This window comes from Piliocolobus tephrosceles, chromosome 15, assembly GCF_002776525.5.
Source record: "Piliocolobus tephrosceles isolate RC106 chromosome 15, ASM277652v3, whole genome shotgun sequence".
Taxonomy (NCBI): Eukaryota; Metazoa; Chordata; class Mammalia; order Primates; family Cercopithecidae; genus Piliocolobus; species Piliocolobus tephrosceles.
Window position 1 is genome coordinate 3,448,338 of NC_045448.1, and position 70,801 is coordinate 3,519,138.

Sequence of the window (70,801 nt, forward strand, 5' to 3'; positions counted from 1 at the left end):
TGGAAACTCGGGGGGAAATAAAGGGGCTAGATTTCTGAATAAAAGTTCTTGTTTTAAAAGCTCCTCCCGCATCACAGAGATGAGGAGGAACAGTTGCTTGGGAGGTGTCCTTGCCTGCGTGACTCTGTTCCGTACGAGTGCGCTGAGATCAGTGTCACTGAGTGGCCGAGCACCGTCCGCTCAGGGCACCTCTAGGCACTCAGCCAACCTGAGGGGCCTGGACAAAGCCTCTGGGAGACAGAAGGACCCGGAGGCAGGTGAGGGCAGGGCAAGAAGAGGGGACATCCTGGGGCCAAGCTGCTACCGTCAGGCCTACCTTGGTCAGAGAGTTTGGAGGTTATGAGGAAAGGAACCCTCCACTTCCCCTCACAGGGGTGTCTTCAGAAAGCCTCTATCACCTCACCCCTCAGGGAGCTCGAAGAGAAAATATATTTTTAAAAAATTTATCTTAGATAAAACTTCCACTAAAAAAAAATCCCCAAACCAAGGCAAACCCCAAGAAAGATCAAGTTTCAAACGTGCAAATGTGAATCGGGGGGTCTCACGTATGAGGGCGAGGTGGGTGGTTTGGGCTCTACGTGGTTCCGACGTCCAGGAAGATGGGATTGAACTTCTGCAGGATGTGCCAGACTGCAGGGTGGGCTGAGACTCCGCACAGTGGAAACTGTGGGAAAAGGTGCCAAGCCCACCCGCACGCCTCGCTTCCTCCCAGGCCTCATCCACGGCCTACAGGTGCTCGTGGTGATGCTGCCCTGTCCTCCCTCCCTGAGCCGTCCCTTGCGCCCTGTGTGTGCCCACGATGCCCAGCTCTGCCCTGGCCCCTACTCCCCACCTGACATGTCACAGGCACCTGCGTGTTGGCGATTCCGCCTCCTGTACTCAGCTAGGAATGGAACAGCCCCGACACCTCTAGAGCTCTGCACAGAGGATGCTGCTGCTGCCGCCTTCAGCTCCCCTCAGCCCTGCAGTGCCCCCAGGCCATGGAGGACTGCTGCCAGATGTTCTACCTTTTTTACTGCACACCCTCAGCCAGACCCGCTTCCCTGGGCCCCAACCCTGCCCTGGGCTGCTTCCCGCCCCTGCACCTCCATTTCTGTTCCTTCTACAGCTGGCGAGGTTTGAAATACACATGCCTGCCCTCCCTCTGCTCCTGTCAAGGTCTTTCCCTGCTCCCCCTGCCTTTAGGATGAAGTGGGAGATGGTTATTGCGGCCTCAAAGGCCCATGGGGCATGTTTGTTGAGTAAAATGCATATTTCTGGGGAGGGGTCCTCGCCTCTCTTCTGAGCCCGAGTCCTTGTCCAGCCTTTGTAACGCACTGGCCCGGCCCCCGCAGGCCTCCCATGTGAGTGCAGCCAGCTGCGCAAGGCCATCGGGGAGATGGACAACCAGGTCTCTCAGCTGACCAGCGAGCTGAAGTTCATCAAGAACGGTATGTGGCTCCCGGCGCCACCCTCCCTCCCTCCCACCTCCTGGCCCCGTCCGAAGACCCCAGCAAAGGCTCTGCAGTGGCCACGCCTGCCCTGCAGTCCCTTGCTGCCCTGCCGGCCCCTGCTGCCCTGCTGGCCCCTGCTGCCATCCCCTGCTGCCCTGCTGGTCCCTGCTGCCCTGCCATCCCTCGCTGCTGTCCCCGCTGCCCCGCCAGCCCCTGCTGCACATGGCTGTGCCTTAAGTTTGTTGCAGAGATGCAAGTGCTCGCTTTTCAGCCCTGCCCTTCCCCACAGCTGTTGCTGGTGTGCGCGAGACGGACAGCAAGATCTACCTGCTGGTGAAGGAGGAGAAGCGCTATGCGGATGCCCAGCTGTCCTGTCAGGGCCGAGGGGGCACGCTGGGCATGCCCAAGGACGAGGCTGCCAATGGCCTGATGGCCGCATACGTGGCGCAGGCCGGCCTGGCCCGCGTCTTCATTGGCGTCAACGACCTGGAGAGGGAAGGCGCCTTCGTGTACTCCGACCGCTCCCCCGTGCGGGCCTTCAGCAAGTGGCGCGGCGGCGAGCCCAACAACGCCTACGACGAGGAGGACTGCGTGGAGATGGTGGCCTCGGGCGGCTGGAACGACGTGGCCTGTCACACCACCATGTACTTCATGTGTGAGTTCGACAAGGAGAGCATGTGAGCCTCGGGCTGGGGCTGGCCGCCGGGAGAGCCCGTGAGCCTCCGCATATGAGCCTCAGGCTGGGGCTGCCCATTGGGGGCCCCACGTGTCCCCGCAGGGTTGGCAGGGCCAGAGCCCAGACCATGGTGCCAGCCAGGGAGCTGTCCCTCTGTGGAGGGCGGAGGCTCACTGAGTAGAGGGCTGTTGTGTAAACCGAGAGAACGGCCTGTGCGTAAGAGGAAAAAGAAAGTGTCCCTGGGGTGCTGTCTCTGAAGAAGCAGTTTAATGACCGTCTTGTAGCCCCAATGTCGTTATGTAATTATTACCCAGAATTGCTCTTCCATAAAGCTCGTGCCTTTGTCCAAGCTATACAATAAAATCTTTAAGTAGTGCAGTAGTTAAGTCCAAATGGTGGCAATGGAGTCTTGAATTACTACCTTTTAATTTCTATATGGAAAAGAACTCACTTCACTTTGACCAATGCTTCTGTAAATTATATTAAAATATAGGTTCCTTCACACTATTATCCATGTAAAAACAATTTTGCTTTGCTTCAAACCCAGATTTCAGGAAAACAACAACAAAATTCTCCAAACTTTACTACTACATGTGTGGAGTCATTGTGTTGTCCTAATTTTTTCAATAGCTCTATTAGTTATATTTTTTATTTTAATTAATTTTTGTAGAGGTGAGGTCTTGCTATGTGGCCCAGGCTGGCCTTGAACTCCTGGGCTCAAGTGATCCTCCCACTTCGGCCTCCTGAATAGCTGGGACTACAGGCAGGAGCCACCACAGCCAGCTTGTATGAGTTACCTATTACTGCCTAACAAATTACTGCAAAACTCAGTGGCCTAAGAAAGATTGATTACCTCCCAGGGCAGAAATCTGCACAGGGCTTAGCTCGGTCCTCTACTCTGGGGCCTCTCCCAAGCTGAAACCAAGGTCATTCCTCCTGCAGTTTGGGCAGAACTCAGGTACTCCTGAGTTGTTGGACAGAGGGCCCCAGTTTCCCACCAGCTGTGGGTCACGAGCTCCCGCAGTTCCCTGTCACAGGGACCCTTCCCCTGGGCTGCCCACAACACGACAGCACCTTTCTCAGAGCAGCCCGGGAGAAGAGCTGAAGAGAGAAGCCGCAGCCTTTCCTAAGCTCACCTGGACACGTCCTGCTGTCTGCATCCATCTGCACTGCCATAAAGGAAAACCCGAGGTTGGGCAGCAGATCAAGAAAGAGGTTTATTTGGCTCACGGTTCTGCAGGCAGCACTGGAAGCACGGTGCCAGCATCTGCTCCCGGTGAGGCCTCAGGCTGTGTCCACCCTCAGTGGAGGGGAGGGAGAGCCGGCACTCACAGAGATCACATGAGAGGGAAGCCACGGCGAGAGAGAGAGGGAGGTGCCGGGCTGTTCTGCATCATCAATCAGTTTAGGGAAGGAACAGAATGAGAACTCACTCACTGGGGTGAGGACTGAGGACAGCACCCAAGACACTCATGAAGGTTCCGCCCCCAACCCAAACACCACCTATGAGGCCCCACCTCCACCACGGAGGGTCACATTTCAACATGAGATCTGGAGAGGCCCAACAGCAAACCACAGCACGTGCCTTCCCTCTGCGGTGCTCCACCAGCTCCAGGTGAGGCACTGGGTGCAGCCCCTGCGTGGGGGTGAATACATACCAGGAAGTGGGGACCACTGGGCGTCAGTTCAGAAGCTGCCTGCCACAGTACCTCAGTTGTTTTTTTTTTTGTATTTCAGAATCCCAATAAAAATAACAAATATCTTCATTTTTAAAATAGAACACACGAACACGCACATTCCATCCCAGCTGGTATTGTGGGACAAGTGGGAGCTGTGGAGCCGGCTCCCAGGGGCTGGTGTATTTGTGCACATCCTGCGAGGAAGGCCCCGGCGGCCCTTTGTTCTAGGTTATCTATTCTGGTTGTTTGCAGAGTGAAATGCCTTGGAAGGTAAAGGTAGTGTCTCCTTTCCTTGTCTCCCCACCGGAGAAAAGGGCAGGTTTGCCTGCAGCCTTGGAAAACAGAGTGTCTCGTTCTGCGACAACGGGCAGGCATGGTTACTGTCCAGCATAATAAAGATGATGTCCCCTCCAGGAAAGAGTGCAGGCGTGTGTACTACCTGCTGGAGAAGAACCGGGTTCCCTAGGCTCAAGGGTCCTCCCTGTAACAGAACCACTGCATGTGCAGGTGCTGTCTGCCTTCTTCCTGAATCCCTGAAGGGGGTGGAGCCCAGGATACTGGTGCAGAAATGCCAATACCCTGGCCACAGATGTTGATGTAAGTAGCAAAGTCCTTTGTCTCTGACCCAGAAGTCTCATGTCTTCAGCCAGCACCCATGTACCTGGGGCTGTAAGTAGTAAAATCTGAGACCCTTCAGAGTTCTTGACAGGAATTTCTTGATATCTCCTTGAATTTAATTCTCATCTCACTGGAAGGACATAGCAAACAAGTTTATTCCGAACCTGAGCGGTCCCTGGTTTGGTTGGATGGGAAGAGGAGCACCTTGTCTCATGGAGCAGGTTCCAGGGAATGATACACAGCCAGAGAAGCAGGTGCTGCTGCCTCGCCTGCTGGGAGGGAGCCCGTCAGAGCGGCCAGGCTTTTGCTTCATTGGCGCAGACTCTGTGTGAGAGATGGAGTCCTCCTACTGGTGCATTTATCCTTCTGGTGCTCACTAGTTACTGCAGCCATTAGCTCACCCGTCTATATCTGCTCACTCATGCATTCATTTAATAAGTCAGTTGAACACTTCTCCGTTTCTCTGTCAGACCCATGGTTTTCTGTGTGGCAGTTCCACCAATGCCTGGGGTGTAGCTGAGGAATTGGGGGATGCTGCTGTGTGTGTGTTTGAGGGGCAGGCTGTGTGTGGGGAGAGCTGTCACTGAGCAGGTCATCTCACTGAATGAGCAAGTCCTCAGTGGTCCCGCTTCTGGTCTCACAGGCTGTGCTCTGCTGTCCATCGTCCCCGTGAGGATGCAGAGCCACTCCCTCAGCCCCCGCACCCCTCATCCCTCTATTGCCTCTGAACTCTCTGGTTCACTGACGTGGCCTTGAAATATAGGGCCCCAGACAGGCTGCAGGGGTTGTGCGTGTGATGACGTGGGACCATGTGAATGTACTTTGTAATATGTTCAACGCGACACACATATGTCTAAGAAGTTAAAATCCTCCTTTTCTTCAACTTTGCTCTAGTTGAGGGTCGGTCTTTCTAGGCCTTTTTCAAGAGCATGCATACACACACATACACACATACACATACACATACACACACACACACATACACATATACACACGCACGCACACGCACGCACACACGCACATACGCACGCACACACGCACGCACACATACACGCACACACGCACACGTGATTAAACGTACCTGGAGAATGGGGCGGGGGTGGGCATTCTTTCTCACCCTGCCTTCTTCATCAGCAACCTGTCTTGGGGCAATTCCCATGCTGCCCATGGGGCCTGCCTGCTCCTCCCATCCTGAGGCAGAGTGTTCCAGAGTGTGGCCCCTGGGGGTCACTCACCCATCCTCTCCTGATGCCCCTGGGGGTCACGAATGCATCCTCTACTGATGGATGCTAGTGTTGTCTCAGCCTTCACTCTTGCAACCCAGCTGCAGTCAGGCTCCCTGAATGTGCCTCGATGTGTGCCAGTGAGACCCTATCCGTAGGGGAGAAACGGACCTGGGAGTTGAATGGCCGCACTTACACATTTGATAACAGATCCAAGGCCAAGTCTGGATCTGGGAGTTACAGGCAGGAGAGGAGAGGCCAGGCTCTGCTGATGACGGTGCAGTGGGCAGGTGTGGGGGCAATGGGCAGTGGGCGTCCTGGGGGCAGCAGCTCCAGGCAGCCTGGCAGCCCTGCCAGCCTCTCCCACTCCTCTGCTGGTGATGAGTCTGGGCCCTCAGGATGGGTGGAGGAGAGCTCTTTGGCTTAGAGAGGTCTGTCCTCTTTTCCATTTCTACCCCCCATTAGGGAGCAGAGGTAATTATTTTAATGGATGAGTCTTACTCGTTATGTGGAGTGGCGTCTTCCTGACACGTCTCCCAGTCAAACAGGAAAGCGTATCTTCCCATCTGTCTTTAATGAGGCTTTCACATGCTCGCGGCTGCTCTGCCTAGGCTGGGGGAGCCAAGACGCTCCTGACGCTGGCAAAGCTCTCGTGCTCACATAGGGTGTCGGCTCTGTGCGTGTGAGGCTGGCCGGCTCTTCCTCACCTGCACAGCGGCATCCACTGCCCACAAAGCCTCCCTGGCTGCCCCAGGTCCACCAGTCCTGGAGGAACAGCTGGCCTTTGAGATCCTGCAGGGTCTGGGGTGCTGCCCACAGAGTGGGTGGAGACTCTGCTTCCATGTGCGGACTCCTGGCCACAGGGAAGGCCTGCCAGCTGGGCTTCCACTCCCATAGGGCTGCCCGCAGCATCTTTGTCCAAGTGTGCACAGGGCCGTGGGCTGTCCACCACCCCCCATTCTCTGCTCCAATACCACCCCCTGTCCTGCAAATCCACTCGGGCAGTCGGCCGCCTCTTCCGCCAGCGCACCACACGACCCGCTGTGTCCCAGGGTGGGACACGCCTTCAAGTGACAGTGTGATCTGCACGAAGTTACCGTACGTCCTAAGCCTCGGTTTCCTCATTGGTTGAGTGAATGATTTTCGTACCTCCCACTGGGGCCTTGTGAGGGTTACACGACATGATGTGTGCAGAGCGGTCGGCATGGCAGAGTTCTGGGTGTTGAGTACTGAGTACGTGGCCCCGTAGGGAAGCCCGGGTGCAAGGCCGTGGTGAACACAGCCCAGGACGGTACGTCCTCACCATAGACGGGTTCACAGAAACGGCAACACACGTCATAGACAGGTTCTCGGAAGTGGCGGGCTTAGGTGAAGTGGCGTCTAATGAAACCAGTTCCACAATGGGTACGTTGAGGAGCAAGACTGAAGTGCCTAGGGCATCATTCTGGTCACAGGGTCATCACCAGACTTTGAAAAAAGACCCCAAACACTTCTAATATTAAATATTGAAGTAAATGTGGTCTACACACACATTTAGGAAAGATTAAAAGAAATAAGATCCGTGTTACCCAGTGATTCTGGTTCAGGGGTGTGGGTGGCCCAGGCCTGACCTGGCAGCTCAGGTGCAGGGTGGGCTCCAGCCCTGGGGAGGACGCTGTCCCATCGCAGAGCAACACACCTGCACTCACACAGGGACCACGCAGACATGCCAGGGACTCACGTGCGCATGTGTGGACACAGGAGGAAACCAGAGTGCCCGGAGACAACCCACACAGACGTGGGGAGACCGAGCAGACGCCACAGACGGTGGCCCTGGCTGGGAATTGCTGTTTTTCCTCGTCAGCGCTACAGTGAAGCAAGGTTGGTGAAACCTGATTGGAGGGCCCGCTGCCCGTCGCTTCCCCAGCCACAGCTGCTCAGCAGCACCTGAGGCATCTTCCAGATTCCCTCTGTCACGAACTGGACGTGATGCATTAGTGCCCTGAAAGGCACGGAGCCATCTGGGTCTTCATTCCCTTTCTCCCCTTATGCCCGATTCTGCCAGAAAACAAGAGCCATTTGGCACTGGCTGCACAGTGCCCTCAACTGGAAGGGAAGCGGGCAGCGCTGGCTGAGAGGGCAGAGCAAGCCAGGACACCTCCTGGAGGGGGGAAGCCTCTCTGGGTTCTGGAGTTTAGGGAATTAGCCAAGCCCTGCTCCAGGTTCCTGCGGGAGCTCCCACTGCTCCTCCTGGGGGCTGGAGTGGCATCCACAGGGCTGTCAGGGCAGCCAGGATTCCCTGTCTGTGACTGGCCACTGGGCTGATGGCCTCTGAATTGACCCAGGCACCCTGCCTTGCCAGGGCCAATGCTGAGCACCTTCTGCTGGCTAGTGGGTAAGAGGAACCGCACAGCATGGTTTCTGCTGGGTGGAAGCTTTGCGAGACCTGGGCGAGGGGGCAGCTGCAGCTCCAGCCCCAGCAGCACCTTGAAGCCCCTCGGCCTGGTGAACGTGTGGGCCCTGGGAGCTGCCTGCCCCGTAGTTCTGTGGGGGTCAGCAGTGCGTGAACCTCCCTTCCAGATGCTCTGCTCCTGGGGCGTCCCGCACCTGTCTGGGGCTTAGTTTCCTCCCCATACAGGCGAGGAGCTTGCACAAAAACACCTCCGTGCCTCCACACTACCCTTCACATGTGGGTTCCCACTGCCACGCAGTCCCCACCCCGCAGCCCCTCCACGGCCCTCACGGAGGGGAGTCTGTGTTAACAGCAGGCACAGTGAAGGCGCACCGGGCCTTTCTTTGTACCTGGTTAATTCAGCAGTGTGGGATTATGCTTGCTTTAAAGCAAACGTGAGGGGCTACAAACGGCGTGAAGTCAGAACCATTGCCCTGATTTAACTCCCATCACTTTCGAGGAGGGGACCTATTGTGTAGACTGCAGAATCTGATCTGCAAAGTAGGAGGGAAACGGTTTGGTTAAGGAGAGAGCCGGGATTTATTAGATGCTGCATTGAGGCATGACCGGAAAGCTGGCAGGCATGGATTTCTCAGAGCCCTGTCTGAAGCGTGGGCTGAGATGGACGAGCGGGGAGACGCAGCCTGGGGCTGCCTGGCGGTGGCTGCGGATCCGTGGCTCCACACTGCCATCTAGTGGGACAGGAGGGCGAGGACGGCGGCGCCCACACAGGCGCGGGAGGTTTGCAGAGCCAAGGAGGGCGCTCAGGCCGCGGATGCTTGCAGGAATTCTTTTGGATGAGCGGTGTGTGTTGTGTGTGTGTGTGTGCGCGCGCATCTGCGTGCATGCACGTGTGTGTGCATGAGGTAGGAGGGGAGACGAGTTAGAGGCATAGAAAGAACAAAGAGCAGGCGGGAGCAGGAGGCAGAGGCCGAGGTGTCAGACTCTTAGAAAGCACCCGGCCTCGCTCTGCATGAGTTCTCATCCTCACTGACACCCACATTTTGCCCCTGTGGTGACAGCAGCCACATAGACCTGACGACCAAAAGAGCAGTCAGGAGAAAGATCACTCTGGCCGTTGATGGCAAAGACGAGCTCCAGGTGGAGGCTGGGCCCACTCCATGCAGAGCTCCATCAGCCCGGGAGGCGGGAACCATGCCCGGCGTTTCGCCAGGGGCAGGCCCAGGTCCCTGACAGATGTCTCGTGGGTCTCAATCGTCCTTATTCACGGGCAGCTATTCGTCTGGACGTTCCTCCTCTTTTAGGCCTGAAACTGCTCTCGCGCTCTGCCCACGCTGTAGAAGGCAACTCAAGGTCACTGGTATGGACATGGTGCGTCTCGCTTCCCCCTGTGCGCCCATCGGGGTCTGTGGCCTGTGAGGGCTGAGTCACCAGACACAACCCGGCTCAGTTCAGCAGTTCTGAACCAAGAACCCACACGTTTCTTAGTTGCAAGCAGGAAAATCGCAGTCTGGCTATTTTAAGCACAAAGGGAATTTGTTGAAAGCGTTTTGGGAGCTCGCAGGAATTCTGGGAGGCCCAGAGCTCTGCCTCCTGCGTGTGGAAGGGAACAAAGCCCATGGATCATGCTGCCGACCACGGCCTGCAAGGGCCCCTCCGCTGCTGGTAGCAGCTGCAGTTGGTTGCTAGGCTGCCGGCTGTTGCTGTGGAAGGCACTGTGCTGCTGTGTTTGCATTTCTCTAGCTTCCTGTGCAGAGCCTGGGGGCCGGTCTGGCTGGTATCTAGAGCTCGGGGCCATTTTGTGGGCCTGCACAGGTTGTGCACTGCACACATCCAGAGCCACTATTCATAGAGCTACAATCTGCACAATTATACATGGAAGCCTTGTATGCGTCCATGCCTTAGACACAAAGGAGGCTGGGAAGCACATATTTTTCCATTTCCATGGGAAGAAAATGTGTTTCCTAAGGATGGAGCTACCCCAAACCTTGTGTATCAGTTAGCTTTTGCTGTGTAACAAACCACCTCAAAACTTCATGATTTTGTTTTGTTTTGTTTTTTTGGAGATGGAGTCTTGCTCTGTTTACCAGGCTGGAGTGCAGTGGCCTCATCTCAGCTCACTGCAACCTCCCGGTTCAAGTGATTCTCTTGCCTCAGCCTCCCGAGTAGCTGGGACTACAGATGCGTGCCACACACCTGGCTAATTTTTTGTATTTTAGTAGAGATGGGGTTTCACTGTGTTGCCAAGGCTGGTCTTGAACTCCTGAGTTCAGGCAATTGGCCTGGCTCCGCTTCCCAAAACGCTAGGACTACAGGTGTGAGCCACCATGCCTGGCCAAAACTTTGTGATTTTAAATGATAATCATCCATTTAACCATTAATCTTAACTCTGTAGTCAGCAATTTGGACTGAGCTAAGCCGGGCAGTTCTTGTGGTCCTGGCTGGGCTCACTCTGGTGTCTCTGGGTAGCTGGTGGGGTGGCTGGTCTCCAGTGCCTCAGCTGGGAGGCCTGACTGCAGCCTGCAGATTCTCACCTCAAGAAACTGGCCTAAGCATGTCTGCAGGGTGGAAGCATTTTGGTGCTCCTTCAAAAAGCAAGAGTGGGTGCACACGGGGCCCCCGAAACCTCAGCTCAGAGCTGGGGCATCACTCTGTCTCCTTCTGTGCCCAAAGTCGGTCATGAGGTGAGCCCAGGGGGTCAGGAAATAGATTCTGCCCATGACGGGAGAAGCTGTGGAGTTCCACTGCACAGGGGTGTGAGGGACTGTGGCCACGTTTGCAGTTTGCCACTTGTGTGAAGGAAGTTCAGATGTGGCCAGAATCAGGACAGACATCCATTGTGGCAGGATTTGGGGAGAAGACGGAAGGGCTTTCAGGTGATCGGCAAGGACTGGGCATGTGTTAGACTGAAGGCCTGGTGGCCCAAGTGGACCTGCCTCCTGCCAGCTACGATCCAGCCCTTGCCTCTTTCCCTGAAGGTGTGCCAGGCACTGTGAGCTGGGGTAGGTCCTTTTGCTAACAAAATTCCATCAGGGTTAGTTGGGAGATTGTGGCACCAGTGGGTGTCACGAAGACAGTTTCTGGCATTGCTCTTGGGCTCAAGTACCACGAGGGTACTGCCAGGCCACACCAAGATGCTCGGCTCATCCTTGATGACCTCAAGGTCACCTCCTTTCCCTCATCCCATGGGCCATGATGGTGTGTGGCAGAGCTGAGGGAAGACTCTGGTGACGGCCAAGCCTATTCCAACATATCCTGTGTATCTTTCCCACTCCTGCTACCCCTGCGCTGCAGCCCTCAGTCTTATTCTAAGCCTTTCTCATCCCTCATCCCCCATCAGGCTTTCCTGCCTGGGTTCATCATCTATGGGTGTGTAACAATTATCCCATGATTAATAGATCTTAGCTTGCATAGTTTCTGTGGCCCAGTAACTTGGGAGCAGCTTTGCTGGGTGGTTCTGTCTCAAGGAGCCTCAAGAGATTACGCTCAAGACATCTGCTGGTGCCACAGTCTCATCTGAAGGCTTGACTGGGCCAGAGGACCAGCTTCCAAGGTGGTCGGCTCACGTGCCTGCGAGTTATCGCTGCTGTTGGCAGGAGGGCTTGGATCCTGCCACGTGGGCCTCTCTAGAGGGCTGCTGAATGACCCTGTGACAAGGCAGCTGGCTTCCCTCCATGTGAGTGATCCAAAAGTCCTTGATGGGAGAAGCTGCAAAGTCACACTGCAAAGAGGTGTGGGCGTGAGGAGAGGTGGTGGACTGTGGCTGTGGCTGCATCCCCCACACGGGAGGAAAAGCAGTGGCTGCAGTGGCTTTGATGGCGCGGCCTCGGAACCACACTCTGTCATTTCTGTAAGGCCCTGCTGGTTGCACTGGGTGGCCCTGCTCAGCATGGAAGGTGTGGATCACCGTGTGAGTGCCAGGAGGTGAGGATCGCTGGGGCCATCTAGGAGGTTACCCAAGCTCGATCCTTAGCATTGTGCTTTTTCTAGATGAAAGCTAGTTCATCCGACCCACATATTCAGGTTATTGTCTGATGGAAGCTGAAGAGCTCAAGACACATTCCCTGAGCGCTTGTCATGAGCCAGACACTGCCAGAAGCTCTGGGGTGACACAGTCAGGGCGTGTGACTCTCAGTGAACCCTCCGGTGCGCAGGGAACGTGACTGTCTTTTCTGTGTGTTTCCATTCAGCGGAGTGGAAGAAACGTATTCTCAGTCAGTTCTGGACTTCATGCCCCATTTCCCTGGGGTCGTGTCACAGACAGGGCGTTTGCAACTCTGCCTGGAAGGCGCAGAAAGAGGACTGCATGACTGTTTTCAGGCAAAGGTTGCCATGGATAAGAAGCACTTTGCGTTGGCTGTGTAATGTGGAACAGCAAGCTAGCACGAGTTAGAGGCTTAAAGCAGCATCCGTGACCTCCCTGTGTGTGTGGTCAGTGCCTGAGGCGGTCCCTGGATCTTCTCTCAGCCTGCAGTCGAGGTGTCCGTGGGCTGCTCTCCTCCCTCTGCAGACAGGATCTGCTTCCTCGTGCACTCCCCAGGTCACTGGTGGGGTCAGCTCTGTGCTGGCTGCTGGCCTCTCTGCAGGGCAGCTTGCACCGACAGCCACTCCTTCAGGGCAATAAAGGAGAAAAGGCAGGGGTGGTTGGGGGGAGTCAAGACGTAAGTCAGAGGCTTCCGAAACCTCGCCCTGGGAAGTGACATCCATCACCTTTGCTGTGTCCTATTCACTAGAAGTGAGCCACTGGGCTCCACCCACATTCGGGGAGAAGAATCGGGCATGGATGCAGGTGGACAGGGCCCAGCACCTTGAAGTCACCCTGCCCAGGCTGGCACGTGTGTCCCAAGAGTGTTGTATGAGGGTGGGCAACGTGGAAAACATGCACAGCTCATGTGACTATCAAAGGAATGACTAGTTTGTTTGTTTGTTTTTTGAGGCAGCGTCTCACTCTGCTGCCCAGGCTGCAGAGCAGTGGTGCGATAACAGCTCATTGTAGCCTCGAACTCCTGGGCTCAAGCGATCCTCCCACCTCAGCCTCCCAAGTAGCTGGGACTACAGTCATGTGTCACCATGCTTGGCTAATTAAATTTTTTTTTTCAGAGATGGGTTCTCACTGTGTTGCCCAGGTTGGTCTCAAAGCCCTGGGCTCAAGAGATCTTCCCGTCTCAGCCTTCCACAGTGCTGGGATTATAAGCATGGCCCACTGTGCCCAGCCTTAGAATGACAAGTTTTAAGTATTTGCCTAATTAAAGGGACAGCATTAAGGAAACCACTAGCCTCTTGCAACTGGAGCCAGAAGAGAAGCCCCGAGGACTGCCCCTGAGTGCTGCCCCTGTGCTGCTGTTGGAGCGCTGCAAAGCCTGTCGCCCACTCCGGCGGGGCATTGGGTGGCCTGCTATCAGCAGAGCCAGCGAGCTCCCACTGGAATGGGGCGAGGGGAAGAGGTGCGAGGTTGTTGTGCCTGAAGAGCGGACATTTCCCCAACATCAGGTCCCTACCTAGTGAGCGGGACACCCGCTTCAGCCAGGGGCTGCACAGGGGTTGGAGGAGCCCATCCAGGGAGCCAGCACCGGGAAGGCGGGGGGCATGTGTTGTTTTGTAAGCCACGGGTCAGCCATCACTGCAGGCTGATCTCCTTGCCTCCTGGGAGCCCGGGGAGGCCGTGGATGGCGGCATCCCTCTGAGGGCGCTCCAGCCCTTTCCATGAGAATCCTCATGTCTTGGCAGGACCAAGCAGGAGTGTTGAAGCCCCTACAGAGCTCCAAGAACAGCCTCATGGCTGGCTCAGGCCCCTGCTCCGGGACCACCTCTCTGCCAGCTCTTGTTCTCCTCCCACCCCACAGATGGTCCACAGGACGTCTGCTGTGCCCCAGCCTGTCTCCAGTGCTGCATGTGGCTGTTGGGTACTAGAAACTTAGCTCATGAGACAGAGTATCCAAACTTTAACTTCACTAAATTAAATTGATCTTAGCGTTAGAGAAGTATTGAATTTAGCATAGCTAGTGGCTGCCATGTCAGATGGGGCAGCTAGCTGGCAGAGCCCTGTGCCCAACCTCTGGCTAAGGCCCAGCAGCCCCAGCATCGCCCTGGAGCTTACAGAAATCTCAAGCCTCAGGCCGTATCTCAGATCTTCAGCCTCAGAATCTGTGCTTTAACCAGCTCCTAGGTGATTTGGAAGCACATTAGATTGTAGGAGCCAGCTCGGTGTGGAGGGCAGAGGTCAGGGTGTGGAGGGCAGGGGTCAGGGTGCCATGGCTTTATCTGTGCCACAGCCTAGGCTTAGCGAAACCACAAGGAAAAAAATTGGCCCTTCTGTTCTCTGCATCATGAGCTTTGTGACTGATCCGAGGCAGCGAGCAGGGGCGCTGCGCTGCTGTGGCAGGGAGGTCACAGGTGACAAGAACTGCCAGGAACAAGGCTACATGCGTTAATTCATTAAAATACAGTCAGCTACGGAAGGCAGCATAGGATGTGGTTCTGTTCTTAACGAATTTCATCTGGATGGGGAGACAGATGTGTAAACATGGACTCGAAGGCTGGGGGAGCTGAGATCAGACAACAGGTGCTGGGCGCTTCCTAACTACAGCTGGGGTTGGGGGTGGGGTTCCCAGAGGTGGCCTTGAACTGGCCTTTCAAATGGCTTTGCTTTCCTCTGGGAAAGCTGGAGTTCAGGAGCAGAAGGCCAGGTCAGGCCCTGGGGAAAGAAAACCCAGGAAGGAAAAAAGGAGCATGTGGGTGATGGATCTCCCTGGGACGCAGGTTGTCTTTCTGGAGCCCCTGCACCTGCTGTCTGCCGTGCTGGCATTCTGCTTCCAGCGCAGCCCTCCCTGCACAGGTGATCACCCTGCACAGGTGATCACCCTGGCTTTTCTGCCTCCAGGGCTCCAGCTGATTCATCTGTGGAGAGCTTGCCCGCAGGGTGGCTGTGGCGAAGCAAGGCAACGTCTGTTACTGCACCTCGAAGCCAGGTTCAGATGTCTCTTTCTGCATGGAAAGTTCTTCCGTAGACAGTGGGACCTTGGAAGGCGGGGGGCGTGTGTTGTTTTGTATGCCACGGCCTAGCATCCGCTTGGCAAGGTGTCCTTTCTGAAGCATTTGTGGGCTTCTTTAACTTCCATGACAATTTTGTGTGTGTTTGCTCTTTTCTGGGGGCAGAGGGGCCCTAGCCAAACTCTCCCAGGGCCCTGTCTCCTCTAGTAGGTCAGGACCCACTGCTGGGTGTGCTCAGTGTTATCCGAATTAATAATGATGAGTGAATAGGTGACGTCTAGAGATACAATTTTAACTCAGGTTACTGGCCGGACCAGGAAGGTGGGTGTTTCAGGCCCAGGCCAGTGGCCGGAGGCAGCTTTGTTAGGGGCAGGGAAGGGCCCTGGGACCAGCAGGGACCAAGCCTGGCTTCGGGCCGTGTGTGAGTGTCTTGCAGAGGCCTGCTTAGCTTCTGCGGGTAGGGACTGCTCCCTACTGCTCCCCCTCTGACTTCCATCTCCCTGCAACCCTTGTGACATCATACAGGCACAGCCTATCTCTGGAAAGTTCCGTCTCTACCTCAGGCCTCTATACATTCTCCCTGAGCTGGCACTCAAGCACTGTGGGACCTTGGCTGGCTTCTGGGGAGCAAGAGATCCATTTCTGAATACTGGATTTCTGACTCCTGGGTGAGCTGGAGTGTGGTTTGTAAATACCTTGCTATCTTTAAGGTTGGCTTTGCCAAAAGAATAGGGTGACAGAGATGAATTTCAGTAACGCAATGAACGTTCGCCACTTGGAAGGTGACAGAGGGTAGATGGTGGCAGATACCACTTTGTGCTGTTGAACTGTGTTGGTATCGGGCGTGGCCCAAACACCTGGAGGGGCCCCAGAGGCAGGTCAGGCTTCTGGGCCCCAGTCTCTGCTCTGCTTGGTTTCAAATCATGTGACTTTGGTCTTTTTTTTAAAAAAAATCTAGGCCGGGCGCGGTGGCTCAAGCCTGTAATCCCAGCACTTTGGGAGGCCGAGACGGGCGGATCACGAGGTCAGGAGATCGAGACCATCCTGGCTAACACGGTGAAACCCCGTCTCTACTAAAAATACAAAAACTAGCCGGGCGAGGTGGCGGGCGCCTGTAGTCCCAGCTACTCCGGAGGCTGAGGCAGGAGAATGGCATAAACCCGGGAGGCAGAGCTTGCAGTGAGCTGAGATCCGGCCACTGCACTCCAGTCCGGGCGACAGAGCGAGACTCCGCCTCAAGAAAAAAAAAAAAAAAAAAAAAAAAATCTAAAGAGGCTGGGTACAGTGGCTCATGCCTGTACTCCCAGCACTTTGGGAGGCCGAGGTGGGTGGATTGCTTGAGTTGAGGAGTTTGAGACCAGCCTGGGCAACAAAAATACAAAAATAGCCAGGCATGGTGGCGTGTGCCTGTGCTCCCAGCTACTTGGGAGGCTGACGTGGGAGAACTGCTTGAGCCCAGGATGGGGTTGGGGTGGAGGTTGCAATGAGCCAAGATCACGCCACTGTACTCCAGCCTGGATGACAGAGTGAGACCCTATCACAAAAAAAAAAAAAAAAAAAAAAAAAATCTAAAGAACTAAGGCCATGGTGAAGTAACCTATATTCAAAAGAAGAATCACAACGTAGAACTAAATGTAAACACATACCAACAGTTGGCGGTGGCCAGGGGTCTTGTGCAGTTGACCTGGGGCTGCTCAGAATCCCTGCTCAAGCTCACTCTAGTTTTGTCCCAAGCTTGAACAAACCGCTTCTATTATGTCACCATAAATCTCATACTTTTGGCCAAAGACTTCTTCGGAACTTATCGACAGTGATGACAAAGTCCCTGAAGTTTTTCTTCTTTACGAGGGAGTAACTCTGCCATCAGCACAGCCTTCCCTGCTTGTCAGAGCAAGGGCTCTCTTTCCCGTGCTTCCTAGACTTGCCTGGTCATACCTTCTCTTATTTGAAGGCTAATCCCAAAGGAAAAAATAGCATGAGCACGACTTGACTGCATGAAATTTCATGATTCTGTTTTAGACAGTCATTGCCTCATCGCCTTGCTGTAACCCATGATAATGCTCCTCATTTGCGGTGATTAAGTTGAAATTTGCAGGCAAAGCTTTAGCATGTTCCTCAAACATCAGAGCCGACCCCGGGTCGGGTCTCAGCCACAGCAGAAAATGTATTTAAGGGCTCCCTTGAGCAGGCAATGGGAGGGGTTGTAGCAGTGGGCTCAGCAGCAGATGCCACAGGCCATCTGAGCGCTGGGAGCTGGTGAGCTGGTGGCCTCAGCTGAGGTTGCATGGCTGCCTCCTTTCTTGCCTAGACCTTGGCTATTTTATGAACAGAAACGGCAGAAATGTCACGGCCCTTTTCATAGCAGACACTGGTTGGGCCTGTGCTGTGGCCTGGAGGCCTCTATGGTTTGGACCTCACGGTGAAATCTGATCCCCCCGTATTGGAGGTGGGGCCCAGTGGGAGGAGTCTGGGTCATGGGGGCGGATCCCTGGTGAATGGCTTGGTGCTCTTCTGCAGGTGTTGAGACGGTTCTCGCTCTGTTAGTCCGGTGAGAGCTGCTTGTTAGGAGGAGCCTGGCGCCCCCTCCCACGCTTCCTCTCCTGCCCTGTGGTGTCTGCAGGCCGGCTCCCCTCACCTCCCACCACGAGCGGAAGCAGCCTGAGGCCCTCGCTGGAAGCATACACTAGTGCCGTGCTGTCCGTACAGCCTGCAGAACCATAAGCCAAGTAAACTCCTTTTCTTTGTGAATTGTCCAGCCTCAGGCATTCCTTCACAGCAACACAAATAGGCTAAGACATTGGGAGGACACAGATAACAAATTTTGCAATATTTGGGGAGATGAAGCTGCCTTTACTGTTGTTACAAAGTTTCGGTGCCGCAAAAGAAACAGCACTGGAATATAATTTTTGTTTTCTTCTCAGCAAGACAATGTACTTCTATAGAAGGGTGCGCCCTCGCAGATGGAGCAATGGTGAGCGCACACCTGGACAAGGGAGGGGAATGGGTTCTTATTCCTGATCACGTGGCCCCTGCTGCTGTGTGATTCCGCTATTGGCTAGGGTTAGACAGCACAGGCTAAACTAATTCCGAGTGGCTAATTTAAAGAGAGCGATGGGGTGAGTGGTTTGGTGGGATAAATGGTTATGGCAGAGCAGGAAATCGGAATGAGTCAGGCTGGAGAATGAGTCGGGGCCGAGCAGGTGATCAAAAAAGGTTGCTTTATGAGGAAGTTAAGTTTAAAAGTAGAAGGCAAAGAATTGAACATACTGACATACTGATTCTTTGAAGAGAAATTTAGAACTCATATCTAACGCTGTTTTTTTTCCGTAATAAAGTGAGAGGGCCTGTGGTTTCAGACAGCATAGGCCTGGGGTCCAACTCATGTGCATTCACAACCCGTCCCACTCCCTGTTCATCAGCTGAATGCCACTGGGTGAGAGCCTCCGCCCCATCTCTGAGCTTCTTAGCAATGGGTTTAATCATGTGTGACTCCAAGGCTTGGAGTACGGGAGACACGAGAACAAATACGGAGCTATAGAGTTGATGCTGAGACATCAGTTCTCTTCCTTCTGCTCCTGGCTCACAGTACACATGTTTTGAAAACCATACCAGGGATCTGACCTTAATGCACCCAAGCATTTAGCTGCAGGGCCATTGGCAGAAAAGCCTCAAGCGGGGATTCAGAGAAGGCTTTAATTAAGCTTGGCCTGTGGGGGCTGCTGCCTGGGCTGGATCTGCTGTGAAACAAGAGAAGCTTGATGTTCTAGGAGAAATGCCTGGGGCCCAGGACCATCTGCTGGAGGGAAAAGAATGAGTGTTTCCGGAGAAACAGACCAGCACTGGGGCTCTTCCCTGGAATTCAGGTTAAGTGTCCTGGGCTTGTGAACCAGGCACGAAAGATATTGCACGTCTTTGCTTTGAGAAGCTGTCAAGGATCATTGCCCCCTCAGCCCAAACCTCTTAGCACCTCTCCGACCACGCCTTTCACTTTGGTAGTGATGGATAATTCATCTTGGTTGTTGAGAAGTTTGGATGAAAAGCTTCAGGTGTGTATTATAGTTTCATGTTGCTGTTATTACAGGTCCTTAGTGTCTTACAGAATGCAGATTTCTGATCTCATGGTCTGTTTGGCAGACCTCCAGGTAGGCTCATTGGATCCCTCTGCTCTGGGTTTCATGAGGCTGAAATCAAAATACAGTGGGCTGAGTTCCCCTCAGAGGCTCTGGGAGCATCCTCATCAGCCGTGCTGGGGTTGGGGGCAGAATCCAGCTCCTTGAGGTTCCCTGTCCTTGCTGGCAGCAGGAGGACCCACGCTGACCTCCCAAGGCCTCTCTTAAGTCTCTGCCCATGAGCCCTGAGCTTCAGAGCTCAGCCATGATGTGGCTTCTCTCTTTCGAAGCCTGATTCAGAGTCACACTTGGCTTCTTTCTGACTTCCCTTTCTGCTCCACGGTTCTCTGTTTCCAGCCAGAGAAAGTCGCCTGCTTTTAAGGCCTTGTGTGATGACGCTGGGCCCACCCACATCACCCAGAATTACCCAGGCCCATCTTAGTATCTGTGGCTTCATTGTGTCTGCAAATTCTGCTTTGCATATATGGCGAGAAATACACAGGTCTCAGGATTAGGGAGCGCGCATTCTGGAGCACATCCTGCTCACCACAGGGCGGAAGTGTTCACTCCAAGGCCCTGCAGGCAGGTTATTTGAAATCAGCACATCCCTAGTCACAAGTGGATGCTTTAGGAATTAATGGCTGATGAGATATAGGGACTAATTTCAAGGCACCACCTGCAGCAGAACCTATGTTACAGCATGAAGAACCCCTGATATTCTTTATATATATATATATTTTTATTTTACAAATGTATTGGGCACATGTGAAAGTGTGTTATGTGTATATGATGGATGGTGCTGCTTCGTGCTGCAGTGGCGAGGAGATGTAGACCTGCAAAGTGTTTATTACCGGGGCGCCTGGCAAGGCTGCAACTCCCAGTGTGGTAGAAGAGCACTAGCTTCGGAGTCAGAGGAAGACGTGAGTCCACTTTCCGTGAGGAGTATGGAAACATGGTGCCCGCACTGTAAGGTGGTTTTAGCGGCAGAAATATCATTGTACCCAGCACTCCCATTACTGTGTATATACCCAAAGGAATATAAATCATTCTATTATAAAGACACATGCAGGCACCTGTTCACTGCAGTACTGATAGTAAAGACATAGAACCAACCTAAATGCTCATCAATGATAGACGGATAAAGAAAACATGGTACGTCTACACCATGGAATACTACGCAGCCATAAAAAGAACGAGATCATGTCCTTTGTAGGAACATGAATGGAGCTGGAAGCCATTATCCTCAGCAAACTAACACAGGAACAGAAAACCAAACACCGCCTGTTCTCACTTATAAGTGGGAGCTGAACAAGAACACATAGACATGTTACAGGGAACATCACACACTGGGGCCTGAGAGGGTGGGAGGAGGGAGAGCATCAGGAAGAATAGCTAATGGGTGCTGGGCTTAATACCTAGGTGATGGGGTGATTGTCATGTGTGTCCGTGTGAAGAGACCACCAACCAGGCTTTGGGTGAGCAATAAAGCTTTTTAATCACCTGGGTGCAGGCGGGCTGAGTCCGAAAAGAGAGTCAGCAAAGGGAGATAAGGGTGGGGCTGTTTTATAGGATTTGGGTAGGTAAAGGAAAATTCCAGTCAAAGGGGGGTTGTTCTCTGGCAGGCAGGAGTGGGGTTCACAAGGTGCTCAGTGGGGGAGCTTTTTGAGCCAGGATGAGCCAGGAAAAGGAATTTCATAAGATAATGTCATCGCTTAAGGCAAGGACCGGCCCTTTTCACTTCTTTTCTGATGGAATGTCATCAGTTAAGGCCGGGCAGGGCATTTGCACTTCTTTTGTGATTCTTCAGTTACTTCAGGCCATCTGGGCCTATACCTGCAAGTCACAGGGGATGCGATGGCTTGGCTTGGGCTCAGCGGCCTGACAATGACCTGTGCAGCAAACCACCATGGCACATGTTTACCTGTGGAACAAACCTGCACACCCTGCACATGTACCCCTGAACTTAAAATGAAAGTTGGAAAAAAAGACTCTGTGTCAGAAACAGTATCTGCCTGGCGCAGGTGGGTCGTCAATGGTAAGTGGCCCAATAGATGGTTTTGCAGTGTGATCGAGGGTTTCCTACATTGATGAATGGCTATTGAAGATTTCTAGGATCACTGCTAAAAATTGATGTTACTTCTAAGGTCATTAATAAGAAAGGATATTGAAATAATTGATCCTTTTTATAACATGCACAAGGATATGCTTTGTAAAACCACACACCTGTACTGTCTGATAGAACTTTCTGTAATGATGGAAAATCTCTTCTGTGCTGTTCAGTACAGTCGCCATCAGCCACATGTAACTTCCTAGCACGGAAAATGCGGCTCACATGACTGAAAGAACTGGATTTTGAATGTCATTAGATTTAAATTTAAATACCACGTATGGCAAGTGGTTCCCGTGTCAGTGCAACCATGGAACACATAGACAACCACTGCGGGCACCAAACGGCGTGAGGCTCGTGCCCAGCACCGCGTGGTGGGCATCTCTCTTAGTCTGTCTTTTTTGCCTAAAGACAAAGTAGTAGAAAAGGATATGAGTGGCGCAGAGCAAACGGTGGCTGAATTTTATACCCCTGCCACCACTTTGCCACCCTGCTGCTTCTATTAAATGGAAGCAGTTTATTCAACCGGAGGTGAATGTGCCTTTGAAACTTCTCTCTATGGTGCCTCCTCTGCAGGATTTTACAAGGGTCTGTTTGCGTTGCTTTTATCTCAAGGTAACACATTTTAAGCACATGTGAGTAGCAGAGTCTCAACTGCAAATGGAGCTTGGCCAAGAGAATAATAAAAACAGTTTAAGGAAATACTTCTTGGAAGCTGCTGAAAAGGTCCCTTTGCAACTCCTGTTCTCTAGAGAAGCTTGCAGGCACAGGGGTCAGTGAGTGGACATCGACTTGTAGGAAGCCTGAGGACAAAGGCTATGGAGAATTTTTCACCCCAATTTAAATTCATTTCTGCCAATTAAGGCAGATGTTTCTGGCCAGGTGTTGTGACTCATGCCTGTAACCCCAGCATGTTGGGAGGCTCAGGTGGGAGATCACTTCAAAATAGGAGTTCAAGACCTGCCTGGGCAACATAGTGAGACCCTGTCTCTACAAAAAATGTAAAACTGTGGTTTGGTGTGGTGGTGCCAGCTGTAATCCCAGCTACTCAGAGGCTGAGGTGGGAGGACCACTTGAGCCCAGGAGTTTGAGGCTGCAGTGAGCTATGATCGTGTCACTGCACTCCAACCTGGGCAACAAAGGAAGACTTTGTCTCCAAAACAAAAACAAAAACAAAACCAAAAAACAACCAAAATCCCCCCAAACCAGATGTTTCCAAATGCTAGATTTCATTTGAAAAAACAAACTGAGTCTTGAAAACTCTTATGACTTTTGAGGTACCACAAATGGCACCTCAAATATATATAAATATATACTTATATATGAAAAGATTTGTAATGAGGTTGAGGAAAGTGTGTTCACCGAGTTTGAATAACAGGTTTCATGAGTCAGCCTGCCTGTTGACCCTGGGTGGCGCCTGTGGCAGCGAGATGGATCCTGGAAAGGTCCTGTCTGCTTGACGGCATCAGCTGTAGATGGCATCACTACACTGACTAACGTTTTGTGAAGATGAGCTTTTAACTTATATATTTCCCAAAGAGAAACATTTCCAGAGGGAGCATTCTTTTCCCTTTTTTTTTTTTTTTGAAGTACTGAGTTGAAGTGTTTTTTATTTTAAGTTCTGGTTACATGTGCAGATGTGCATGTTTGCTACATAGGTAAATGTGTGCCACGGTGGTTTGCTGCACAGGTCAACCCATCACCTAGGTATTAAATCCCCACATGCATTAGCTATTTGTCCTGATGCTCTTCCTCCCCGCAGCCTGCTGATAGGCCTGAGTGTGTGATGTTCCGCTCCCTGTGTCCGTGTGTTCTCATGGTTCAGCTCCCACTTATGAGTGAGAACATGTGGTGTGTGGTTTTCTGTTCCTGCATTAGTTTGCTGAGGATAATGGCTTCCAGATCCACCCATGTTCCTGCAAAGGAAATGATCTCATTCCTTTTTACTGCTGCATGGTATTCCATGGTGTATATGTACCACATTTTCTTTATCCAGTCTATCACTGATGGGCATTTGGGTTGATTCCGTGTCTTTGCTGTTGTGAATAGTGCTGCAATGAACACAATGTGTGCATTTATCTTTATAGTGGAACTATTTATATTCCTTTGGGTATATACCCAGTCATGGGATGCTGGGTGAAATTGAAGTGTTTTACTGTCTAAGTTGAGTGTGAGCTTCAGTGGGGTGGGGCTACACAGAATGAAGCATGGAGGCTGCTGGTACCTTGAGGAAGGGTGTAAATGCTTTTCTCTTCTTTTGATCTCTTTTTCTGTTGAATTTACAGCCTCTGCTACATGCGTGTGGGATGGAATGCTCTGTGTAGGTTATCGGAGGCGCACCAAAGGAAAAGATGAAAGACTGTACACACCAAAGGCCAGCCTGCACCCCCGGTGCCCTCTGCTTCCCAGGGACGCTGATCAATACAGACGGAGTGGCTCATGCCCCACGTTACCAGGACCCCTGGCTTCACACATCACACAGGGGTGGCTGGGAGGGAACATTACATTATTGACTTAGGCAAAATGCTTGAGCGCTCTGTACTAGGGCATAGTGAGCTTGCTGGAGCTGATGGGGAAAAAGTTAAGCTGTTTCCAGAGAACCGTTGGTGTATCCAGTGTTCCATAATGACTTAGCATATCACGTTGTCGGCAAGCCTCTGCTGTGTGCCTGTGACTGGCCCGGCGCTGCGTGATTTTGCATGGAACAGAGGGTGATGATGAAGAGCTGCGTGCAGGGGGAGCCCGGGGCCTTGGTGAGACCCACAGGCCAAAGCCAGGCTGCTTAGTCTATAAGCTGCCCATGCTGCAGCCTCAGCATCTACACCCTTCAACCCACAGCCTCCCCACCGTGCTCAGCCAGGTTAGTGCTGGGACACAGCAAACAGGGCACCGCACAGTAGCATCACCCGGCCGTGATGAGTGGGCCGCAGTGTTGCTAAGAGCGCTGTGAAGAAGCCAGTCTGTAGGTTGTGTGTCTGTGTGGCGGTTTCGCGCTGTTTTAAATTCTGCATTACATGGTGGGGGCGACTGTGGTGGGCGGGCTCTGCCCCGTAATCTTTTTGGAGCTTTTCCAGCATAGTCCAGTCAAATTCTCTTTGATGACAGGCCTGTTCCAGACCTGTGCTGCTCAGCAGGGAGACCGCAGGCCTAGGGAGCACAGGAAATGTGGCCAGAGCAAAGGAGGAAGTGGATTTTGAGTTGTATATAATTTCAAGTAACTGAAGTTAAAATTTGTTAAATACCCAGGTGTGGCCAGTGGCTTCCAGATTGGACAATGTGGGTCAGCAAGGGCACCGTCAGCGCCTGTGGTTCCCCAGGCCACCGGCCTCCGTGGCCGCAGCCATGGTCTCCCCTGGCTGGTTGTGTGTCCTTCCCTGTACCACCCGGCCTGGCGCCCACTCCTAAAGGGAGGTTCCTGAGCCCGCAGAGCCCACTGAGTGTGTGTCCTCAGTTCCCGCTGCACCTCGAGGGCCCCTCTGTCACCGCGTTCCCTGGGATGGTCACCACTCGTCTGTCCCCTCCACTGCACCAGGAGCCACTGAAGAGCATGTGCACGCTCAGCCCTGGGCACGGCGTCTGCGCATCCGGGAACTCTGCACACGCCGCTGAATGAATGAGCGCAGAAGCAGGTGGAGTTTGTTGAACCAACACTCCTGTGACACTCGTCGTGCTCCAGTGGTCTTCTAGGGGCTTTCTGCTGTCAGTCACGTTTGGATACATCGCGGTTGGCCACATGGTTCACTTTGCAGCTGCGGGCTTTGACAATTTCCTTGATCTCTCAAAGATGCTTTCATTTTCACTTGTAGAATGTGAATGATACCAAAATCGCAGGTTGTTCTGACGGCTGAAATGAGATAAACTGTATGAACAGTGCACGACATTCCTGTGAACTCACGGTAAATGTTAGGGGGTTCACTAGGGACACACCAGTGAACAAAACAAAACTTACTGCTGGCGTGGAGTGTGCATCTAATCTGGAAAGGCAGTATATATATATATATGGGTGTATATATGTATGTGTATATATGTATATGTGTGTATATATAGGTATGTGTATATATAGTATATGTGTATATATGTGTATGTATATGTGTGTATGTATATGTGTGTATATGTATATGTATGTGTGTGTGTATGTGTGTGTGTGTGTGTGTGTATTTTTTTGAGACGGAGTTTCGCCCTTGTTGCCCAGACTGGAGTGCAATGGCACGATCTTGGCTCACTGCAACCTCTGCCTTCCAGGTTCAAGCGATTCTCCTGCCTCAGCCTCCCGAGTAGCTGGGATTACAGGCATGCACCACCATGCCTAGCTAATCTTTGTATTTTTAGTAGAGACGGAGTTTCTCTATATTGGTCAGGCTGGTCTCAAACTCCCGACCTTGGGTGATCTGCCCGCCTAGGCCTCCAAAAGTGCTGGGATGGCAGGTGTGAGCCACCGTGTCCAGACGATATAGTAAATACTGTGGAGAAGCAGTGGCATGTGTGCTCGTATTATGTGGGAACAAAGGCGGGCCCGGTGAGGGGTGTTGGGATGCCTGGGGGCGTGGGGGCTGACCTGTAAACAGGAGGTCAGGGCAGTGTTGCTGAGGAGGTGATTGAGGGAGGCAAGGAGCAGACACACAGCTGTGTGGGGAACAGAATTCCTGGCAGAGGGAACCACCTTTGCAAAGTCACAGAGGCAGGACTAGGTGAGGGAGGTGCTTGGGGCACAGGTGAGGAGAGCAGCTTTCATTCTGAGTGAACAGGGAATGACTTTTGGTTTTGAAAGCTTGCTCTGGGGCTGGGCTAAGGACAGCCTGTAGACAGGCAGGAGCACATATGTTGGGGATATTTCATTACCCAAGAGAGAGATGGTGCCGGTGTCTCTCCTCTCTCTCCCTCTCTGCCTCTGTGAATGTGTAATATGCATAATGTGCATGACTTTTTGTTGTTGTTGTTGTTGTTTTTGAGATGGAGTCTTGCTTTGTCACCCAGGCTGGAGTGCAGTGGTGCAATCTCAGCTCACCGCAACCTCCGCCTCTTGGGTTCAAGTGATTCTCCTGCCTCAGCCCTCCAAGTAGCTGGGGTTACAGGCACCCGCCACCACACCTGGTTGATTTTTTATTTTTAGTAGAGGCAGGGTTTTGCCATTTTGGCCAGGGTGGTCTTGAACTCTTGACCTCAGGTGATCTGCCCACCTTGGTCTCCCAAAGCATTGGGATTATAGGCATGAGCCACCGCACCTGGCCATGTGTATGACTTTGATTGTGAAAGATTTCAAACATACCCAAGGTGGGTAAAAATATCAGATGGTTCCTGAAGGTTCCTACTGTCCAGTGGTAACAGTGGTCACCAGCACATGGCCCATTCTGCTTCGCCTTTGCCCTCATACACTTCCTTCCTTCTCAGACAGTTTAGAAGATAATTCCGGCCAGGCACAGTGGCTCACACCTGTAATCCCAGCACTTTGGGAGGCCAAGGAGGGTGGATCACTTAAGGTCAGGAGTTTGAGACCAGCTTGGCCAACTGGTGAAACTTCATCTCTACTAAAAATACAAAAATTATGGCCGGGTGCGGTGGCTCATGCCTGTAATCCCAGCACTTTGGGAGGCTGAGGCGGGTGGATCACGAGGTCAGGAGATGGAGACCATCCTGGCTAACATGGTGAAACCCCGTCTCTACTAAAAATACAAAAAAATTCGCCAGGCATGGTGGTGAGCACCTGTAATCTCAGCTACTCAGGAGTCTGAGGCAGGAGAATTGCTTGAACCCAGAAGGTGGAGGTTGCAGTGAGCTGAGATCATGCTGCTGCTCTCCAGCCTGGATGACAGAGCAAGATGCTGTCTCAAAAAACCACCCCCAAAACAAAAATTAGCCAGGCATGGTGATGGGCATCTGTAATCCCAGCTACTTGGGAGCTGAGGCAAGAGAATCGCTTGAACCCGAGAGGTGGAGGTTGCATTGAGCTGAGATTGCGCCACTGCACTCCAGCCTGGGCGACAGAGGGAGACTCCATCTCAAAAATAAATATAAATAAATAAATAAACAAACAAATAAGTAAAAAAGATAATTCCACGTTCTGGGTCCAACGGGCAGGTGGACAGGATGCTGCACAGACTGTGGGTGTGAGGAAGGGGACTGAAAGTGCCTCCAAGGCTTTTGCTGGAGCGACCAGGAAGTTGGAGCTACTCCTCCCAGAGGTGGGAGACTGCAATGGGGCAGGCTGAGGGAGAGCCAGAGCTGAGGCTTGAACCTGTTGGCTTTGAGATTTGATTCAACATCCACAGGGAGATGTTTTTGCAATGGGAGAGGCTGAGGGAGAGCCTGAGCTGAGGCTTGGACCTGTCGGCTTTGAGATTTGATTCAACATCCACGGGGAGATGTTTTGAGTTGGCAGATGAAAATTCATGTCGGGAAGGTGCTATGCATTTGGGGATCATTGGAGTGTGGATGATCTTAGGAGCCATGACTCTGGTTGACATCACCAGGGGATGAGGGCACAGGAGGAGGAGACTCCAGTGAGCCCAGGGGCTTCAGCACCAAGACTCGGGGAAGAACCAGCGAATCAGGATGTCAGGAGCACCTTCCCACCCACAAGTGTGACCAAATCACCCTGGAGGGGCTGTTCCCGTTCATGCTCCTCACCACGGACTATGGAGGTGCCTGTTTGCTTTAAAAAAGTGTCCATTTCATAGGCAAAATGGTATTTTAGAATTAATTATATTCCTGTAATTTCAAGGAAGAGCTGACTTCTCACGTCCATGGACTGTTTGTATTCTTTCTTTTGTGAATGAATCTAATTCTTAGTGAGGTGTTTTTGTGTAGTTTTTGTCTTTCACCATGAGGGGTAGAAAAAAGGGCTAGGAACAAAGGCCACCTCTTGGCTTAGGGGCGGGGAGGCCCCGGGGTCAGGCCAGACTCTCCCAGCCTCCCTCACGGTCTCTTTCCATTTCTCCAAATCTCTGCTTTCTCAACGTCAACACGAGGGTGCTGAAGTTGGGCTAGGTCCCATGTTAGGATCTGCCATGGCCACATGGCCACGAATCTCCCTCAGTCTTTGCTGGCTCCAGAGCGTGGCCTGGCCTGCGCGTCGGTGGACGTCTGTTCCCGCGTGGGGGTGCCCTTGTGGGCGGGTGGGCTCTGCTGTTTCCCACATCTAGCCAGGGCCTGCCACCCAGGGTCTCAATACGTGTGTTTTGAATGGCTTCAAAGACTATTAAAAGCAAGTTATTCTTTTCAAAATTAAATAATCTCTCCCTTTTAAATAATAAAAGAAACTTTGCATTTTGTGGCGATAGGGTTTGTACAGTTAGTGATATTTTATTTTTAAATGCTTTAGAAGGAAGCCATGCTCTAATTCCTTGCCCGTTTCAGTGTGTTTATGCGAAGTCCCTTTTTAGCTCAACCTCATCGAGCAGAGGGCACCTGTCAGGTCCAGTTGACAGTATGTCCAGTTCTGTCACTGCCTGACTTTTGAATGTCTCAAACCTTAGCATCAGGAGCCTAGACAGGGCCTCACTCGCTCCCACAGCCCCCAGGGTTGACCGACCTGCCCTCTCCTTTCCAGGAAGCATGGCTGATGCTCCGAAGGAGGGAAGAGTGACCCGGTTTCTGGACTTCACCCAGCTGACGGACATGGCATCTGAGTCCGTAGGAGGAAAAGTAAGTGGGTCTCTCATGGCCAGAACAAGGGTTGAAGGCATCTGTGCTAAGGGCACAACTGAACAGTGCAGAGAACCTCATGCAAGAATCAACAAGAATCAGTCTGGAGGGTTGGCCTGCCCAAGGAAACCCGTTAGCGAGAAAGACTTCCAAAGAATGTATCTTAAATTGGTGACAATTCTCAGCAAGGACAACACTGCCTTAGGTTTTGTGTGTTTCACTAGAGGACAGACTGTGGTCCTCTGCTCTAGATAGGCTGATGGTCCTCTAGCTCTAGTTAGATTGGAGGTCCTCTAGATTGAATTAGATCGGATGTCCTCTGGCTCGAGTTAGATGGGAGATCCTCTGGATTGAGTCAGATCGGAGGTCCTCTGGATTGAGTCGGATCGGAGGTCCTCTGGCTCGAGTCGGATCGGAGGTCCTCTGGCTCGAGTTGGATCGGAGGTCCTCTGGCTCGAGTCAGATTGGAGGTCCTCTGGCTCGAGTCGGATCGGAGGTCCTCTGGATTGAGTTAGATCGGTGGTCCTCTGGCTCTAGTTAGATCGGTGGTCCTCTGGTTCTAGTTAGATCGGTGGTCCTCTGGCTCCAGTTAGATCAGATGTCCTCTGGCTCCAGTTAGATCGGATGTCCCCTGGCTCTAGTTAGATCGGTGGTCCTCTGGCTCTAGTTAGATCAGAGGTGCTCTGGGTCTAGTTAAATTGGAGGTCCTCTAGCTCTAGTGTGTAATGAGGGTCACCTGGAGAACTCATTAAACATAATGTGCAGAGGTGCTGGGGTGCAGGCTGCGCTCAGAAGCAGTGTGTCTGGTACAGAAAGGGAAGGCCCCGTGCCTTCCCCCAGGAAGCTTACACTCTAGCAGGGAGACAGATGTAAGTCCAGACCAGCCCTGTGACTGGCACAAGGCCAGGGTGCTGGGGGAGCATGTGGACTCCAGCCATGGGCAGCCTGGCGGGATTGGGGTGGGAGGGGTGGGGAAGGGCCACCTGAGTGCTACTGGAGGTGACTCACTGGAGAGCAGCTGGTGGGCAGGGATGAGGTGCAGGCTGGTTCCGGCAGAGGTGTCTGTGAGGAGAGCAAAGGAGCCCACATGCTCCAGGTGGCTCAGTGTTTCAAGAACACGCCGGGCGTTTGTGAGGAGAGTTGGGAGCATGAGTCTGGAGAGGTAGGAGAGGCCCCATGTGCACTGCAAAGGCATCTGAGAGATCTGGAGCAGGGGGACCGTGATATGTCCACCTACCTGCCATTTGAACCCTGGCACAGGTCAACCCCAGCACAGCACAGGTCTCCCCTCCGCTCTGCCACCCAAACAGCCGGCAGCTCTGAAACAGCTTGTCCTTCCTGCCTTTTAAGCTCTGGGGCTGGAGTCAGAGCCTGGGGCAGGGTGCTCCCCAGGCTGCAGCAGCCATGGAGTCCTGGGTTGGGTGGGTGACCACCACAGCCTGTTTCGCTCAGGAAAATCTGGTTTACCTTCTTTTCTGGGTGTACAATTAGTATCACCAACCTCACTCTCAAAATGATTCTGCTTTGGTGGACGAATGACCAGGACAGCCCACCTGCAGGGTGACCTATGGTGGCCCTTGTGGGAGAACAAGAGGCACCTACTGCATATGTGACCCAGAGCTTTTTCGGTCATTGCTCTGTTTGTAGAAGTACCACAAAACCTCTGGTTCATGAAAAAAAGAAAGTTGGTTTATTTGCTTCCTGAGTGTAAGAAGTTAGCGATCTTACCTCCAGGTGGTAAAGGAGAATCAGAAAAAAGGGTGGGAGGAGAAGATGAAGGAGGAGGCAGGCAATGAAATGGAAGCATTTAAAGGCATCGTGGCTTAACTGCAGATTCTGTCGCTTCCCCTAGGTGATTTCATGTTTTCTTTTTACTTCATCTCATAATGTTGAACTAGGGAATGAAATAAAATGGTTTCAGATTTATGGTTACTTTATCTTTACTTCTTTCTTTCTTTGTCTAGATTTTATTTGCAACAGATGACTTTTTTGCTCCTGCAGAAAACCTCCTAAAGGTATTGTAAATTGGCATTCTGCGACATAAAGTGTTGATGTAGAGAAATCCATGCAGCCGTGTTGATTAAAATCTATCTGTATATTTGGGATGGAGTCATGTGATGTGCACTGGCAAATTAGCATATTAGAATGTTAGAAAGACGTGCAAATCAGCATGAACTCACGCCAAAACATAGCAGAGACAGGGACTGCAAAGAATTCAGGACTGCATTGTTTCATGGGGAAAATTCTGAGGTCCTCAAATACTGCTCTTCTGGCTAAGGTGAATTTCATCGTCTGTGTTGGGAAGAAAACAGATCTATGTCTTGATTTTCTGGGAAATGTTTTACCTGCCTAATTATAAAAGTGCAGGACAGCTTATTAAAAAAAATAGAGAAAATGCTGACAAACATGGGGAAGAAATGGCAGCTCTGCTGTAGTCCTGCTCCTCTGTCATATCCAGTGTGCAGATGCGAGTTCTTCTGCGCGGAGAGACAAACACAGGTGCACATCGAGTTGGTGCCCACGTACAGCGTGCGTGTCTGTGGCTGGGGCCTCCGGGCCTCCACCGTGAGCAGCGGCCATCTGGTTACCCTGGTGAAGTGGTTGCTGTTTGTCTGGGCAGGACCTGGCTGGGTCCAGAGCAAGCTGAAGTATGGCCCTGAGAAGGCACCTTACAGTGTTAACTTACCTATTCCCCAGGAGAATGTGAAAATAAAACGAGAAAGGGAAATGTGAATCAAACTTTTTCTAGGTCACGCAGTTACTAAATGCCAAAGCTCTTACCATTTTACCGCAGGTCCGATCTTTGAAACACTGAAATGCGTGCCTGCCTTGACCTAGTTGTTCCACAGATTTACATCGTTTGCACAAGTGGGCAAAAAATAGGTAGAAAACATTCATTCTGGTATTGTTTGGAGAGGAGATAACCAATCTAAATGTTCACTGATTGACAGGGAACTCAAGAAATTATAGCTTTTCCAGATATGGACTATTATGTGGCTACTAGAATGAGTGCAGCCTGGCACCGTGGCTCACACCTGTAATCCCAGCACTTTGGGAGGCCAAGGCAGGAGGATCACTTGAGCCTAAGAGTTTGGGACCAGCCTGGGCAACAAAGCAAGACCCCATTTCTGAAAATAAAAAAAAAATTATCCAGGCATGGCTGTGTGTACCCGTAGTCCCCACTACTCAGAAGGCTGAGCTGGGAGGATTGCTTGAGCCCAAGAGGTCGAGGCTGCAGTGAGCTGTCATCATGCCACTGCACTCCAGCCTGGGTGACAGAGTAAGACCCTGTCTCAAAATAAATAAATAAATAAATAAATAAAAATAAATAAAAGCAGGCTCTCCATTCACTGGTGACAAGAGAGATCCATGTATATTTTATGAGCCTAAAACAGAGTTTGAAGGTGCATACATCGAACAGTGAGATGTGATTATCTGTGAAGATGGAGGTGGGCTTGGAAATGGGGTGGGAGAGAGAGGGTAGGGCACTATTTCTTATATTTTATACTTGAGCATATATATATGTGCACACATATAAACACATACACACATACACATGTGTATATATAGTCACACCATAAAATCACATGAGATATATATATATATTTCTCCTTTTTGGAAAAAATAACATTACAGATAAATGTAAAGTTCACCTTTCACATTCAGCTTGAGTGCCAGTCCACGCCCTCCCTTTCCACCATTAACACTGTTGTAGGATGGGAGAATGAGTTAGTCTGTCGGGGCTGCTAAGACAAAATACCACAGAAGCTACTGTGGTAGCTTAAACACAGTGATTTCTTGAAGCTCTGGGGGCTGGAAATCTGAGACCGATCCTGAGACAGCGGCAGCTCCAGCATCTGGTGAGGGCCCTCTTGGGACGGCCACCTGCCGGTGATACCCTCAGGTGACAGAGAAGAGAGAGGAAGCAGGTCATCTCCCGCCTCCTCCCGATGGGCACTCATCCCGTCATGGGGGCTCCACCCTTGTGACCTCATCACCTCCCCCTCAGGTGACAGAGAAGGGAGAGGAAGCAGGTCATCTCCCGCCTCCTCCTGATGGTCACTCATCCCGTCATGGGGGCTCCACCCTTGTGACCTCATCACCTCCCGAAGTCCTCATCTCCGAATAGCAGCACTTTGGGGATTAAGCTTCAACATACGAATTTTGGTGAGGGATAAACATTCAGTCCGTTGCAGAGAATTCTTCTAACGTATTTTATACACTTAAATACACATATATTCATAAATATATATTTTACATTTTAAAATGTATATACATACTTCACAAGGCACTTAACATTCTGCACTTTGTTTGGTGGGGGTGGGGCAGGATCTGGCTCTGATCAGGCTGTCAGGCTGGGGTGCAGTGGTGCGGTCATGGCTCACTGCAGCCTTGACTTCCTGGGCCCAAGTGATCCTCCTGCCTCACTGGGACTTCAGGCATGTGCCGCCATGCCCACCTAAGTTTTAAATGTTATGTAGAGATGAGATCTCTAGCTCCCAGGCTCAAGCAATCCTCCTGCCTCGGCCTCCCAAATGACTGGGATTACAGGCGTGAGCCACCGTGCCCGGCCCTAAACTTGCTTTTCTCACTGCGTGTTTGTGAATTCCATCTGGGCTGATGCGTGTACACCTAGGCCACCCTCTTAGCTGCTGAACAATAACTGCCCATGTCATCGTGGCCCAATTTATGGCCCCCTTTCCCCGTTGATACACATTTAAGTTGATGACATTTTGCAGGTATTGAAAACATCCTCATACAAATGTGTGTGCACATGTGTGGGTTTATACCTGGGACTGGTGCTTGGTTTCTCTCTTTTGTTAAGAACACATCTGTCATCACACGGCATGAGCCACTTTTACAACAGTACGTTTTCCTGCCACTGGTTCAGTAGCGTGTGTCTCCAACTTCCCTCACACCTTCAGTGCAAGTCCAAACACAACAGCAGCAGTAGCAGCAACACACCCGAAACAATCAACCTACCACCAAAACTAAACACCAGCAAGTTTTGGGCCTTGGAGGTCTGGGGTTTAAGTGGGAGGTGTACCTTCTTTTCTCCTTCTGGGTTCAGAGCAGAATTTTGCACTTCCTGATGAGTAATGGAAAGGCTGCAGTGTGCGCTATTTTTTTTTTTTTTTTTTTCTGAGACTGAGTCTCACTCCCTTGCCCAGGCTGGAGTGCCTTGATGCAATCTCAGCTCACTGCAACCTCCACCTCCCTGGGTTCAAGCAATTCTCCTGCCTCAGCCTCCCGAGTAGCTGAGATTATAGGCATGTGCCACCATGCCCACCTAATTTTTTTTTTCTTTTATTTAGTAGAGATAGAGTTTCACCATGTTGGCCAGGCTGATCTCGAACTCCCGACCTCATGATCCGCCTGCCTCGGCCTCCCAAAGTGCTGGGATTACAGGCATGAGTCACCGCGCCCGGCCAGTGTGTGCTATCTTTAAGATGTGATTTGATTGGCCAGGTGAAACACGATGAAACCTCGTCTCTACTAAAATACAAATATTAGCCGGGCACTTGTAGTCCCGCTACTTGGGAGGCTGAAGCAGGGGAATTGCTTGAACCCAGGAAGTGGACGTACCATGTGCTAGGCACACTTAAGGCTGACAACAGCTGGAGGAGGTAGATAGCACGATGGCTATTTGCCTTTGACAGAGGAGGAGCACTGAGGCACAGGAGGGTGGATACCGTTGGCCATGGGTCCCCTGCCTGGGAGGCTGGGCGGGTTGGCACACCAGGGAGTCTGGCAGGATCCCTGGTTAGTGTCTTATGCAGCAGCTGCCACCAGAGCATTCCTCCACCCCGGGCCCTGCTTCCTCTGCTCCTGCCTGGGAGCTTCCCTAAACAGTAACGTGAGATCCTCTTTGCCCGACTTGATGGAAACAGGGAAAGTATCCCCATGCTGGACCACCCACCAAGCACAACAATTTCTGAGCATCCGCACTATTCCAGGGTCTTTCGTGTTGGCTGTGTCAACTTCAGGACACTCCTGAAGGATGCGTTTATTCTCCTCGTTCTGGAAGATGAAGAAGTGCGCTCCGCTGTCTAAGGAGACTTTGTGGGGCGTCAGAGACCATGCATTCCTCAGGGGTTGCAGAGTGTGCTGTGTGGGTTCAGCTGGACCCTGAGTGTCCAGCCTGCTCTTCCTATGACTTTGGATGAATTCCTTATTGAATAGTCTACCTGGCCTGCTTGGAAATCTGAGCAGCCTCTCTCACTTTAATACCCGTGTAGGTTGCTGTTGGCCCACAGAGTGCTTGGTGATGTGGTTGTTCCTGCTGCTGTCAGTGGTCAATTCTGTGTGCTGAGGCCCACAAAGAAGTAACATTTCTTTTTCTGAAGATGATAAAAGTGGAGGCATCCCTCAATCTGGGAGGGGCTAGCTGGGCATGAAGGTGGTGGCAGAGGCTCTCCTAGACCTGTTTGCACCGTTCCTCTGGCCCTGTGGGACAGAAGTGGACTTGCTGGAAGCCAAGAGATCACATGAATGTTAATGGTTACCTTGTTGTGTGTCTTTGCCCTAGAGTGACAGCCCGTGCTTTAAAGAGCATGAATATACTGAGTTTGGGAAATGGATGGATGGCTGGGAGACCAGGAGGAAAAGGATTCCAGGTAATAACAATGGCTAGCTCATTGCAGCGCATCTGACACTGCAAAATTAAAAACGAGGGGTGTTGCAAAGTCAGGGTTCACTTTGGGTCAGCTTTAACATGGGGCCCTGGAATGTTCTGTAATCTTGGATGTCCTTATCTGAACATCAGACTCTAAGTCAGGAAGGGGCGGCGTGAGCCTGGATCACTGATGTCCTACCAGGCACAATGGGTGAGAAGCACTTTGTTGGGAAAATGAAAACCCTGGTGAGGTCTGCGGATGGAAAAAAGAGTGGTTCTCACTGAGCAATGTGGCAGACGTTAGGCAGTGTGCATCTTCTGGGTCCTTACTGCAGTCTTCTGGAGTAGGTCTCCTTATCTCCGTTTTACTACCATGGCAACAGATTCCTGGACTCAGCCCAGGGCACACTGCTAGCAAGATAAGCTGGGGACCGGGCCAGGGTCTGTTCTCAACACTGTACCCACTGTCTTTTACGATTTTATGCAATTTTTGTTCATTGCTACTACTCAGTCTCAATCAAAATATACCTCTTGAAGTTGAAGAAAAGCAAACAAATCAGGCATTAGGTTGATAATTGGATTTTTACTTGCTACTCTCTCAAGTATTACAGAAATATTTGATATTTCTAGTTTTCTGTCTTTCTACAGTACTTGAGGCAGTATTAGTTTCTAACAAATCTGGACATTTTAAGGTGGGTTTATATCTGGCAGCAAATAACCAAGAACTCCATAGTGGCAGACTTGACGTCAAGACTCTGAAGGCTTTGGTAGACGCAGGCAGGTGTCTGACCAGTGGTGGGGCTGGAGGCTGAAGGGTGCTATGGCAATTCCTGAACTTGAGATGACAATGAACACAGTGTCTGCAGGAGAACCAGCTCTGCTTACAACCTGCTGAGCTTGGCGAGGTGCTTTCTACATCACACTACCCAGTCTGAGCTTTATGGAAGCTAATGGCATCCCTAATTTACAGTTGAGAAAATGAGACTCTCTACTGTAAGAGGTAAGTAATTTGCCAAGGACAATCATAGGAAATGATCCATTTGGAACCAGAGTCAGGTCTTCCTGGATCCCAGCCTATGGATTTTCTGGTCTGGCCAGAACTGAGGATTTCTGTTGGGAAATGGTGGTCACATGCGGCCAGGTTATGAGAGATCCTGCAGTCATATTAGCTAAGAACCGCCCCAAACAGGTTTTCCTGTGATGGGCGGAAGTGGCCCCCGCTGTGGGTCAGGTGCATGTGGGGTGCGCTGCCTTGCATGCAGCATCTGCTGCGTCGGCCCTAACGAGGTTGCTCTTGTCCTCTGTGCTGCTCAGGTCACGACTGGTGCGTCCTCAGGTTGGGGATCCAAGGAGTCATCCGGGCCTTCGACGTGGACGTTTCTTATTTCACGGGAGATTACGCTCCTCGAGTGTCAATTCAAGCAGCAAACTTGGAAGAAGGTGCCTTAGGAACCACTGTCCCCAAAATGAGAATTATGAGGTCACATGGCTCCTCTGGCCAGCCACACCCCCACAATTGCTCACTTTCCGTACAACCCAGACAGCTTCAGGAACTTGACTAAGGCTACTTTACTGTAACGGAGCTGTAGGATTAGGACTCCTAATAGAGCGCTCCGTGGTTTTTGATTTGTGGCTTAACAGTATTAACAGCCAGATGTAGATTTTATCATTCCCACGATCCTTCAGCTTCACGCAGAGGCAGGCCATCATCCCTGGAACGTGGGTGAGCAGGTTGCTGGGTGGGCGGGAGGGAGTAAATTGTGCCTCAGATGACCCGGGTGATGTGGAGCCAGGTCTGGGACAGCTGTGGGGTGAGCAGCACCAGCCACGCTTTGGGCTCTCCTGGTGTGTGTGATGGGGCAGCTGCTATGGCATTTTTGGCAAGGGTTTCTATCTGCATCTTGGAATGCTGGGCCTATGAATCCCGCAGCCTCTATAAATGAGATATATTCTGTGAAAGGGCCATATACATAGAGCAGACCCCAGGTGCCGAAGAAACCAAGAAACCAAAGAAAGAGGCTGACAAATCCAATTTGTTGGTAATGAGTGTTTTATTGGGGGAACTTACGAACAGAAGCGTGGCCTCGGGCGGCAGCAAGATGGTAAATCTCTGCACTGTTACTCCCGAGACCCAGGGCTCACATGCTGTAGGGAAAGGGTCTGTGTGCCCCAGTGGGACAACTGAAGGCAGCCTCCGGAACAGGGAAGAGGGCTGTGTGCGTCACAGCCTCTAATTTGTGCGATAACATCAAGGTTGACATGTTCGGACTAAGGATAGTAAATCAAGTTGGAATCAGGACGTGTTCACAGGATTGAGGCTAATCAGACATCAACATGGCAGATTCGCATCCAAGATGGAGCCACTTTGTCTCCACAGACCTGTATTTTTATTCCTTTGATATCATCTGATGTTGACTTTAGCATTAATTTTTAAAAAATATGTACAATTATGTGTGTGTTTATACATGTACTTAGGGAAGATAAGTCAGTGTGGGTTGGCAAGTTTACAGTGAACGTGCTATGTGCACAGTACTGCATGAGGCTCTGTGGACACGAACGGGCCCTGCTCCCCGAAGATGGCTGGGGCACCTGAACAGGAAATGATGCTATGAGAGATGCTACTCTAAAAGTGGAAATGACCAATGACAAACGAGTAAGATTGTTTCGGCAAGTCCCTCAATTGCCTGTGAGTGCTTCTGTTTCTGAATTGCCCCAGAATCAATCCTAAGGATGACACTGGGAGAGGTGGTGTTCCTGGAATGGACCTTGTCACAGTCCAACTTTGAAAACTCTAGTGATGTGATAAACTTGTTGAAGTTTGAGCTAACTTAGAGATGACATTTACTATTTGACAAGCAAAGGCAGTATCAAACATCTTGTACTATTTTTTGAAATGACTGTTAATATATTAAATATTGAGGAACTTCAGCAAATATGTCCATTACTTTGATCATTTGGTACTTTGAAATATCTTGTGTTATTTGCAAAGTGAGAATTACCATACAAACCACTGAGAGAGTAGATTCCCTTTGATTTTGAACCCTAATCTTAATTCCGAATGGTCATTCCAACTGCAGATAAACTACCAGAAATCCCAGAAAGAGGAGTCAGGATAGGAGCTGCAGCCACTCCCGAGGAGTTTGACGCCATTGCTGAGGTACATCTCCCCCAAATGAATTGGGTCTTGTCACCAATTATTAGGACAGTAGGGGAAACTGCTCTGCACACCGGGCTGTGCAAGGCGATTCTTTGGGACACCCAACCCTGGTGCTCCCAGCATCATTTGCTGACCCACTGTGGCCTTACAAACATCTCAGTGGTTCATTCAGCCTGGGAAGAGTGAGCATCATGGCCCATGAGGGACATGGAGCCCTGCTTCTCAAAGGGTTCCACCAGCGCCCACCTGCAACTGGCTGCTGGCCCCGATGAACACACGTGTGGAAACTGATAGTAAACCTTTAAACACTTTTTATACCAATTTGAAGTAACTTTTATGTGTGGAGAATTTAATAAAAGAAACAGTTGGGGGGAAAAAAAAAACCAGGGCTTGTGTTTTGGTACATTCTTGTTTTTTTTTTTTTTTTTTTTTTACATTTATTTAGTAATTAGTTTGTATTGTTTTTTTACAGAAATGTTGATCCATAACAGACAGGAAAGTAAATAGCAGCAACGGTAAATAGGGCCGTTAGTTTAAGAAGTGCTAACCTAGAGAAAATGGTTGCAAGGTTCAGGCCAACAGATTTCCCCAGATGTCATGGTGCATGGCAATAACCTTGGTTTTTATTTGAATGTTCACGTCACCACTCCTCTATGTGAAGACATTTGGAGGGGTCTGAGATCTTGTCCTTCATTTGCAAGCCTCTGCCACCATCACCCACTGGCTATTTTGATCAGTATGAAAACAAAACAGGCCTTTATTCTGTTTTTTTATTAAACATGGGGCTTGATATGTACTGTTTGTATTAAAGTGTTTCATTAGGTATCCATCATTAATTTTTATTCCAAAGTATCTCCACACCTTAAGTCCCACAGAGGCAATAGGATGACAGAATGTATTGTTTTCAAGAGCAATTGCTGACATTTCTATATTTATTGCTAGCTAAAATCTGATGACTGGAGTTACTTGGTTCCCATGACAGAGCTTAAGCCAGGAAACCCTGCTTCCGGCCACAACTATTTTCTTGTCAATTCCCAGCAGAGATGGACTCATATCAGACTCAACATTTTCCCAGGTAATCATGACATGAACTTATCTCCAGTTCCATGGCTTCTTTACTTTATGTTGATATGTTTATAAAATATAAAATGACTTGTAATTGATCTCGTTAGCATTTTAGGATTGTAATTTCCCCTTTTTATGCTCCAGAAAATTCTTGTTTTAATGCACAAATCAATAGGTAGTTATTGAAAAATTATCAAGTAAATTAGGATGTGGTAGAACTAAGTTATATTAGGTTAGATAGATCCTAACTAGATTTCACAAGTATGTTATATTAGCAGCTGAAGTGGTATGTACAAATGACTCATTTTATTTTTTAATAGCTTTACTGTGATATAATTAACATGCAATTCACCCATTTGAAGTGTACAATCAGTGCTGCGTATTTTACATTCTTTTTTTTTTTTTTTTCTGAGACGGAGTCTCGCTCTGTCGCCCAGGCTGGAGTGCAGTGGCCAGATCTCAGCTCACTGCAAGCTCCGCCTCCCGGGTTCCCGCCATTCTCCTGCCTCAGCCTCCCGAGTAGCTGGGACTACAGGCGCCCGCCACCTCCCCCGGCTAATTTTTTGCATTTTTAGTAGAGACGGGGTTTCACCATGTTAGCCAGGATGGTCTCGATCTCCTGACCTTGTGATCCGCCCGCCTTGGGCTCCCAAAGTGCTGGGATTACAGGCCTGAGCCACCGCCCCCGGCCGTATTTTACATTCTTACCAGACACGTAAAGGAGTGCTGATTTCTCCCTATCTTTCCCAACACTCTCTTTTGTTTTATAGTCGTCCTAGCGGATGTGAGGTGGTGTCTCACTGTGGTTTTCATTTGCATTTCCTTGATGACTAATGAGGATGAGCATCTTTTCATATGCTTCCTGGCCATTCATATATTTTATTTGGAAACATTTCTCTTCAGATCTCTATTCACTTGTCTTAAACAAATTTCAACAGGTTTTTGGGGGAACAGTTGGTGTTTGGTTACATGGGTAAGTTCTTAGTGGTGATTTCTGAGATTTTGGTGCACCCATCACCAGAGCAGTGTACACTGTAACCAATGTGTAGTATTTTATCCCTCACCCCTCACCATTCCCCACATTGTATCATTCTTATGTCTTTGCGTCCTAATAGCTTAGCACCCACTTGTAACTGAGAACATATGATGTTTGGTTTTCCGTTCCTGAACTACTTCATTTAGAATAATGGTCTCCAACTCCATCCAGGTTGCTGTGAATACTATTATTTCATTCCTTTTTTTTTTTTTTTGAGACGGAGTCTCGCTGTGTCACCCAGGCTGGAGTGCCGTGGCACGATCTCGGCTCACTGCAAGCTCCGCCTCCCGGGTTCATGCCATTCTCCCACCTCAGCCTCTGAGTAGCTGGGACTGCAGGTGCCCGCCACCACGCCCGGCTAATTTTTTGTATTTTTAGTAGAGACGGGGTTTCACCATGTTAGCCAGGATGGTCTCGATCTCCTGACCTCGTGATCCGCCCGCCTCGGCCTCCCAAAGTGCTGGGATTACAGGCGTGAGCCACCGTGCCCGGCCTTATTTCATTCCTTTTTATGGCTGCGTAGTATTCCATGGCATATGTATATATACCACATTAGCTTTTTAAGAATATTTTCAATTATAGGTACATAGTAAGTATATATATATATTTATGGGGTACATAATACATAAAACATAAACGTTTTAATACAGGCATGCAATGCATAATATTCACATCATGGAGAATGGAGTATCCATCCCCAATCCATTGTGTATATATACCACTTTTAAAATCTATTCCTCCATTAATGGGCACTTAGTTTGATTTCATATTTTGGCTGTGACATTGTAAACAGTGTCACAGTAAACTTGGAAGTGCAGATATCTCTTCAATATATTGATTTACTTTCTTTTGGATATATACACAGTAGTGAGATTGCTGGATGAATCTATTGTTGTTCTATTTTTAGTTTTTTTGAGGAGTTTTCATAGTTTTCCATAGTGAGTGTACTAATTTACATTCTCGCCAATAATGTACATGGGCTTCACTTTCTCCACATCCTCGCTAGCATCCACTATTCCCCCTGTCTTTTAAAATAAAAGCTGTATTACTCTGCTCTCACGTTGCTATAAAGACACTACCTGAGACTGGGTAACTTACAAACAAAAGAGGTTTAATTGACTCACAGTTCTACATGACTGGGGAGGCCTCAGGAAACTTTACAATCATGGCAGAAAGAGAAGGGGAAGCAAGGCATGTCTTACACGGCAGCAGGATTGAGAGAGAGAAAGAGAGAGAGACGGGGGGTGGGGGGAGTGCCACTTTTAAACATCAGACCTCATGAGAACTCCCTATCACAAGAACAGCATGGGGAAAACACCCACCATCCAATCACCTGTCACCAGGCCCCTCCATTGACATGTGGGGATTACAATTAGAGATGAGGTTTGACTGGGGATACAGAGCCAGACCATATCAAAAGCCATTTCAACTGAGGTGGGATAACATTTCATTGTGGTTTTGAGTTGCATTTTTCTGATGATTAGAGATGTTGAACACTTAAAAAATATACCTGTTGTCCATTTGTATGTCTTCTTTTGAGAAATATCTATTCAGATCTTTTGCCTATTTATAAATTATTTTTTTGCTACTGAGTTGTTAGCTATTGAGTTGTCCTTATATATTCTTTCTATTAATCGCTTCTTATGTGGATATTTTGCAAATATATATTTTTCCCATTCTATGGTTTGTCACTTCACTTTGTTATTTCCTTTGCTGTATAGCAGTCTTTTAGCTTGACGTAATCCCATTTGTCTGTTTTTCCTGTTGTTGCCTTTGAGGTCTTACATACAGATATTTGCCAAGACCAGTGTCCTAGAGCATTTTTCAAATGTTTTCTTCTAGAATTTCCTTTTACTTTCTTTTTTTTTTTTGAGACAGAGTCTCACTCTGTCACCCAGGCTGGAGTGCAGTGGTGCGATCTCAGCTCACTGGCAAGCTCCACCTCCTAGGTTCACCCACCATTCTCCTGCCTCAGCCTCCCGAGTAGCTGGAACTACAGGTGCCCACCACCATGCCTGGCTAATTTTTTGTATTTTTAGTAGAGACGGGGTTTCACCATGTTAGCCAGGATGGTCTCAATCTCCTGACCTCGTGATCTGCCCGCCTCGTCCTCCCAAAGTGCTGGGATTACAGGTGTGAGCCACCGCACCCAGCCTCTTCTAGAATTTTCATAGTTTCAAGTCTTAGATTTAAGTTTTTAATCCATTTTGACTTTATTTTGCATATGGTGAGAGATAGGGGACTAGTTTCATTCTTCTGCATGCAGTTATCTAGTTTCCCCAGCACCATTTACTGAAGAGACTGTTCCCCACTGCATGTTCTTGGTGCCTTTGTTGAAAATGAGTTGGCTGCAAATGTGTGGATTTATATCTGGGTTCTCTATTGTATGTCTGTTTTTATGCCATTACTATGCTGATTTGGTTATATAGCTTCATAGTACATTTTGAAGTCAGTTAGTGTGATGCCTTCAGCTTTGTTCTTTTTGCTTTGGTTATTCAGGGTCTTCCATTTAAATTTTACTTTTTTGAAAAATATTTCTGAGAAGAATGTCATTGGTATTTTAATAGGGATTGAATTGAATCTGTAAATTTCTTTGGATAGTATTGTCATTTTAACAATATTAATTATTTCCATCTAGGAGCATGGAACATCTTTCCATTTTTTCTGTGTCCTCTTCAATTTATTTCATCAGTGTTTTATAGCTTTCCTTGTATAGCTCTTTCACTTCTTAGGATAAATTGATTCCTCTGTATTTTATAGTTTTTGTAGCTATTGCATATGCAATTGCCTTCTTGTTTTATTTTGTAGATTGTTCACTGTTGGTGTGTATAAATGCTACTGATTTTTGTATGTTGAACTTGTATCCTGAAAATCTACTGAATTAGTTTATCAGTTGTAACAGTTTTTGGGTGGAGTCTTTAGGTTTTTCTAAGATCATGTTTTCTGTGAAGAAGGCTAACTTGACTTCTTTCTTTTCAATTTGGATGCTATTTATTTCTCTTGCATAATTGCTCCAGCCAGGACTTCCAATATTATATTATTAAAAGTGGTGAAAGTGGGCCTCCTTGTCTTGTTCCAGATCTCAGAGAAAAGGCTTTTATTTTTTATCCATTCAGTATGATGTTACCTGTGGGTTTGTCATATGTGGCTTTTGTTATTTTGAGGTACTTTTTTTTCTATACCCAATTCACTGAGTTTTAAAATTTTTATCACGGAGTAAGTGATGTTGAATTTTATCAAATGCTTTCTAGCATTTATTGAAATGATCATATCGTTTTTGTTTTTGGTTCAGTTAGTGATGTATCATGTTTATTGATTAATGTATATTGAGCCATCCTTGCCTTCCTCGAATGAATTCCACTTGATCATGGTGAATGATCTGTTTATTGTGTTAAATTCAGTTTGCTGGTATTTTGTTGAGGACTTTTGCATCTATGTCCATCAGTTATATTAACCTGTAGTTTTCTTTTTTTGTTGTTGTCTTTGTCTGGTTTTGGTATCAGGGTAATACTGGTCTTGTAGAATGAGTTTGGAAGTATTGCTTCTGCTTCAATTTTCTTGAAGAGTTTGAGTAAAATTGGTATTAGTTATTCCTTTTATGTTTGGTAGTATTCAGCAGTGAAGCCATCAGGTCCTGGAATTTTCTTTGATGGGAGACTTTTTAAATTTCGGCTTTGATCTCATCATTGATTATTGGTTTATTAAGGTTTTCTATCTCTTCGTGGTTCAATCTTGGTAGATTGTATGTGTCCAGAAATGTATCCATTTCTTCTAGGTTTTCCAATTTTTTGGTATGTAGTTGTTCATAATAGTCTCTAATTAATCTTTGTGATTCTGTGGTCACATTTCCTTTTGGCTGAATACAGTGGACTTTATTGATGGTACATGACAGGGTGTGGCTCCCTAGGCCCCTCTCTCTTCAGGAGGCCTGGCATGGAAACTGTGTCAGGGAGAGATTCTTAGTATGGTAGGAGGGTGAGTGTGGCAGGGACTCCCTAGCAGCTGAGAACCTCTCTAATCCTCTTGTGATCTTGCTGGGGCTGGTGGTCCAGGGACTGTTACTCTTTGGAGGTCATGTGGACCATGAGGTCCACTACCCTGTTGCCAAATTCATTGTCATATCAGGAAATAAGCTTGACAAAGTGGTCATTGAGGGCAATGCCAGCCCCAGCATCAAAGGTGGAAGAGTGAATGTCTGTTAAAGTCAGAGGAGACAGCCTGGCACTCATGATAGCACAGGATGCCCTTGAGGGGACACTCCAATGCCTGCTTCACCACCTTTTTGATGGTATCATATTTGTCAGGTTTCTCCAGATGGCAAGTCAGGTCCAAAACAACAGAGAGATGGGGATTTGGAACACCATGCTAGTGAGCTTTCCATTCAGCTTGGGGATGGCCTTTCCAACAGCTTTGGCAGTGCCAGTAGATGCAGAGATGCTGTTCTGTAGAGCCCTGTGGCCATCCTGCCAACATTTCCAAGAAAGGGCACCCATGGTCTTCTGGGTCTTCTGGGTGGTAGTGATGGCATAGGCTGTAGTCATGAGTCCCTCCATGGTGCCAAAGTTGTCATGGATGACCTTGGCCAGAAGAGCTGAACAGTACGTGGTATATGAGGCACTACTAAGGATCTTGAGGTTGTTTTCATACTTCTCATGATTCACACCCCACATAAACATAAGTGACATCAGCAGAGTGTACACAGATGATGGCTCTTTTGGCTTACCCCTCTAAGTGAGCCCCAGCCTTCTCCATGGTAACAGAGATTCTAGTGGACTCAACAACATAATTAGCACCAGTGTCATTTCACCTGATTTTGTGGGGGATCTTGCTCCTGGAAGTTAATGATGGGATTTCCACTGATGACAGGCTTCCATTCTGAGCCTTGATGATGTTATGGAACTTGCCATGGGTAGAAGCATACTGGACATGTAGACCAGGTAGTTGAGGTCAATGAAGGCATCACTGATGATGACAATATCCACTTTGCCAGAGCTAAAAGCAGTCTGGGTGATCAGGTGCTCAATATGGCCAAATTTGTTTACTCTGGCCTTCATTTTCATCTTGTTACCTCAGGGACACAGCTGGCACTGCATAAGAAAATGCAGGTGTCTGTCAAATGGAAAAGAGAAGAGAGTCAGTCTCATTTTTTATGTACCCTTTTCTATTTCTGATTTTTTGGGGTCTTTTCTCTTTATAATTAGTATAGCTAAAGGTTCATCACTTTTGTTTCTTTTTAAAAAACCAGTTTTTTTTTTTTTTTGTTGATCCTCTGTATTATTTTAGTCACCATTACTTATCCTCTGATCTTTATTTTTTTTCTTCTACTAATTTTGGGTTTGGTTTATACTTGCTTTTCTAGTTTATTGAGATGCATTGTTAGATTAATTTGAAGTCTTTCTACTTCTTTGGTATAGGTATTTATTGCTATAAACTTCCTTCTACTGCTTTTTTGTATCCCATATATTTTTGTATGTTGTATTTCCATTTTCATTTGTTTCAAGCATTTTAAAAATTTCCTTCTTAATTACTGACCCATTTGTTGTTCAGGAGCATGTTGTTTAATTTACATATGTTTGTGTATTTTCCAACGTTTCTCTTATTATTGATTTCTACTTTCATTCCATTGTGGTCAGAAAATATACTTGACATGTTTTTGTTTTTGTTTAGACTTTGTTTAGACTTGTTTTGTGGCCCAAGATACGGCCTGTTCTAGAGAATGTTCCATGTGCTGATGAAAAGAATGTATATTCTGCAGCAGTTGGGTAAAATGTTCTGTAATGTCAGGTCCATTAGATCTGCTGTGTAGTTCAACTTCACTATTTCTTTGTCGATTTCCTGTCTGGACGATTTGTCCATTACTGAAAGTGAGGTGTTGAAGTCACCTACTATTACTGTATTGCAGTCTATTTATCCCTTTAGATCTATTAATGTTTGCTTTATATAAGACTTGAAAGCTCTGGTGTTGGACACATAGGTATTCATAATTGACCCATTTATCATTATATGGTGTCTTGTCTTTTTTTTTTTTTTTTAACAGTCTCTGATTTGTAATCTATTTTATCTGATATAAGTGTAGCTACTCCTGCTCTTTTTTGGTCTCTGGTTGCATGAGATATCTTTTTCCATCCTTTCACTGTCAGCCTATTTGTGTCTTTATAGGTCAAGTGGGTTTCTTGTAGGCAGCATATAGTTGGGTCTTGTTTCTTAGTCCGTTAAGCAACAGTATGCCTTTGATTTGGAGCACTGAGTCCATTTAAACTCAGTATTGTCATCAGTAAGTAAGAGCTTACTGTCATTTTGTTGCCTGTTTTCTGATCCCCTCCTCTCTCCTCCCCTCCCCTTCCTTTCTTTTCTTTCTGCCTTAGTGGTTAACTAATTTTCTCTGATAGTACATTTTAATTGACTTTTATTTTTAGCAAATCTATTATAGGTTTTTGCATTGTGGTTACCATGAGGCTTATAAAAATATCTATAGATATAACAAATTCTTTTAAAGAAATGCCAACTCATCTTAGATCACAAAGAAAAAAATAGAAATAAACAAAGAAAAACTAAAAATCTCCACATTATTAACTTTATCCCTCCTCCCACATTTTGACTCTATGTTGTCTCAATTTGCATGTTTTTATATTGCCTATCTTTTAACGCCTGTTAATGATATCAACAAAAATATTATTATTTTTGATAGATTTGTCTTTTGGACTTCATACTAGAGTTATGAGTGAATTACACACTATAATTACAGTGTTGGGGTATTCTGAATTCATTAATGCACTTAATTTTACTAGTGGGTTTCATAAATTTAAATATTTTCTTTTTGCACATTAGTGTTTTTTTTCAAACTGAAGAACTTTAGCATTTCATTTAATACTGGTGGTGGTGAATTCTCTCAGCTCTTGTTTATCCAGGAAAGATTTTCTCTCTCTTTCATATTTGAAAGATAGCTTTTCTGGATACAATATTCTTGGATGACAGTCTTTTTTTCTTTCAGCACTTTAAAATGTCATCCCACTTCTTCTTGGCCTGTATGGCTACCATTGAGAAGTCTGTTGACAGATGAATTGAAGCTTCTTTATGTTGTTTGCTTCTTTTCTCTTGCTGCTTTTATGATTTTTTTTTATCCTTGACCTTTTTTTTTTTTTTTTCCTTGAGACAGGGTCTCACTTTGTCACCCAGGCTGGAGTCTGATGGTATAATCACAGGTCACTGCAGTTTCAACCTCCTTTGGCTCAGATGATCCTGTCACATCAGCATCCCAAGTAGCTGGGACCACTGGTGTACACCACCATGCCTGGCTAATTTTTGTATTTTTTTGTTTTTGGTAGGAACAGGATTTTACCATGTTGCCCAGGCTGGTCTCAAAATCCTGGGCTCAAGCAATCCACCCATCTTGATCTCCCAAAGTGCTGGTTATAGGCATGAGCCATCATACCCAGCCTGTCCTTGACCTTTAGGATTTTTGAAAAGCCTTGGAGTAGTCTTATTTGGATATAATCTGTTTGGTATTCTCTGACCTTTCTGTACCAGGATATTTATGTCTTCATCAAGTTTTGAAAAGTTTTCTATTATTTCTTTGAATAAGCTTTCTACCCCATTCTCTTGCTCAACTCCCTCCTGAACACCAATAATTCTTAGATTTAGTCTTTTGGAGTAATTTTTTATATATTGTAAGCAATCTTAATTCTTTTTCGTTTTTTTCTCCTCTGTGTATTTTTAAATAGCCCATTTTTGAGCTCACTGATTCTTTCCTCTGCTTGCTTCATTGTACTCTTAAGAGCCTCTAATGAATTTTTCGGTTCAGCAAATGTATTTTTCCATTCAAAGGTTTCTATTTGATTTAAAAAATTCTTTAAATCTCTTCATTAAATTGCTCTGATAAACTTCTAAGCTGCTTTTGTGTGTTATCTTTGAGGTCACTGAGTTCCCTTAAAACTACTATTTTGAATTATTGATCACAGCGTTCATATATCACTGTCTTATTATGATCAGTCACTGGTTCCTTGCTTTGTCCATTTGGGGATGTCACAGTTCTTTGCTGTTGTTTCTTATGGATGTACATCAATGCCTGTGCATTGAAGCATTAGTTATTTATTCCAGTCTTTTCTGTCTGGTTTGTTTCAGTTTTTGTTGAATATGTTTACTTAAATGTAGGGAGTGTGCAATATTTTAGCTTCCCTGGGCCACATTGGAAGAATTGTCTTGGGGCACACATAAAATACACTAACACTAATAATAGCTGATGAGCCCCCAAAAAAATAACAAAAAAATCTCATACCGTTTTTAAGAAAGTTTATAGATTTGTGTTGGGCCACATTCAAAGCCACCATGGGCCTCATAAGACCCACTGGCCATGTGTTGGACAAGCTTAGCTTAGAGAATCTTTATAAATTTCCTGTTGATTTTATTTCCTGCTAGGTAGCTGCCTACTTTTCAGCACTAGATGGCACCTTAAGCCCAGGATTGCCTCATTTGTAGTAAACAATCAAATTACTGCCCATCAGAATAGGGGGGAGGTCCCAGGGAGCATATTCTAGTGGTGTGAGAAGGTTAGCTAGGTGTTTGTCCCCAGGGGACCCGTGGGACAAACCTCTTACAACATGGTGTTGCTGAACAGCAACTCGGATTTGGTGTTTCCTCTGTCTGAGTTACAGGGTTTGCAGGGCTGGGGATGTCTCACCCTCAGTGTGACGCCTCCACCTCATGGACCATGAGATGGGTCACTGTGGCCCCAATATCCCAGTGGCCACGCCTAAGGTAGGACCCTGTCCCATGAGTCAGGGCTGGATCAAATAAAGGAGCCCCTACCTCTCAACCACACTCACCCAGGACTTGGCCTCAGCAACAGGCATATAGGGGCAGAATGAGAAGCCCTGATGTCCTGCCTCTCCTGGGAAGACAGCCCTGAAACCGTGGGCTGCACTTGTTTGCAGTCTCCACTTTGCTGATCTGGGAGAGGGTGTGAAGGTGAGGTCTTGATTCAGATACTGCAGACTCTCACTGCTCTTACTGAATTTTAGCAGATGTTCTTGAATAGATGTTGCTGAATTTTCGTATGCCCTTAGGACCATTTCCAGAGACCTGAAGTGTTTTCCCATCCCCCAACCCCCCTAAATTTCACCAACTCCACTGAGGAACAGGACAGCAAAGCTCCTCCTGCTGTCATGCCAGAAGTGGTTCTCTGGAACCTTATTTTAGGTGCAATGTTTCTCTGGTTATGATGCTTTAAAGTGAGACATGAAAATGGAAAGATCTAAACACATGTTTACTAATATTAATTACTCACTGAAATCATCTGTTCTAAAAACAGTGCAAGACAATGAATGAGCAAAGCTTACAAGAGATTCAGGCCTTTTTCCCACTTGTTAATTTAACATACACTATGGAATAACTACTTTGAGCTACAGACTGAGCATTGGCCATATAATCATTTTCCTGACAATGTGTAGGTCAGAGCCAATAGCGTGTACGCTTCATGAAGAAAGGGCCGTGGGTCCAGATCGTCATTTTCGTACACCTGACACTTAGTACAGCATGGGGAACAGAGAATCTCAGTAACTATTTGTTGTTAGATTTAATTGACAGAGTCCTTGTCCTTATGAAGTGAATAACCCAGTGGGAGACAGATAAGAAAAATAGCTTTGGGAGGCCGAGGTGGGTGGATCACCTGAGGTCAGGAGTTCGAGACCAGCCTGGCCAACATGGCGAAACCCCGTCTCTACTAAAAGTACAAAAATTAGCCAGGTGTGGTGGCACATGCCTGTAATCCCAGCTACTGGGGAGACTGAGGCAGCAGAATCACTTGAACCCGGTAGGCGGAGGTTGCAGTGAGCCGAGATCGTGCCACTGCACTCCAGCCTGGGTGACAAGAGCGAGACTCTGTCTCAAAAAGAAAAGAAAACAAAACAAAACAAAACAAAAAACTGCAAAATAGTGATACATATAACAAAAGTATTTTGGTAGAGCCATAAACATTTCTATTTGACTATTTCTGATCCACCAAAATAGCAACTTTATATGTCCAACCCAGTTTGTATAGGATTCATGAGTTGAAAGAGGGTCTAAAATAGCTTCTGAGTGGGAGCCCTGCTTTTCTGGGTTGAATATGAAGGATCCCTAAGCACATAAAAGCTCTTTCCTAATGGGTCAGCGTTGACGACCTGAAGAGGAAAGATGGGCAATGCCTGCATGCAGATTTCATGTCCCAAGTCTTAGTGGCATCTTTAATTGCTCCATGAGGATTCCACCTGGGATCCAGGTGTAAAGGGAAAAGAAGCTGCGGAAAACCAGGCTGATGTCGCGGGGACACACTGGGTGGGAATGGGTTGGTTTAAATGAGATGTACTCAGAGGATGAAGAGTCATTTCTGGGATTCCTTGACAGTTGTGATTAAAAGCAACTTTGGATATTAACTCTGTAAAGAAGAATCTTAGTTTTAAAAATGTGAAGTAGACTTTACTTTCAACAGATGAATATCTTCTATACCATTAAAGCCAATTATGATATTTAATGAACTGGAATGGCAGTGATACTTCTCTCACAGCCTAGCTCCTGCTGAGCGACTCCCTCCAGGATGTTTTCTAGGGTTTTATGGCAATGAAGTTTTTGGTTTTATTTGTTGTAAATAGCAAGACTTCCACTGTTTTACCAAAAAATTTTCAGATCACTCATTTTCACCAAATTTGTAAAATAAAAACATATAGGGCTTGTTTTAGTAGAGTATTTTGATTAAATTAATTTTCTATATTAAAAATGCTTGGTTTCCACCTTCTAGGAATTAATATTCGAAGAAACAAAACATTAATTCTACTAGAATCAGATGCTGTGAGTTGATTTTGGTAGCTATTTGCTGCTCTGCAGACCTAATTTCAGGCTGTTGTGGTTCTCAGTAGCAATTTGATTTTGTGAATATTATCTTTTGTATTCTCAATAACATTGCTAAGCAGTGTGGTGTTGTAAAAATAAAAACATAAGGTTCTCTTGTCCGAGTCTGTGAGAGTCAGCAATGCTCATTTCTAGCACGAAATATTATTTGTATGGTGAATTTCTCAAATGCTGTTTGACCCTGGAGTTGTTTATTTAATTAAAAAAACTTCAATGCCTACTGTGTGCTCAGACCTCTTCTAGGTAGAGACGATACAAGAGCGGCACAGAAGTGCACAACACAGATAACTGGTCTGGTCTCCAAGGATTTCGCCTTCTGGGTTTGAGAGACTGATTTTAGCAGGGACTTAAAAAGATAATTTCAGGCTGTAATTAGAGCTCTGGAGTAAATAAGCAAGGGGATATGATAAAATGTAACCTGGGGAGCAGGCAGTGGCTGGATGGAGCGGGGAGGAGATAACTTCAGAGGATGGAGGGAAGGCTTTTCTGAGGCCATGCCTTTAAGGTGAGGAACATAAGTAGTCTTTTGGAGAGCTGGGAAAGTTGTTCTGGTACAGGATAATATCAAGTGCAAAGGCCCTGGGGCAGTGGGCTTGTTGTATGTGAGAAACAGCAGGCGGATGTGGCCAAAACCTACCAAGAGATGACACTGGAGAAGACAGGAGGGTCCTGTAGTTGATGATACACAAGCAGCCATTTTTACAAACAATAACTAAGGCACCTTTCCTTTTCAGATGGTGGAATTGCACGACTTAGAGTATTAGGTACTGGACAAAAAGACTGGACAGCAACCGACCCCAAGGAACATGCAGACCTAGGGGCCATCGCTTTTGGGGGCGTCTGTGTAGGATATAGTAACGCTAAGTTTGGGCACCCAAACAATATAATAGGTAAGATGATATTCTCGGAGCTGGCTTATTTAGGAAGTCTGGACACCAGCATTACATACTCCAATCTGGTCAGCATGATTTAAAAGGAAAGGCACATCTCAAAGCATGGGAGTGGATGAGATTAATCTTCCATGTGTAGGATTTGATGCCTTTATGACATGAAATAAGTCAATATTACCAATTTTTCTACCTAATTTTGGCCTAAGTATCTGCTTTAAAAGGAAAAGTAAAACTTAACTAACGCTATGATTGTGAATTTACTGAAACATTAACTTTAATGAAAATAATTTATGTAGCAATGCTCAGATGCATGAGATCTGTAATTTAATTACAGCATTGTATTTGTCCTCATAGTTAAAATCATACAGTTTACCCTTCAACAATGTTATTTTCTGTAGGAGTCGGTGGGGCAAAGTCTATGGCGGATGGTTGGGAAACGGCAAGAAGGCTGGACAGGCCACCGATATTAGAAGTAAGAAGTTAAAAATAACTATGGTTTAAAGTTTTTCTAAAAAGTATTTTTTGGAACTTTTTTCATTTAAATAAACTTTTGCATATTTTAGAATCCTCATATGCATTGTTCTAAATGCTAATTACTATGATTTACTTTTTCCAAATTTCCCACTGTTTTCATGATGATATCAGGGCAGAGACTCAGAAGGCCAAACATACCGGTCATTGCCAGCTACGCCAATGCATTTTTGGAACATTCCTCTGTTTCTTCAATAAAGAAACAAAAAGAGCTGCGATTTAATAATACAAAAGTTATGAATAAATATGTTGGGAGGTCTGGGGAAGAACTACTAGTTTAGTAATGCTAAATATCTGTGTATCTCAGGATTACACCACTTATGTGAACTTGTGATGGACAGGGCGCCCTAGAGTCTATGCAGCTGTTTAATTTGGCCAGTAACTAATTTGAGATAGAGAAACCAAGATGAAGCGAAACAAAAAATACAATGCCTTTCAATTTGCAAATCCTACTGAAAACTTGGTCAGAAAAGTGCTCTCCCCTTCCTAAATTGGATTTCATGTCACCTGATGCTTTGAGAGATCAGTGAACAAACTCTCCGTTCTCAAAACTAAGGTTTGAACGTACATCACGTATCGGTATAGGTTTGACCAACAAAATATGTACCTTGAAAGGTCAAAACAAACTAATTAGAGAACCTATGGACTGGATTAGATAAAGATTGCTGCACGTATAACATTTTGCAGGGATCTGTAATTGACATAGAAATTTAGAAAAACTTATCCGGGCCCCATGAACTCACAAATTGGCATGAGATATTTAAGAAATGATAGCAAAGAGGCAATTTACATGACAGTGATCTACACATCAGGCCCCAGGAAACACTCTTCTACAGTAAGAAATAAAAGAAGCACGTCAACCTTTTCCACCCGTTGGTTTTCAGGACTGGTTTCTTGAATGACTCTAAGTTCATTTACCATTTTCTTCTCTTCTGAATTCCAGAATGATGACAATGGCATTCTCTTGGTTCCGGGTTGTGAATGGGCAGTTTTCCGATTGGCACATCCTGGAGTAATAACTCGAATTGAAATTGACACAAAATATTTTAAAGGTAAATGCAAAGCCATAAAGAAGTACCTTATAATTGGTGTGTTTATTCTAAAGATTGAGTTCTATGGAAGTGGGACTGAGGACACTGGGCTCTCGGTGTGGATTCCCCACTTAAGCTGTGTAATTTTGAGCATGCTACTTTAACCCTTAGAACTCTATCTATCTATTATTTATTAATTTGAGATGGAGCCTTGCTGTGTCGCCCAGGCTGGAGTGCAGTGGTGCAATCTCGGCTCACTGCAACCTCCACTTCCAGGGTCTGAGCGATTCTCCTGCCTCAGTCTCCTGAGTAGCTGGGATTACAGGCACTCTACACAACACCCAGCTAATTTTTGTATTTTTAGTAGAGATGAGTTTTTGCCATGTTGGCTAGGCTGGTCTTGACCTCCTGACCTCAGGTGATTCACCCACGGTGGCCTCCTAAAGTGCTGGGATTACAGGCCTGAGCCACTGTGCCCAACCCTTATTTATTTTTGAGATGGAGTCTTGCTTTGTCACCCAGATTGGAGTGCAGTGGCACGATCTTGGCTCACTGCGACCTCTACCTCCTGGGTTCAAGCGATTTTTCCTGCCTTAGCTTCCTGAGTAGCTGGGATTACAGGTGCCCGCCACCATGCCTGGCTAATTTTTGTATTTTTAGTAGAGACGGGTTTCACCATGTTGACCAGGCTATTCTCGAACTCCTGACCTCAGGTGATATGCCCATCTCAGCCTCCCAAAGCGGTGGGATTACAGGCGTGAGATACCATGCCCAGCCAGCGCTTTGAACTTTAGTAACCCCTCTATAAAATTCACATTTGGGCTGGATGACCCCCAAAGTCATACAAGATTCTATGACACTGTCCAGCTCTTTACTATAGAGGCTCTGCATCCCCCTTGGAAACAGCCTGTGAGGAGCACAGGGATGGGAGGCAGCTTTTTACAGAGAAGGGTCCTAAGCAGATTGGGGAAGAGGAGTGACCATTTCTTCCCCGGGCTTCACTTTTAAGACAGTGATTTACACATTTTTAAAACCGTGCACCTCTATTTGTTAAAAAAAAAAATATTTGGACAAACAACGCTGGTATTCTGTATTTACTTTCTTATGAAATACATATGTGTATTATTAAGACAATTCAAACGAAGTTGATACAATTTTATAATTGTATTATATGACATTTTATAAGTACTGCATTGAGTATTCCATGCTAGCCACTTTTGAATAAATAGTGGCAGTTTATATTCATGTTCCGGGTGAGTGGTTTTTAAATGTCTTGGGAATTATTGTGACTTTACTCAATTATTAACCATTATATCAAGTTCATGGCCAGGCTCATCAACAGTAGTGCCTATAATTATTTCAGGAAGTCTTGGTAATTTTAACTTATTTTGGAAAGATGGCATTTTATCTATTTTTTCTTTTAACTATTATTTTAGGTTCAAGGGTAAATGTGCAGGTTTGTTATGTAGGTAAACCTGTGTCATGGGGTTTTGGTGTACAGATTATTTTGTCACCTAGGTTTCAAGTATAGTACCCAATAAGTATTTTTTCCTGATCTCCCTCCTGCCACCCTCCACCTTCAATTAGGCCCCAGTGTCCATGTGCCCATGTGTTCCCATTATTTAGCTGCCACTTATGAAAACATATGGTATTTGGTTTTCTGTTCCCGTGTTAGTTTGCTGAGAATAATGGTCTCCAGCTGCGTGCATCCACGTTGCTGCAAAGGACATTATCTCATTATTTTTTATGGCTGCATAGTATTCCATGTTGTATATGTATCATATTTTCTTTAGCCAGTCTACAATTGATGGACATTTAGGTTGATTCCATGTCTTTGCTATTGTGAACAGTGCTGCAATGAACATACATGTACATGTCTTTATGGCAAAATGATTTATATTCCTTTGGTTATATACCAATAATGGGGTTGCTAAGGCAAATGGTAATTCTGTTTTTAGTTCTCTGAGGAATCGCCACAACACCTTCATAATGGCTGAACTAATTTACACTCCCATCAGCAGTGTGTACATGTTCCCTTTTCTCCACCACCTTGTCAGCAACTGTTATTTTTTGATTTTTTCATAACAGCCATTCTGACTGGTGTGAGATTGTATCTCCCAGTGGTTTTGATGTGCATTTCTCTAATGATTAGTGATATCGGCCATTTTTTCATGTGCTTGTTGGCTGCATGTATGTCTTCTTTTGAGAAGCATCTGTTTATGTCCTTGGCCCACTTTTTAATGGGGTTGTTTTTTGCTTGTAAATTTGTTAAAATTCCTTATAGATTCTGGATATTTGACGTTTGTCAGAGGCATAGGTTGCAAATATTTTCTCCTATTCCGTAGGTTGTCTGTTTACTCTGTTGACAGTTTATTTTGCTGTGCAGAAGCTCTTTAATCAGATCCCATTTGTCATTTTTTTTTTTTTTTTTTTTTTTGCTTTTGTTGCCATTGCTTTTGGCATCTTCATCGTGAAATCTTTGCCAGTTCCTATGTCCAGAATGGTATTTCCTAAGTTATCTTCCAGGGTGTTTATAGTTTCAGGTTTTACATTTAAGTCTTTAATCCATCTTGAGTTGATTTTTATATATGGTGTAAGGAAGGGTTCCTGTTTCAATCTTCTGCATATGGCTAGTTAGTTATCCCAGCACCATTTATTGAATTGGGAGTCATTTCCCCATTGCTTGTTTTTTTTAAGACTGCATTTTAGGTCTGGTTATGTGGCCATGGTTTTTACTTTTCAATGTGGCTGACTGAGGGTCAGGTAAAATGGCAGTTCTGGATTTTCTTGTTCATACATACTTGCATTTTTTTGTGGCATATTTAATCCACAGTTCTCTGCATGAATGGTTTAAAATAACTTACTTATTTTTGTGAGGGATGCTTTAGATAAAACTAGATAACAAACAGTATATCCACTTAAGCAGGCACCCAAAACTGCAACAGGTCGTGAATCTACCACTGTCGATCACTCAGGATACCTCTGGTACATACAATATGATGACTGTAATGGAAATGAGGGAGCATGGCAGTATCCACTTATAGCAATAATATAGTAAGTTATATCAAATACACAAAGCTTAATATACATTCACATATGTATATATATCAAATAGAAATAGCAGCTCTAATGTTCTCTTCCTGCGTCCTTTGTGTCCGTATGTACCCCAGGGGCATGTTCGCCCACCCTGGAGACTACCGTTTTGAGAGATGGGCCACAAAGCGGGCATGTGAGCCACAGCCTCCTCTTTTCCAGGGTTCTTAATTAGCAGCTCCTACTCTGTTGATCCTAAAGAGCCCCAACAGAAGTTCTGTCTTCTCAAAGAGAGTGGGACCTTCCCCCCAAGGTCCTCTAACCCCACTGAACACATGATTCCTATGATATTCCAAAGAGAGAAGAATCTCAGGACCATATACTCTCACCTGAAGATGACTCAGAAATTCCCAAATACATGTGTGTTGCTGGTGCCCAGCGCTAGCTAACATAAAACTCAGTATTTCCTTTTGATTGTCATGTTAAGAAATATGTCATAGGAAAATATTTTCCAGCTTCATAATAATTTCAGATGAGCCACATAGCAGTCTGCAAGTAATTAAATCTGCAATTGAGGAAGCTTATCAAATACATTCAGATTTCAAAGTGAGAACGCTATACATTCAAACTGAAATGCGCCAGCCCCTTCACATATGGTGGACTGCTTCTGAGTCTTCTGAAAAAGAAATGTCTATTTCATGAGGCAATCTGAGCATCACAAACCAGTTTGTTCCTTCTCTCACATACTTCATACCTTTGCTCTTGCTCAGGAAGAGCAGGGACTTGTTCTTTGCTGGGTTTTTGATCTTATTAAAAAAGCATGATGTCCTATATGCCAAACTGAGTGTAAATGAGGGCAGAAAATCACGCTGTGTTTTGCTCCAACAGGCAATGCTCCTGACAGCTGTAAAGTGGATGGGTGCGTCCTGACAACTCAGGAAGAAGAAGATGTGATCAAGCAAAAGTGGATTCTCCCGGCCCACAAGTGGAAACCACTGCTTCCTGTGACCAGGGTTCGTGTGGCATGTCTTTAGGAGCCAGCACTTAGACTATGCTATTTCCCTAAGATTCTCTGTTGAAGGATTAGGATACACTCCAAGGTTTCTGCTCAGTTTAATGGTAAAATGAATGAGGTTTAAAACCCCTATCTGAAAACTTAAGAAGAAAGGCTCTATTTCTCTCCACTTTTGTATTTCCAAATTTTGTTAGAACAAAATTGTTACGTGCTCAGAAAACATACATGGAAACATGTCTCTGCATTATGTGTAACTTTGTAGAAGAGGCTACTAGCACATTTAAAGCTATAATGGTCCTGCAGGTGGACGCTCTGAGATATTCCACAAGTGTCTTCTTTAATTTAGAAAGAGGGTCAGGCTGGAGGTGAGAGCTGCTCCCATGTGAAGATAGGTAATAATCTCTGGGAGAGACCAAGATGATCTGTTCTTTCATTTTCTTATCAATTTGCTTATGTATAATCAACTATGAGAAACAATTGGTGGGCATTTAGGTTGCCCATCAATTGTTTATTGGGGCCTGATTATTCATGTATTATTTGGGCATCCTATTCCTACTAGCAGATTTTCATGGAAAGCCAAATTATCATCACTTAATAACTTATTTTAAAGCCCCTTCGCTTAAGTCCAGGCCAAAGGTTTGCCTGGGGCATGGGCTCATTTGGCCACACATACCCTGTTAACAGACTAGGGCCTCTGCATCTGCTTGCTTTTCAGCTGTCTCCCAACCAAAGTCACCTATTTGATAGCCTGACCCTGGAGCTCCAAGATGTCATCACTCACGCCAGGCTCACCATCGTCCCCGACGGGGGAGTGAGCCGCCTTCGGCTCCGGGGCTTCCCCAGCTCCATCTGCCTCCTGAGGCCCCGGGAGAAGCCCATGATGAGGTTCTCGGTGGGCTTCAAAGCAAACCCTTAACACACACAAAGTCCCGGTGTCGGACACACAGCAGAAATTTCCCAGTCATAGTCTTCTTTTCAAGTGTTTCGAACACCTGGTGATTTAATAAAGTGGTCATCTCACAAATGGATCTCTGTATTTAATGTCGCTATGAGGCATTTGGTAGCTTACATACTGGCTACGGCTGGTCTCTAAGGTGGTCTCTTAAGGAATGGTGGTCTCTAAGGAACTACTTTTTTGTTTTTAACATTATAAGATATTGATACTGATAATATCAATATTCTGTACCTTCGGTGTGGACTTCCAGCCATAACATGTAGCCTATAGTCTTTGAAACTTTGTCAAGCTCATCAAAACCTTTGGGAAAATACATTTCTAGAATCACTCAAGAGGACTGGCCTATCTTTACCCAGAGTAGGAACGATTCTTCCAAAGACCCCCTCTCCCTTTGAATCATTCTTAACCCCAATGAGGGTGCGTTCTGATGGCACACGCGTGACACCGCACACCAGCGGCTATAGCGCTGCCCTCACCGGCTCCGAGCGGCTCTGCACAGCCCCGCCTCTGGTGGAAAAGCTCAAATTCTCCACTCTGGGCCAGGAGTCCTAGAAGATTTTGGGTCTGAACCGGTCAAGTTCAACCCAAGATCAAAGAAACAGAGGTTCAAAAATGTGAAGCAGCTCCCAGCACCCATCCAGTGTTGACTGTCAATATGGTCCTGGTCTCCATAACGCCCCTCTCTACCGCTTCTACAGAGGAGGGCGGCGAGTGTGGGGGAGGGGGCACGTGCGCGTCCCAGGGAGCTCAGCACAATCATTCTGGCCTCCTCCACCTCTTTTCCTGGGCTCTGCCTTCACGCCAGTCACCTCCCCGGGCTCCGCGTTGCCCCCTCACCTGCTTGGTCTCCCCATTACCCAATCACCTGTCCCTGCCTGGTGCCGCCCCTCACCTGCCCGGGCTCCCCGCTGCATCCCTCACCCGACCCTGCCCGGTGCCGCCCCCCTCCTGCCCCGGCCTCGCGCCCCTCGCCCTGGCGGCCAGGCGGTCACAATCGCCCAGGGTCGCGTCAACACGCAGCCTCCGCCCGCCTAGCAGCCCCGTCCAGTCCCCGTCCCGTCCCCGTCCCGCGCCCGCGGCTGGAGAGGACCTTCCGTCGGCGGTGCCTGGGCCTGGGCGCGGCTCTGCAGGCGTCGCTGCCCGCGCTGTCGCAGCCTCCCGGCCCGGCGAGCGAGGAGCGGGGCGCGGCCATGGGCACCCGCGGGCCCTCCGCGCTGGTGGACACCACGCCCGCCAAGACCATCGTGGTGTACCGCAACGGGGACCCGTTCTACGTGGGCAAGAACTTCGTGCTGTCGCGGCGCCGCGCGGCCACCTTCGAGGCGCTGCTGGAGCAGCTCACGGAGCAGGTGGACGTCCCGTTCGGCGTGCGCCGCCTCTTCACGCCCATGCGTGGGCACCCGGTGCTGGGGCTGGACGCGCTGCAGACGGGCGGCAAGTACGTGGCGGCGGGCCGCGAGCGCTTCAAGGAGCTCGAGTAAGTGCGCCCGCGTCCCCCGCGCCCCCCGCGCCCCCCGCGCCCTCTTGGGTCTGAGCGTGGTCAGGGCCGTGCTCCCCAGCTGTCCTCCCCAGGCTTCCCTCCCGGCTCAGGCGCCCGTCTTCCGGAGTGGATCCAGCGCAGCCGGCGCCGGGCCGCCCCAGGCCACGTGGTTTTCGTGGTTTTCTGGGGGCTAAGCCGAGGCAGCCCCACCCCCAGGACCCCTTCCTATGGGGCAGGGCGGGCCCTCGCCGGCAGCGAATCAGGACGGCTCCAGAGACTGCGCGGAGGGCGTGGGGGAGGGGCATGGGGCAGAAACATGGGGGGTGTGGAGGAGGGCGTGGGGGAGGGGCATGGGGCAGAAACATGGGGAGGTGTGGAGGAGGGCGTGGGGGAGGGGTGTGGAGAGGGGCGTAAGGGCGGGGGGAGGGACATGGGGGACGTGGGGGCAGGGCCTGGGAATGGGGCGGGTTGGGCAGTTCCCATTTGAAATCGCTGGGGGTGGCCCCTCTAACTCTGTGTTCATCACTTGGGCCTGCGTGCGTTTTCAAGCTTGCCTTTGATTAATGAAACTATTGCCCTCCCACGGTTGGTGTCTGTAATCCCGTTCTTGCAGCCTGTGTCTGCTTTCTGTGATCTCTGCTGCTTTTCTCTCCGGGTCCTTTATTTCCTTGTAGGTGTACTTATTTTTTGACTGTGAACTACTCCTTTTGTAGCTTTGTGTGGGGACATTCTTCGAGGGCTGAGATAAAAGTGAGATTCCCCGGAGAGGATTTCCATTTTCTTTCAAATGCTCCCAGTTCAAAAATGCTCTGAGTTAAATCAGCATCTTGAGTTTTGTTTGTTGTTTTTTGAAAAAGTAGTAGGATTTAGTGTGAGGGCTGGTGTATGGTTCCAAATTCTTAGTGGTATTTGCAAAGATGTGAATTTACCCTTCAGTTGTTTCTGAAGAAAAATCGTAAGTTGCAGGCATCACAGTTGCTAAGAGGTAGAATCTGGATTAGCATATTTCAGAGTGAAATTTATTACTGTGATAATCCTGTTATGTATGAGAATTCGTGGACAAAATTATAGTCCTTTATAGCCATGTAATTTGTGAGTATTTTTTCTGGGCGAGGCAGATGATGTCAATATCTAGAACAGACATCCCCCTCGGATCCAGTGTTGAGTGTTGTTTTACAATTAAAGAATATATTTCTACAAAAACCGACTTTAAAGCCCTTTTTGATACACATATAATGAAAATTATTTAATTTTATCCTAAGACATTTCCTTGTAAAACTGGCCTATGTTTTACATGTTAGCAAACGGGAAAGGAGACATATCAAGCACCTGCCACAACGCCTGGAGCATGCCTGGGAGACATGACTCTTTCCTCTTGCTGTGGGGCTAGGCGTTTTCCAGCAGACCCTGTTATACCTCCAGTTTGGTAGAGAGAGTCTCAAGTCTCATGGTTTATTTAAAATGTTTTGGACATGTAGCAAAAGTATTGAGAAAAAATTGAGATGTTTTTCTTCCCAGTGCTTTTACTGTTTGTGATTACTTTTTGGGAGAAAAGACATGTTGCGCACTGCAGAGGGAGGGGAGTTGGGGTCTGTGTGGCAGGCAGCCTGGGTTATTTTGCGTTATCTATTATCCATGCATCTTCATTGCTGTAAAATAGATGAGCCATGTCCGCCTGTGAAGTTCAACACAGAGAGCACGTGGGGTTCCTTTTCTTCAGTTTTTTTAGGTCAATGAGTATGAAATTGGAATTCAGACTTTGGTGAACAAAGCTCTGAAAAGTGTGGCTGGATTTTCACTGGTATTAGTAAAGTAAACTAGCTCTTGGAAATTTCTATTCTGTAATTGCTAAACCATTGAGCAGTGCAATTAATTTTCACTGGAAAATAATCCTCTAATTGTGTCACCAGCAAATGAACTTTGAAGTGAAGCCTGTTAATACGTTAGTGATCCGGGAGCTCCCCTGGTAATAGTGGTTTCGAGACGGTGAGTTAAAAAGACAAACACCAACAAATCTATCCAATATCCAGTCATTACTCAGACATTTCCTGGAATAAAATAATTTGAGACCCAAAGAACATAATTTTTTTCTTTATAAAACAAAATATTGTAAGATAATATTTACTGTTCAAAACAATTTAAAGTGTCTAGGCTTTATAGCCTAGAATTAATATTTCTTTTGTGGAGAAAGTCATATTTACAACAAAATCTAAATCAGGGTGTTGTGTATGTGTGCACGCATGTGTGTGTGTGCGTGTATGTGTCTGTGTGTGTTTAGGGGCGGGACCCCAAACAATTTGAATGCTTAGGAATATTACCCTGTTTACCTTAGAGCTGGTTGCTGAGACATGAGTGTGAATGTGCTATTTGAATCAAACTATCCTCCTTCTTCCTCAACCCAGCTTTTTCCTCTCATCTCCCTGGCCACCCATTTGTACCTGGAAACTAGCAGATGACAGGAGAAAGAGGAAAAGTGGGTGGAGAGGAATTTGTGATAGATGACAGGAATGCTGGCCTCAGAGCCAGAGACTGGTGGAATTTAATCCTGGCTTTCTCTACCTGAGTAACGTTTAACAAGTTAAATAACCTCTCCAAGACTTGGTGTCCTCATCAATAAAGCAGGCTTAACATCCACTCTGCGGTACGGTTGGGAGAATGGAATGAATGCCGTACGGTAAAGTGCCTGGCACTGGTTCTCATGGTTGGTTTCGTCCCTTCCTTTGTTCTCTGGAAGTAGCCAGGAGGGAGCTTGCACCTGCTGGTCCCATCTCGGCTTCACAGACCCACTCTCTGCCCACCTCAAGGCAAGCCAAGCCCACCCAGCAGGCTTCTCTAAGTGCCTGGGTTAAAGACCTCAGGTCATGGGCTCTCTGAGGAACTATTTGTCCTTTCTTTCTGTTTTTATATGTTCTTGGGAGCACAACATTGAAATAATAAATAGTATTTTGTGTTTTTGTAGGATCTTTTTATGTGTTTTTCTGTGTTAAATTTTATATTTTGGTTCCATGTAATGAAAGTCAGATGTCTCATTTGGGAGGTTAGTGTTCATAAACAAATATGGAATTTGGGAATTTAGAACAAATTTAAAATATTTATTTGGAAAAGACGAAGACTAGACTAAGCTAGTGAAGAGTGGATACAAGGACCTCCAGGCAAGTGGAGAGGCTCAGGCCGAACTCAGCCAGCAGCCATGTTTTGTTTGGTTCACACAGTTTTCGAAGATTTGCGTTGGCTGCAGTGTTTTGTAATTGGGAGAATTCATGTAGTAATATGAACTTTTGGTCTCCCTTGAAAAAATAGAGGATTTGATTGTTCAGAGGACTTGGTTGTAGTTGCGCGCATCTCCACTATCTGGACCTGTGAGGCCCTGTCCACCCCAGAAGGGAAGGGACACTCCCACTGGCCACAGCCCCCACCAGTCCCTGAGACCACCCTTGGCGAGTGTCATCATTTACTTGACCAGTTTCTGTGGGGATCTGCGTCTGTGACTCTTTATTGAACACTTCGTTATTTCTTCCCCTTCTATTTACCAGTCTAAGTTGACCCTTCTCTGAATATTGCTAAAACTATCAAAAACAATAACAATCTCAAATACATATTTTTTTTAATCAGGAAGAAACCTTTGTATCACATATAAATTTGAAGGTATTATTTATTACCCATGAAAACATTTTATTTTTGAGGAACATGGAAGTCCCAAAAGTCCCCAACAGTAAAAAAACCTTGCGTTAGTAGGGCTCAGACACATTTTATGCTGGTGACTCTTTTCCAGTTTGCAGTTTTGGCAAAAGGGGAACAGTGTTGAATTTCTGTGAGCCAGGAGGAGCAGTGGGGGTGCAGAGGAGCTGGAGGAGAGTCTGGGTTTCTGTTCCGACCTTAGCCTGTCATGGGAACATTGATGAGCCTGCAGTTCTGGGCCTTCAGCGACCTGGTTAAAAAATGCTGTTGAATTGGATGATTTCTCAGGTTTCTCTTTAATAAAATCAGATGAGGGAAAGCAGTGTCACTTAAGAGACACTTTCAAGGGGCAGTGCCAGTGGTACCCCAGTGTGAAAACTGTCCTACAACAGCGTTGCTATTGTATTCTGATGCGGATTCTAACACCGAGACAATTTTAGATTCTAGTTCCAAATTGCTGTGGGGTCGTATCTATTAAGCCGGAAAAGGGCTCATTTCTAAAGAGTCTGGAACTTTCTGTGTAAATATCTTCCTTCTAATGATGTTTTCTTCTTTCTTCTTTTGCAGTTATATTCATATAGTTCCTCGAAAACCTGCAAAGATAAGGAAGTTGAAGGAAGTAAGTGTTCGCTTCTAACAACTAATAATGGAATAAATTGGCCAACTTGGTAAAAATGTAAATGTCAGCATAGAATAATTGAAGTTTTACAGAAGCAATGTTTGGAAGGGAATGCCTGCAGAGATGTGTTGCTCTTGAAGTCAGAACACGCTGTGCAAGCTTGTCATACTTGTCAAAGCACTTAAGTAACCAAGTGGCGGAAGGCAGTGAAGTAACCATGTGCGGAGGGAGATAGCCATCTTTAAGGCACACTGTGCAATTAATTGAAGTTTTCATTTTCCTTTTGTTTTGGGGGATTTGAAAAGACAGGTCTCAGGAAAAGTTATTTAGAGTTATGCAATGTTGAAGCTAATTATAATGCTAAATTTAAAGATTTGTCCCAAGTTCTCAACATTTTTGTACTTGATAGACATTTATTAGGTCTACAGGACAGAACATTCCATCCCACCGTTCTTATCACTTGATTCTTAGTAAAAATAACCATTTAATTTGTTTAAATAGACATTCCTTTTTTATAAGCAATAAAAACCACAGTTTTAATTCAGATAGTCTGTTGATACTTAGAATTTAACATTTTTACTTAAAATGGACTTATTTTGTGGATTATTACACAAGTGAGTTTTTTTGAGGGCATCTACTTCTCTGAGTTGCAATATTGCTGTTCTTAAATTTCCTCACCTGCAAAATGGAGATGATAACAGATATCTCAGAAGCTTGTTGTAAGGACTAAATGATAAAATATATATAATGTGCCAGCACTAGTTAAGTGCTTCCCCTCTACATCCTACAGAAGCTGCTCTGCTCTGTGTCTTTGGAGCGCCACCCAGAGCTCCATGCAGGACACGCCAGTAGCCCCAGCATTGTTCACAAGCACCAGCTTGCAGAAGCATTCTGCTGCTTTCTTGGAGTCTGCCCTTGAGGGCAGTTAAAATAAGTCAAATGTATTACTTTATTCACCTTAAATTGTAACTTGCCAAGGACGAGAGGGCAAGTTTCCAACTAGAAAGCAATTCTGGCAGTCACCGAGTTTCAGGGCTACCTTAATAAAGAGCGTGGAAGTGATTTGTGATCATCCTGATACCTCTGTACCTGTTTCCCCTCTCCATGTGGGGCTGCGAGTGGGATTAAGCAACAATTCTGGAAATCACCCTTGAGAACACTTGTTAGAGATTGAATCTCAGTTCATCCTTTGCATAGTTCAGTGATTTAAATAAGATATGACTTAAAAGGCAATATTTTAGGACAGGGAGGAAATTTTAGACTATCTTGTCAAAACTTCTTTTTTCCTAGTAGAGGAAGCCTTGGTCTACAGACATGAAATGCTGAACACGCACACCAGGATTTCCACACCCACGCTGGCCTTGTCCTCCTAGGGCAGGGATTTGGTTGCTGGGCACTCACTCTATGAGGCTATAGTTACCCAAAAGAGTTTAAAAATTTTTTATTTTTGACTTTCCACTTTGTTCATTTCGAAAATGTGATTATAAACATAGTTCTTATTGAGAGAGGTGTCAAAAATACTGTGCAGAAAATCAAAACTATGGTGAGATATCATCTCACACCAGTCAGAATGGTTATTTAAAAATTATTTTATATTTTTTTCTTCAACTTTTATTTTAAGTTCAGGAACACACGTGCAGGATGTACAGGTTTGTTCCATAGGTAAACCTGTGCCATGGTGGTTTACTGCACAGATCATCTCATCACCTAGCTATGAATCCCAGCATCCTTTAGCTACTCTTCCTGATGCTCTCCCCGCTCCATTCCTCCGACAGGCGCCAGTGTGTTTGTTCCCCTCCCTGTGTCCACGTATTCTTATCATTCAGCTCCCACTTGCAAGTGAGAACATGTGGTGATTGGCTTTCTGTTCCTGCATTAGTTTGCTGAGGATAATGGCTTCCAACTCCATCCATGTCCCTGCATGAGTACATTGCGTGATGCTGAGGTTTGGGGTATAATTTATTCTGTCACCCAGGCAGGGAGCATAGTATCCAATAGTTAGTTTTTCAACCCTTGCCCCATTCCCTCCCCTCCATCTATTAATATTAGTCCCCAGTGTCTACTGTCATCATCTTTACACCCATGAGTACCTACTGTTTAGCTCCCACTTATAGGTGGGAACATGGAGTATTTGGTTTTCTGTTCCTGTGTTAATTCATTTAGGACAATGGCTCCAGCTGCATCCATGTTCTTTTTTTATGGCTGCATAGTATTCCATGGTGTATATGTACCACATTTTCTTTATCCAGGCCACCGCTAATGGGCACAAGATTGATTCAGTAACTTTGCTACAGTGAATAGTGCTGCAATGAACGTATGAGTGCATGTATCTTTTTGGTAGAATGATTATTTTCTTTTTTGAATGGTAGTTCTGTTTTAAGTTCTTTGAGAAACCTCCAACGGCCCTACACAGAAGCTGAACTAATTACATTCCCAGCAACAGTATATAAGCATTTCCTTTTCTCCACAGTCTCATCAGCACCTTCTGTTTTTTAACTTTTTAAAAATAGCCATTCTGCTATTATTAAAAAGTCAAAAAACAACAGATGCTGGCAAGGTTGTGGAGAAAGAGAACACTTTTACACTGTTGGTCGTGGGGAGTGTAAATTAGTTCAGCCATCGTGGAAGACGGCATGGTGACTGTTCAAAGACCTAGAGGCAGAGATAGCATTTGGCCCAGCAATCCCATTACTGGGTATATACCCAAGGGAATATACATCATCCTGTCATAAAGATACATGCACATGTATGTTTGCTGCAGCACTATTCACAATAGAAAAGACATGGAACCAACCTAAATGCCCATCAATGACAGACTGGATAAAGAAAATGTGGTACATATACACCATGGAATACTATGCAGCCATAAAAAATAACAAGACCATGTTCTTTTTTTTTTATTATTATACTTTAAGTTCTAGGGTACATGTGCAAAACGTGCAGGTTTGTTACATATGTATACTTGTGCCATGTTGGTGTGCTGCACCCATCAACTCATCAGCACCCATCAACTCGTCATTTACATCAGGTATAACTCATTGTTCAATTCCCACCCATGAGTGAGAACATGCGGTGTTTGGTTTTCTGTTCTTGCAATAGTTTGCTGAGAATGATAGTTTCCAGCTGCATCCATGTCCCTACAAAGGACACGAACTCATCCTTTTTTATGGCTGCATAGTGTTCCATTGTGTATATGTGCCACATTTTCTTAATCCAGTCTGTCACTGATGGACATTTGGGTTGATTCCAAGTCTTTGCTATTGTGAATAGTGCCGCAATAAACATACGTGTGCATGTGTCTTTATAGCAGCATGATTTATAATCCTTTGGGTATATACCCAGTAATGGGATGGCTGGGTCATATGGTATTTCTAGTTCTAGATCCTTGAGGAATCTCTATACTGTTTTCCACAATGGTTGAACCAGTTTACAATCCCACCAACAGTGTAAAAGTGTTTCTATTTCTTCACATCCTCTCCAGCACTTGTTGTTTCCTGACTTTAATGATTGCCATTCTAACTGGTGTGAGATGGTATCTCATTGTGGTTTTGATTTGCATTTCTCTGATGGCCAGTGATGACGAGCATTTTTTCATGTGCCTGTTGGCTGTATGCATGTCTTCTTTTGAGAAATGTCTGTTCATATCCTTTGCCCACTTTTTGATGGGGTTGTTTGTTTTTTTCTCGTAAATTTGTTTGAGTTCTTTGTAGGTTCTGGATATCAGCCCTTTGTCAGATGAGTAGATTGCAAAAATTTTCTCCCATTCTGTAGGTTGCCTGTTCACTCTGATGGTAGTTTCTTTTGCTGTGCAGAAGCTCTTTAGTTTAATTAGATGCCATTTGTTAATTATGATTTTTGTTGCCATTGTTTTTGGTGTTTTAGATATGAAGTCCTTGCCCATGCCTATGTCCTGAATGGTATTACCTAGGTTTTCTTCTAGGGTTTTTATGGTTTTAGGTTTAACATTTAAGTTTCTAATCCATCTTGAATTAATTTTCGTATAAGGGGTAAGGAAAGGATCCAGTTTCAGCTACTTATGGCTAGCCAGTTTTCCCAGCACCATTTATTAAATAGGGAATCGTTTCTCCATTTCTTGTTTTTGTCAGGTTTGTCAAAGATTAGATGGCTGTAGATGTGCGGTATTATTTCTGAGGGCTCTGTTCTGTTCCATTGGTCTATATCTCTGTTTTGGTACCAGTACCATGCTGTTTTGGTTACTGTAGCCTTGTAGTACAGTTTGAAGTCAGGTAGCGTGATGCCTCCAGCTTTGTTCTTTTGACTTAGGATTGTCTTGGCAATGCAGGGTCTTTTTTGGTTCCATATGAACTTTAAAGCAGTTTTTTCCAATTCTGTGAAGAAAGTCATTGGTAGCTTAATGGGGATGGCATTGAATCAAGACCATGTTCTTTGCAGGGACATGGGTGGAGTTGGAAGCCATTATCCTCAGCAAAAATAATTTTTAAACTCTTTTGGGTAACTATAGCCTCATAGAATGAGTGCCCACAACCTAGTGCCTGCTGTAGGAAGACATGATTTTTAATGCCTGAAAACTGTTCCACCATGTGAATTTATCATAATTATTTAGCCCATCCTCTTTGAGCAGACTTTTGCCTTTTTGCTATTTTAAACAGTGATATAATGTAACGGACCCTTTGTGGAGACACGTTTGTTCACATAAATGATTATTTATAGAGAAGTAGAATTAACATGCATTATTTTAATCTCCTTACTATTTACTTCTGGATTGGATTCTATAGTATTTCTGAAAACTGATATTGCTTCCGACAGTGCGTGAGATGCCCAACACCAGCGTCTGGGGTCGTGGGGATGGAGCAGTATCATGTCAGTGTGCAGGGCCTGAAAGTGCCTGATGCTCATAATCCTGCCCCCGTTTCCTTTTGTGGAAGTAGTCACCTCTAAAAAGGGTTTGCAGTTATTATTGTTTGTTGTGTAAATGCTTGTCTTGGTGGGACAAGTGTTTGCTTGGACATAGGTCAATGGTGGAACCAGCCCAATGAGTTGGAACCACCTCCAAGAGCTTTGGACATAGGTCAATGGTGGAGCCAGCCCTGAATCAGTTGGAACCACCTCCAAGAGCTTTGGCTGACACACGTGATTTACTCCAAGAACTCTGCTGTGCCTGGAGGGGACTGTAAGAGTAGCTGAGATTCAGAGCTGTGTCCTGCTGTCCCGTACGAGAACACAGAGCTAACTGGTCACAGGACCTAATGGCATTACTACTACTTACTAAACCACAGTTTGCCTGCCTTGTGGCTTATGGGGATGCACCTGTGATCCTAGAGACAGTACAATACTTAATGAACTAAAAGACTTGTCGGCCAGGTGCCGTGGCTCACACCTGTAATCCCAGCACTTCGGGAGGCCAAGGTGGGAGAATTACTTGAGCCCAGGAATTCTCGACCAGCAAGACCCTATCTCTACAAAAAATAAAACAAACAAACAAATAGTTATCCAGGCATGGTGGCACGTGGGAAGCTGAGATGGGGGGATTGCTTGAGCTCAGGCGTTTGAGGATGCAGTGAGCTATGATTGCACAACTGCACTCCAGCCTGAGCAACAGAGTGAAATCCTGTCTCAAAAAAAGAGACTTGTCTTTGCTTGTTTTCCTTGTATATTACGTTCCAGAAATAGAAATGCTTTGGTCAGATGCCAAGTGCTAGGACTTCATGGATTTCTTTGTGAGTCCCCCATGCTGCCGATTTTGTATGTGGCCATATTCACATAGCCGGGGCTGAGATACCTGCACCTTACACTGTGCATTGGAGTCGTGTCAGTCCTTGAATGCTTCATCATTGTGTTCAATGGCCAGAAGTTTCCTTTCTTTTAACATAGAATGTTGTGTGGCTTATGTTCTCAGCATGTTTTCACACCTACAGTCTCATCTGCAAAAATGGAAAAATAGCAACCATGTGAGTGAGGCAGAGC

At 47.0% G+C, this 70,801-nt stretch overlaps 3 protein-coding genes across 7 annotated transcripts in view; all 3 read left to right on the forward strand.

The window, feature by feature from the left end:
- The window catches only part of COLEC11 (collectin subfamily member 11), a 46,827-nt gene extending 44,325 nt beyond the window's left edge, over nt 1-2,502 (forward strand). For 2 of the 4 annotated variants that reach the window (XM_026454694.1, XM_026454696.1), the window contains 3 exons: nt 1,335-1,430; nt 1,723-2,121; nt 2,173-2,502. In XM_026454694.1, coding sequence (XP_026310479.1) covers nt 1,335-1,430; nt 1,723-2,114 — 488 coding nt within the window. In that variant the 3' untranslated portion in view covers nt 2,115-2,121; nt 2,173-2,502. The remainder of the gene's footprint in view (nt 1-1,334; nt 1,431-1,722; nt 2,122-2,172) is intronic. The other 2 variants (XM_026454695.2, XM_026454697.2) reach the window with 1 other exon arrangement.
- Nucleotides 2,503-15,580: 13,078 nt separating this feature from the next.
- ALLC (allantoicase) lies at nt 15,581-59,147 on the forward strand. Its single transcript, XM_023198357.2, has 12 exons — nt 15,581-15,679; nt 28,774-28,868; nt 30,833-30,883; nt 35,398-35,485; nt 36,799-36,924; nt 38,562-38,641; nt 39,584-39,716; nt 52,358-52,513; nt 52,912-52,985; nt 53,988-54,096; nt 57,997-58,121; nt 58,839-59,147. Exons 2-12 carry the CDS (start codon nt 28,779-28,781, stop codon nt 59,037-59,039), a joined length of 1,233 nt encoding a protein of 410 aa, XP_023054125.2. The 5' UTR covers nt 15,581-15,679; nt 28,774-28,778; the 3' UTR covers nt 59,040-59,147.
- Nucleotides 59,148-60,110: 963 nt separating this feature from the next.
- The window catches only part of DCDC2C (doublecortin domain containing 2C), a 133,755-nt gene continuing 123,064 nt past the window's right edge, over nt 60,111-70,801 (forward strand). The window contains exons 1-2 of one of the 2 annotated variants that reach the window (XM_023198370.3): nt 60,111-60,555; nt 64,804-64,855. In XM_023198370.3, coding sequence (XP_023054138.2) covers nt 60,269-60,555; nt 64,804-64,855 — 339 coding nt within the window. In that variant the 5' untranslated portion in view covers nt 60,111-60,268. Of the gene's footprint in view, nt 60,556-63,099; nt 63,233-64,803; nt 64,856-70,801 lie in introns of those variants that run through there. The other variant, XM_031934229.1, reaches the window with a different exon arrangement.

Bases quoted from the DNA above. Each gene is read 5' to 3' on its own strand.
- ALLC (XM_023198357.2), top strand. From the start codon at position 28,779: ATGGCTGATGCTCCGAAGGAGGGAAGAGTGACCCGGTTTCTGGACTTC. The intron at 38,642-39,583 runs GTACATCTCCCC...ATTTATTGCTAG, and splicing joins AGTTTGACGCCATTGCTGAG to CTAAAATCTGATGACTGGAG. The intron at 39,717-52,357 runs GTAATCATGACA...TTTCCTTTTCAG, and splicing joins CAGACTCAACATTTTCCCAG to ATGGTGGAATTGCACGACTT.